At 37.6% G+C, this 69,237-nt stretch overlaps 3 protein-coding genes and 1 pseudogene across 5 annotated transcripts; 3 read left to right on the top strand and 1 right to left on the bottom strand.

Moving 5' to 3' along the window:
- Window positions 1–13,802: 13,802 nt before the first annotated feature.
- LOC147510887 (heme-binding-like protein At3g10130, chloroplastic) lies at window positions 13,803–14,806 on the bottom strand. Its single transcript, XM_086602733.1, has one exon. The coding sequence runs from the start codon at window positions 14,553–14,555 to the stop codon at window positions 13,926–13,928; it is 630 nt and encodes a 209-aa protein (XP_086458859.1). The 5' UTR covers window positions 14,556–14,806; the 3' UTR covers window positions 13,803–13,925.
- A 2,305-nt stretch (window positions 14,807–17,111) lies between these two features.
- On the top strand, window positions 17,112–33,798 carry LOC147510886 (2-oxoglutarate (2OG) and Fe(II)-dependent oxygenase superfamily protein). 2 transcript variants are annotated; one of them, XM_086602729.1, is made up of 15 exons: window positions 17,112–17,418; window positions 17,555–17,632; window positions 17,935–17,984; window positions 18,132–18,185; window positions 18,991–19,043; window positions 20,015–20,087; window positions 20,714–20,775; window positions 21,294–21,362; window positions 22,767–22,872; window positions 24,705–24,775; window positions 27,381–27,481; window positions 32,107–32,202; window positions 32,310–32,377; window positions 33,068–33,113; window positions 33,535–33,798. In XM_086602729.1, the coding sequence occupies exons 1-15, from the start codon at window positions 17,212–17,214 to the stop codon at window positions 33,610–33,612; spliced, it is 1,212 nt and encodes a 403-aa protein (XP_086458855.1). In that variant the 5' UTR covers window positions 17,112–17,211; the 3' UTR covers window positions 33,613–33,798. The 2 variants fall into 2 exon arrangements, with proteins under 2 accessions (XP_086458855.1, XP_086458856.1); XM_086602730.1 differs by lacking the exons at window positions 22,767–22,872; window positions 27,381–27,481 and having other exon boundaries at window positions 17,170–17,418.
- A 22,142-nt stretch (window positions 33,799–55,940) lies between these two features.
- On the top strand, window positions 55,941–60,944 carry LOC147510885 (syntaxin-32-like). Its single transcript, XM_086602731.1, is given in 6 exon segments — window positions 55,941–56,332; window positions 57,623–57,873; window positions 57,991–58,095; window positions 58,097–58,167; window positions 58,441–58,662; window positions 60,678–60,944. Coding segments are annotated over 6 exon segments (1,059 nt in total). The 5' UTR covers window positions 55,941–56,082; the 3' UTR covers window positions 60,838–60,944.
- A 1,073-nt stretch (window positions 60,945–62,017) lies between these two features.
- LOC147510884 (uncharacterized) lies at window positions 62,018–66,307 on the top strand (annotated as a pseudogene). Its single transcript, XR_015219096.1, has 3 exons — window positions 62,018–62,416; window positions 64,808–65,075; window positions 65,672–66,307. The product of XR_015219096.1 is annotated as an uncharacterized LOC147510884 (transcript).
- Window positions 66,308–69,237: the final 2,930 nt, after the last annotated feature.

The raw sequence follows: 69,237 nt of genomic DNA, 5'->3' as shown, positions 1-69,237 counted from the left end.
AGCCCTCTTGTTCGTGGAATTGCAATCTTTGTGGAATAACGGCAGGATCGTGGAAGGACGCAAATAGAGGCAAGATGTTCAATATGCGCCGAGCTTTGTTATGGACTATCCATGACTTTCCCCGCGCTAGGGTAACATATATCTGGTTGTAGAACCCATGGCAAATATGTTTGTCCCATTTTGGGTCCAAATACTTCCCTCATTGAGACTCCAACATAGCCGTAAATTTGCTTACATGGATAGTAGACGATTTTGCCCTTGTCGATGCTAGTAGGATGGACACCAGACAAGCAACCTTTAACAAGACCGAAGAGTTTAGAGAACACCTCCTTTGAGATTGATCGGACGCAAGAGTGCAAGTTGAACAAATGACACGTAATCTGAAGCGCAAATGGGTAAGGGCAAATAGAATGAAAAGGAAAAAAATGGAAAAAAAAAAAAAAAAAAAAAGGGCGAGAAAACAAAAGAGGACAACTGACGGGACATGTTTTTCAAACAAATGATATTATTTAGGCTTCCATATTGGGCGTATTTATCCTTCACAACTTGATGTTATGCACATTGAAAAAAATGTTTGTGAACTCCCCGATTGCTATGATGTTGAACACAAAAAGGAAAACAAAAAAGATAACGCCAATGCACGTAAAAAGATTTGCAACTTCTGGGATTAAAAAGGAAGTATTGGTGGAAAGTGATCAAAATGGTAAAAAGGTTATGAAGCTGGGGTGTTTGGCTTCGAGCTGAGGAGAAAAAAGTTGTTCCTTACGAGCTTAAGAGATCTCAAAGTACCTGTTGGGTTTAGTGGTAACTAGAAGAATATTGTCCAAGGCGGTGCGTAAGGATTCGAGTGGAATGAAGTCTCATTATTATCACATTTTGATGCAACATTTGCTTCCAATGCTGATCCAACATGCATATCGAGATAGGAAGGAAGTCCCATTATGTGATCTTGAGTATTTGCACATTTTTTTCGTATGCTATGTTCGAGGAGACTTGATGTCGACACTTTGCATGCACTTGAGAGGGTATGGTCGACTTTATGTGAGCTTGAAAAAAATTTGTCCTCCATCGGTATTTGTAATAATGATGCATCTACCTATTCACTTTTAGCTGCATGAGGCTCGTATGTGTGGACCAAGATTCTATCATTGGATGTATTTGTTTGAGAGGTAATTCTAACTAATAAGATTGTTTACTTAGCTTCCATGGTTGGTTTGTGTTAAGTTATTATGTTATAAAATTTTAATTTTTGGAAGGATGATGAAGGTTTACAAGGATTATGTTACAAACAAGGCACGCCCTCGGAAGGTTGTATCGCTGAGCCGATACTTGAAAGAGGAAACCATGAACTATTGTAATCAAGTTACAAAGGAGGGAATAGTCTTCCAAGCTTGAGCGAAAGTCTAGTGGTGAAGAAGTAATACCATCGATGTGTTTGATAGTGAATTTGATGGGTGATGAAGTTGGCCCAGTTGGTTTGGATCATACTTATCATTTGGTAGGTGTTGAATATGAGCAAGTACGCAATCGGGTACCGAAAAGCCATCCAAGATATGATTGGTGGTACACGATGTATTTCTAAATTTTAAAAGTTGAAATTATAACTTCTATATACTTAAACAAACTATTGCTTTAACTAATACATATATTTATAAACGTAATATCTTATTTAGGAATACACCGCAGATTTGGAAGCTCAGAGGCAAGAAAAGGTGGAGGAAGGCAGGCCAATATAAGGTGTCCATGGACGACGAAGTTCATTCCTTTGGTTGAGAAGACAGCCCGAGTTTGAAGACATGAGGAGGATTCTTTCAAAAATATAGTGGCGGACCAAATGAGTCGTGCTACATGGCATACAAGAAGTATCAGGTCAATGGTTTCTCTTTATTACAAAAAGACTATCAGAGAATAAGAGGAACCAAAATAGTGGTGTTTTGGACAGAGTGTCCAACTACATCGGCTAGCCGGCGATAAGAACCCAAGAGAAGATGCTGCGTAATATTATGGTGTTCTTACTAATATCATTCAAATGAAGTATCGATGGGTACCCAGCTGCTTTGTTCAAGTGTGAATGGGTTAAACTTAGACATGGTGTGAAGCTAGATGTGGAAGTGAACCTTAAATTGGTAAATTTGTCAAATCAAATTAGTTCGATAATATGAGTGATCTAACCATTCATTCTTGCGCATAAAGCTTCTCGTGTTTTCTACTCTAAAGATTCAAAAGATCCCGACTAGCATGTGGTTTTGGAAGTCCCAAGAAAGGTGTATCAGGATCAAGATGAAACATGTCTTCTATCCGATGACTCATTGAAGTTGATCCTTCTTTATGGAGCCTAGTAACCTTGAACCATCCACGATGATCCGATTTTTAATGATCCGCACGATATATGTTTGTGGTTGTTGAAGACACTAGAGGAAGAAAAAAGAAAAAATGAATTAGTTCACTTTAACTAAATGCTTATCTACATTAACTATGTTTGAATTTTGAATCTATGTTTAAAATTTGAATACCTGGTTTGAATTTCTGAAATTGCGGTTTGATTTTTTCAAAGTTACATAATTATAAATGGATATCATGTTTTCTTATTTGTTTTGATAGATTAAATGTTATGCAATATTTGTGTTTTGATACATCATGTTTTAAATACTTGAAAAAATGCATGTTTTGAATATTAAGAGTTTCGGACTTGTTACAATATGTACAAAGACCTTCATGGGAACTCCATCTCAAAACAACTTGAACTTGTCCGAAAGTGACTCGCAGGGATCTACATGGAGCGTAACTAATTATGGTAAGAATTTTGAATTTTGTCTAGTTATGTGTTTTATCGGGTTACACCGCGACCACCACCCCCGCTTCTAGCTATCCTAGCCTTTGCATTGCATCATTTATTGTTTTAGAGATAAAGCTCGTGGATAACCACCAATCAACGGCTTATGTGACTATGCTAAAAACATAATGCCCATACTACTTAGGTCGCTACTTATGCCCGCAGACGCATCACCCTACCCGTGGTTATACCTATAGCTTAATTAACCGCCTTCCTACGATGACATACCGATCCACGCTAGAGCGAAAGCAAAGCCAGATCGTAACGCACTTTATTTCTAGTCATAGCCCCCAATAGTGAGTTGTCGCTGATCCAAGAGTACCAGTAGCACGACAAGCAGCTTCCAAGAGCTTTAGTCGGTTCAAGATAAGAAGATGAAGCAGCAGTTTGAGATCCCTTCTATCTTCATCGCTTTTCCATAGTCTTTCATTCCTCTTACCCGACTATGAACTGTGCTTTGCCGCACTAACCCCGCCTCTTTCACTAGCACCACAAATGGCAGGGAAGTTTCTTCGGGATTTATTAGCCATTTATCAAAAGTGAGAAGGCTAAAATGTCTTCCACAAATAAAAAGGAAGTCGCCGGGTGATATAGATAGATAAGTAGATAGATCGGGCAGATCGCTTATCGCTTAGACATTCAAAGGCTAATATTGTTATCGCTATCGCTTAGACATTATCGCTACAGTTCTAGACATTATCGCTTAGACATTCGTAAAGGCTATGTGGCTTCACACTCATTCGCTTATTGCTTTTGAAGGATTTCTTGTTTACCGTGATATGAATGCATGTGGAATTAGATTATCGTGACCGGGTTCTTAGATTGTAATTCATTTTTCTTTGATCTTAATATTTTCTTTAGTTATTACAAGAATTGCATCCGAACTCTAATGTATACCAATTGACAAGTTTACTATGTACTTACAAATAGGACTCCATCTACTCCTTAATCATCCAATGCTCCTAAGGAGACTAGAGGTAAGGCAAAAGGAATGTCGACGCCTAAATACTAAGAAAAATGTTTGGTTAACATCGACCATCTTGAACAACCATGTCACCCTTTAGCGTGAGGTAAGTAGGTTTTCCTCCTCAATGTGGTGTACTTGTAACGGGCGGACGTCCGGATATGCTATGATACTTTTCCAACCGCGGTGGGAAACATAACGCTAGTAGACGCCTTTGAAACATTGGAAACCATCTTCGGGTTTGTGGGACGCCCTAGCATTAATAATGATATACACTAAAAATGTCATGGGTGAGGCATGGAAAAGGCCATAAGAGCACCTTGTATAAAAACTTAGTCAAGGGCAAATCTCCCATCCGTTGTTAAACAAGGTCCAGCCCGTAAGGTGTCAATCTTGAAGATTGGCGGTTTTGTTGATATCCCAACACTAAAAAATTCCAGTTATCTAGTCATTAGTTTATTAGTTGTGAATCTTATATGTATATTCTCTTATATATTGTTTTGTATATAGGCTACTAGTGAAAGGAACACTATAAACCGGTCAAAACAAACAACTCCTACTACATTGGGGAGGACACCCACCCAAATTATCCGACAGTTAGATTGCTAAGGAACGTAACAAGCTTACCCATATGGTTGCTAGGCCCTGAATCTTATATCCGGATACACAAGAGGAAAGCTCCATGCACGTAAAACCAGTTGAGTGGGAGGTAAGTGTCATTTTCCTAGTAGGAGGGATTGTTGGTAGTAAGTTATTTAAGTTGTATCAAGGTTTGATTGCAGTCTTGAGCTTTAGTGTAATACTTTACTTGGTAAGATCAGATATGGTTTCACCCCGCCAGGTTGAATAGGAGAGGATTAATGAGGACATGTCCGCAAATTCGTGGTCTCCAATGACAATCACCATTTCGATGCCCGGACAAGGGTATGCAAATTAGGATGTTAGTAGTGCATTAAATGTTTGTGCTATATTGAGGTAAAATGAAATGTGTTTGGATACAGGTGGTTGGAAAAGATAGCAGGGGTCATGGGCTATGGGTCCGTGGGTCAACAAAACAAAGAATGAAGAGGATGGAGCCCGCTTTGGATCAAAACTATCACTTGGCGTAAGAAAACCCAAGCTATGGAAGGAGACTCAAACAAACCAAAATGAATTTTGCCATGCAATTAGAAGAGATTAGGTCAACAATGTTGAGGCAACAAGAACCATCCATGACCAACTCTTTTGAACTTCCAATAGTATACCTCGCCTAGTAATGCAACCTCGGTATGTGATTGTCTCTTTTAATGCTTTACTTAAGCCTTTGTAAGTTGTTTGATTTTTTATATCCAACACCTTTTGTTTTTCAGCCGGAAACCTCAAAGATTGGCAAAGAAGTTAACTTTACTTTGGTGGTTGGCCCCTTGACATTGTGGCAACCGGATGTGTTAAAGAAGTTGACCCCACCTACAAGTTCCATGAAAGGTGCTTGGGGAGAGAGATCTTACTTAGTTTACGCTTTGATGAAGTACATGCACAAGATGCTGCTCTACCATTCCCTCATGATGCATGGTGTAAGAATCTAGAGAGAGTTGCCCAGAAATGTTATATGGCCCAAGTCATGTGTTGAGTTTCGCCATCTACATCGCGGTCTTGAATAAGTTTACTATCTTTTTTGTTTATGATACATGCCTATGGGCATGTTTGACTATGTTATCTTTTTTGCTATTTTGAAACACGCTTCTATGTTTATGTCTAAGCTACTACCAAACCGGTATCATTTTTTTTTTATTCAATGTAATACTTGTCTTATTTTGCTAATATCAATGTATTGAATGTTTGTTTTCTATTTTTGCTAACCCATTTTAACTCCGCCAATGCAAGTAAACTTTACGCTTGTATTTGCATTGCCGGTCCCAAGCCCGAAAAAGGAGGAGGGAGAAGTGGTGTATAATATGCTTCTCTTTGTATTTAATTTGATTATTTTTCCTCGGTGTAAGGAAGAGCTACCAAGAGGTACAAGGGCAACCAATATCATCGTTATCCCTTCGCTAATGGCATGTCCATCTATCACTCCTAATGTCCCCCAAGAGTATCCGCCTAGCCATGTCATTGATCACAGTGTCCGTGATTCCAATCCAAGAGACTTGTGTGCTCATATATGATTTCCTTTTTGCAGTTTAACTCTATCAAATGCACAAATACTTAATATCTAACAAATGATATAATTTGGGAATCCTTTTCTTATTATTGTATATGGTTACTTGATGTTTTTGTCGCTAGTTATCTATCAACCGGAAGTGAACTTTTTTCTGAGATTCTTGGTCTTGATATTGTTGGTGGTATTTTTCTTCCTATGCTTGGTGCTCTTCCCCGATGCTCGCTTTATTCTTGGTCAGGTCTCACTTTTCATTTTGATCTGCTCATTTTTAAATTGTAGTAGGTAAGAATGAAAGTACTAGTGTGATTTTGCATCAGAGCGTAAATTTGAAAACTTGGATTAGTCCGATGGTTTGTTGTTTAAGATGGGATTTGATTGATTTCAAGAACCATTTATCGATGTCAATTGAGAAATATCATTGATCTCTGTTATTGATGCAAAAGGGATAATGTTTTAAGCAATGGAAAGTGTAGTTCTTTAGAGTCGACAGAATTCAAAGCAGCTGAAAGCATTCAACGATTACGCACTGCTAGAAGAACTAAACCACTTCCCTCATCTCAAAGTTTCAATCTTTTACCATCTCCTCATTTCTTTATCTTTCATTCTACATGGGAAAAAAAAGGAAGGAAATACAGCAAAGTACATCACCGTAACAAAAGTCGCCAAATACCTACAAGTCTCACTTCAAGACTTCGTGTATATATAATAATATGTCAATTATATTACTATTACAGAACAAAACTAATTGTTAAATTTGTATAGGAGACTATGTATACTCAAGGGAGTATATCCAAGAGACCCAAAGAAAAGTACAAAGGGAATCATAAGACATATTATAAGATTGATAGACTTATTCGTGAAAGGTAACAATTTGGGACTTTTAGTGATATTTTTCGTGTTTTATTAGTGTTGTGGGGGTTTCATTTTTATGTTTATGAGTGTTTTAGGTAAACCGAAGTTTTATTGATGCTTTTAGAGACTTGGATGATTGTTTGACTATGGTGCATTTGTTTGTGGGTTGCCCGCTCGTGACCGAGAAGGCATTGAAGTGGATCAGATTCATAAGTGTCTGTGGTATTTGGTGTTTTAAGTAATATTGTTTTGAAGTTTTGTTTGTTTACAATTATTGTTGTGCTAAGATGGTGATAGAAGCCTGTAAATGCTTTATGTAACTACATAAGAAAATTTGGGTCAGTGGAGTGCTTAACACAAAGATTTGCAAAATATTAATATAAAAGAAGTATGTGTCCCGGGATTGATTGTTTTCTGCAAAGAATGTATGCTTTGGCGCTTAATTCGAGGGTGTTCAAAAACAGGATGTTATGGAATTTATCTATTTTGTCCTCTTCTCGATTTAGCTGGTACACCTTTTTATGTTATTTGACAAAGTTCTTGTTGACTTATTATCGACTTAGCCATGAATGGCAAGCCGCATATATATCTCAACTCATAGCCTTCAAAAACTTACATAGGTGTGAAAGGCATTTATTACCGTGTAATGAAGTGCTTATGTCTATAGTTTCATTGTAATATACAGATGTGTTGAGGTTTGTAACATGGCCATGAACTTTCTTTGTGTGAACAGTTGATGTTCAAGGGCAAAAGATCACATGGCTAACACCCCATGCTCGCAGCAAGTCTTGTCCATGAAGTAGATTTTGAAGGTAAAAAAGGGTGATAGCCCCAAGTGCAAGTAAGTATATATTCTATATCCCTTGAATTTCATGGCAGTCATATTTTTCATAACTACATTTTCTATAGAGTATTAAATTATAAACATGTAACTGTAGATCTTCTTCTTATTCTTTCAAGATGAGACCTCGAGGTAAAAAAAAGGTGAAACAGTAAGAGAGTGCATGAACTAATTTACAAGAACCGATTATTTTTCAAAGCATCCCTTGTTTTCCATGTATGGAACTGTTATTGAAATGTTCACACAACAATTTCAGTTTGAAAGAGCTTAGGGTAATATGATTTTCAGCCTAAACAACTAATGAAATTCACTTTGTTGGCATTGCCATTGTTCAAGAACTTGTTTTGTATGTGGAATGTATCCGATTTTAAGCCGGTTTAAATGAAATTCCAAAAAAAAGGGAGGAAGAAGAGAGTTAGGATAAACAGAGGGAGGTACCTTTCCTTTCCCCTTGTATATCCATCGATTCTCAACCACCGTAGTCCAAGGTCGTGGTTCGGTCGTAACCAAAGGTTTTTTTGTTTGTTAAATAATGTTGATTTCGCAATTTCAAGAGACCGTAGGTATATATTGTTATGATGCACTGTGGATACATAGTTCAAATGATTATGTATTTACAGCTGATAGTGGGCGAGGAGAATATTTGAATCCTTGTGGGGCCGGAATTTTATGCGGATGTGATAGTTCAAATGAACTCTTAAATACCCTCAAATTTTACCAAAGGCCAAGATGTTCTGGGGTGTGAATCTACTTCAATTGTTTTCCTTTGCAATAAATGGGATGATTCGCCGACGGCTTATCTTTTATGGTTATCAATTTTGCGTATGATACTATGGAGGCAACTCTTAAATACTCAGAAAATCTACTTCAATTGTTTTGATTGTAATGGGTAAACTTTTCTCGAATGGACACTATGGAGGCCGCCTTACTAGAAAACTGGATTGTTGTAGAACTTTTCCTTGGCCAAAACACAAAGAGCGCGATGTTCTCAGAATGATCTAATAACATGTGCAAAACAAAAAGGCTTGTAAGTTTTTTCTTCATTACAATTTATGCATCGTAAATATGTTTCTTTCTTCAAATGAGTACCAAACATATATTTTTCCCTATCATTATTTGTATGTATGCTTTTTGTTTGTAATTATTTCTTTATGTTTACGCCTTTACAAAAACATAGCGATCCACTTCAGATATTTGAGGAGGATCGCAAATGGAACGCGGCCTCCTCCTGTTAGAGTGGAGAAAATGTTTAAGGATGATGGAATGCTTCCCAAATAACCCCCGAGATTTATCCTTCCGCTTCACCGAACCGAGAAGAAAACAAGCCATCTTTATGGTTAGCAATGCACTTGAATTCTCTCTCTCTCTCTCTCTCTCTCTCGAAATGATATTTCTTTAATAAGTTAATGGTTTCTAGTAGTTGAGTTTATATCTTCTCGTGAAGGTCCCCGGAAGAGAAACTGCCTTGTTGTACATGGAATCATAAATCAATGTGTTGCTCCAAAAAAGTCAATGACCATTATATGACAAATGTTGTTCTCAAGATGAATGCAAGAGTAACAAAATCTTCCAACTTTTTTCTGCTATCCATTTATTTTTCTCGCTACTTGTATCCGATATTGTCTACTATATTATCTATTTGCTCTCTCACCTTGCGTACCATTGGGTGGTGTCAATTCAATCATCGCAGGCTGAATTCAGAAAAAGAATTCCTTTCATCTCCACAATTCCTACCATTATTCGGGAATGGATGTCTCCCATAGCTCCCCCGCCAAGATAATGTGCCATCTATTGTCAGGGGTACTAGTAATCTCCTTTGTAGCTTAGAAATGGAAAAATGTTGATGACATTCCTATTAGGTCACATCGAGTATGTTTAAACCCCGCGGATGTTGTACTTGGTAGTAAAACACAACCATAACCGCCTTGGTTTTTAGATGAGTAGTTTGGTCTAGCAATTTCTTGACACAAGTTCCTTGAACTAGTAATGAAAAATGAAATAGGCCCATACAAAAATTTAAGGCTGCCCTGGAATAAACTTCTCCCAACTCAAATAAGGGCCGCTTCCATCGATCTTTCATTGGTCAAACCATGACCCAATAGGACGCTTAGATGGGTTCAATTTTTCATTGGTAAAAGACTAAAAGCATGAAAAACTACTTAATATTTACGCTGGCGTTAAAGTGTCCTTCTCATTGACTTTGTAATTCTAATTCGCTTAGAAAATGCAAGGGATGGAACCGGGATCCTACATCGCTTCTAATTTGATATAGGTGGTTCAAAGGGTGATAGCCCCAAGTGCAGCAAGCAAGTATATATTCTATATCCCTTTGAATTTCATGGCAGTCATATTTTTCATAACAACATTTTCTATAGAGTATTAAATTATAAACATGTAACCGTAGATCTTCTTCTTATTATTTTCAAGATGAGACCGAGGTAAAAAAGGGTGAAACAAAAAGAGAGTGCATGAACTAATTTACAAGAACCGATTATTTTTCAAAGCCGCCAATTAAAAGTTCATCAATTAAAGGTTCGCCTCTTTAGGTAAATTGAAGTATTTTTCAGTTGTTCACAAAACATGGGTGATAGTTGACGCCCACAAATTTTTCATTACCATTTACCTCTTTATTTAAATGTGTTCTTTCTAGTGCCTTGTTAGCGTATTAAAATCACTGGTTGACCGGGAAACGCCACATAGAGAACATGGAAAGCAGAATAGTAGCACTCAGTTCAATCAAGAAGATGTGTTTGCCAAAGATTATATGGAGTTGAGAAGTTACAATAGGGCACCCTTCACCGGTTTTCACTTAGAGGGCCTACTTCGGCACATATATGTTTGACCTCGAAGTTCATCCAAAGATAAGCACTTGATGCTCTTTTCACCATTTTTGTCCAATGCACTTGGAATTACATAAGTTAGTTTCAAGATCGGGACTTCACTCTTAATTCACGTGACATCCTAATATTTATGTTATGGCATGAAGTCGCTATTTTTTAGTACATTAATGAGATATGCATCGTCGGGATTCTCTTTGATCTCATTGTTACTTTGTTTGTCTCTCTTACCGTGTTCTTGCCGGTAGCTACTTCTCGGTGGTGGGGAGCTCTTGTGGGTCTAACCAAACCTAGTATGATGAGCATGTTTGGGACACTTCTTGTCATATGGGGGCCTTGTCAAGGAAGGGTTTCTTTGGGAAACCCGTGGAATACGTGATCCCAAACTTAAAAGCATGTTGATTGGCGCTTAGTATGTGCTTTCACTTGTATAAAGTATGATGTCAATAAAATTGTTAAAAGTAGTCCGCTCAACCCTTTGCTTAAAACCCCGCAAAGATTCTTGTGGGTTTGATTGAAATGATAGAATTTTGTATGACCTCGGCAGGTGTGATGCTAATTGTATGAATTTAGTATGGCGCTAGAATCAATTTTTTATCCAATTCAATACATTTACAAGGCCATAAACTGTGGCTAAACATTAGATACAAGATAATAAAGGCATTTGCCAATGCCTAGACCCTGTGGCCAAATTATAGATCCATTCCATAAAAAGAATAGGTAGGGGCACATTGGTCGACAAGAAGGTGAGCAATAGCCACGGTTTAGTGCTGTGGCAAGTGGGAATATTCACCACGCCCATGTAACAATTTATAACCGTGGCATAAAATGAAGCTTTACCCACGGTCTTTAGCTATGGCCAAAGATTAGCCACAGGTGCATTGGCAACGGTCGTGTAATGGCTTATTACCGTGGCAAAAGTGTTTAGCCACGGTCAATGACCGCGGGCAAATGCTCAGTATTCTTGTAGTATATATAGTTTTGGTTTGTTGGGGTTCTTAGTCTATATATTGTTGTCATGAATTAGCCGAAAGTAATACTTTTTCTTAACTTTGTTATCTTAAAGTGGAACTTTTAGCTCAATGGAAGAGCACTTGAGTATGGAAATACATCTCATGGGATGGTGGTTCAAATCCACTAAGGTCCCGTGGATCCCGGCCCATGGTAGTCATTTTCTTTTTGGGGTAAAGGTTATTTAGGTATAAACCAACTCACTTTTTGAGCTAATAAGATAGTCAAGCCTTGGAGAACAAAATCAATTCGCACAACTTGAAACCATTTGTTACATATTTTCTGTTTTCTCCTTTCTCATACGCCGCTGCAAAGATCCTGCTTTGATTTAAGTTTTGAGCTCATTGTATTTTTCTCGCCTCTTAAGAACACTACAAAAGGATCAATAGAAGTTGGTATTACACACCACCTTATATAACTAATGGGAATTTATAAATTGAAATGCAAAATGCATTGAACTAACCCGGAAAGAACAATTAATGGGAAATTAGAAACTAGATAAAATTGTAAAATGATCTAACCTACTAACCTCAAAGAACAATTAACGGGAAAAAAAACTAGATGCAATCGCTTTTGAATTAACCTCAAAAATAATTAACGGAAAATCTAAAATTGAATGTAAATGCGTTGAACCGCCCTCAAAAAATAATTAATAGGAAAATTGGAAACCGATGCAACTATATTGAACTAATCTCAAAGAATAATTAACAAAAATAGAAAAATTGAATGCAAATGCATCGGACTAACCTCAAAGAATAATTAACGGAACATCGAATTAACTTCAAAAAAAACATTCAACGGAAATAAAAACCGGATGAAAATGCATTGAACTAACCTCAAAACTAATTAACGGAAAATTAGAAATTGGATGCAAATCCATCGAACTAACCTCAAAGAATAATTAATTGAAAATCGAAAACCGGATGCAAATGCATCGAAATAATTAATGAAAAATCGAAACTAGATGCAAATGCATTGAATTAACCTCTAAGAATAATTAATGGGAAAATGAAAATTGGATGCAAATAATATTTAACTAATCTCAAAGAATAATTAACGATAAATCGGAAGTTGAATGCAAATGCATAGAACTAACCCTCAAAACATACCAGTATTATATATAGTCTAAATATCTAAAGACAAGTATAGTTTTGCATTTAAAATTATGTTTATTATATCTTTATTCAGATGATTGAGAATGCCCAACTATTCAACAAGGTAAGAATATGATCTTCGCCTCATTTGGCATTCTCAAAAAAACTTCAATCAAACGCCTATTATTAAAAAACAAAAAGAAGTCGAAGGGGTTATTTATTTTTATGGTGAGTACGGTTTTCACGTTGCAAAATCGATATAATATTTATATCTCATAGTTATGTATAGTTGTAAATAATTTTCAAAATAATGTAATATATAACGCCACCCGCTCAGAGGGACGGGTAATGGAAAACTAGTTTATCTCATACCTGTTCCTGCACCAAGATCAAGATCTGTGCCAGAGGTAGGATTGCATACATTGGAGCCAATTTTAGAGGTAATGATGGTACATCTCAAAATGGTACTTAGAGAGTTAGAGGAAATATTGGCATAAACAAGCTACAGTGCTGAACTGCAAGTATATAAGTGGTTTTCGGAAGAGGCGGCTATCCCTGTGGTTAGAATCAGATTTAACAACTAAATCGCTACATCTTGGGAGTGGTGATATGCCTTGAACCTTAAGCTACACGACTGAGCATTACATCAGTTTGTAGAGCATGTAATCTGGCTGCTGATATTCTGGAATACAATATTTAGGCAGGCAGTTGGTTGCACAGGTGGGAGATCCCTACTTCAGTATATTGAAGATTTTATTATTCACTTGTATAGCTGTACTGCTGTACGTGATGAAGCTCTATTTAATGTTTTGAAAAATTGGGGCTGGAGTATGCTTGTTACCCTCCCTAAGATTCTCATCCTTTTCCTTATCGGTTAAGATAACAGCAAGCCCTTCCATGAGCTGCTGGGTAAACTGAACAAATGGGTCAGAGTCACAGTGGAATTTGTGTAGACCATGAATTAACAGCTTTGTGATTGTTCTAATTTTGATTTCATGTAACAAACATTATGCGTACGACATTAATTTAGTCCTAATTTTTATCAGTATTTCTTCTGTTATTTAGTGGCCATCTTGCATGAAACTCGTGACTGTCTTAAGCCAGTCAGGCCTTAGTTGCTGCTTACCTTTTTGATTTGAATCCCTTGGCTATACGATTTTCATGTAGTGTGCAGTCTGGGACTTGTTTACCACATGGAAAACTTTAATATGTGCTATGCATGATTCAAAATGACGAAGAGATAACTGCTACTATATGTATGGCTTTGCACAATGGAATTAGAGTAAGCAAACTACAGGTGCAGAGCATAAAAAGCAAAACAGAACCCAAAAAAGAAAGAAAAGAATGACAGACTCAGGTACTCTCCACCAGCTCAATGGGGATCATGATTTCATTAGTCCTCAAGGGAGGTAATGTCCATGGTGGATTATATCTCGCTAGCAGGTAGCCTCCAATCACCTTGTAGCTATCTTTCTCCAAGCTCTTCTTTAGTTTCTCAACCTTCTCTTCTACTACAGCATCTGTTGCCACTCCTGAAAATTTAATCACACCATAAGTCTTCCCTCCCTCCTCCTTTATAACCACCCTCTCGTCAGTTGGTTTCGGTGCTTCTTCAGCCTTGGTATACTCAGATGGTAGCACAAACTGCATTGTCACCAACTTCTTCTGATCAGATTGTCCACTACTTTCGCTCTTCGTGACCACAGGTGCTGTCATGGCTATTGTTTCGGATTCCGTCGAGGTTATAACAGGTGCAGTCATGGCTATCTTTTCAGGTTTTGTATTCTGGGGTTGTCCAATGACACCGATGTAACTGGCCAGAATACTGAAACCACCGTCTCGGTCTCCTTTAGTCTGGGAAGGATCATAGGTGACTTGGGCTACTACACACGGGGAATATTTTCGGATCTCATATTCAGTGGTGGATTTCAGAAGCTGAAATTTTGGAGTTTCGACTGTGATCTTTCCAAGTAGTGATCCCATCTTTCGGTGTCTCTTTGGGATGAAACGAAGAAATTACTAAGAAACTATTCTATGTTTCTTGATAAAGGGAAGTAGGGAACGGTTACACTTGTGTGAACATGGACATTTTGTTGATGAACGTGTGGTGTGGAATGAGTTGTCTGCTTTCGTGGGTTGTGAGCGTTATTACTCCACGACCCTACTACATGCTTCACTCAACCGTGTGTTTTTTTAGTCCTCTTGACTTCTTGAGGCCTTGGGCTTAAACTGGTCGTCACACCGCTCACACGTCAGGTGGCCAATTATGTGTACACAACTTCAAAATTCAAGAAATCGTGCTAAGCAAGAAAGTCTAAAAGTTTCGTCCCAATTCTAGATACTTTCTCCACTTGGAACTTTTTCGATACTTTGTGGTAAATAAAACTGAAAATTTATCAATTCCCGAAACCAGTGTGGCATTGTTTTCGGTGTTCTTGGAAGAAATTAAGACATGTCCGATATCGAGTGAGTTCCCTGGACAAAACCGAAGAAATAATCACCCGCAGAACCACTTTTTTTTTCACAATAAACAAAAAGGAAGGACCGGCTAGATGAAATCTCCAATCTACCTCTAAAACTTAAAAAGCCAACTTAACCACTCACCTTTCTTCTGTCTGTTTTTTCAAAACCCTCAAAAACTGGAAACTCTCCAAAATCGCGCTCACAACCCAAAACACTAAGAACCCCAAAGAAACTAAGGTGCAATCAACTAATCATTCTAAAGTATTCAAATAAACCCCACATGTGTATTGTGCTAACCACTAGAATTCAATTAATTCCTAAAATTGATAATTTTTGTTGATTTTCCGTTATTATATCACTCATCGGAGCTATATTTGCAATTTGCAAGCACAACCATCACAGTTTTTGGGGAACCAGAATTCTATATTTGAGGGGAGGCTTTTTTACAGTTGTAGAGATGATCTTATAATGTGAGCAAATGTTTTCTTTTCTATAGAAGAGGGAGTTAGTGGTGTTTCCTCGGCAAAAGGCAAAAAAAAAAAAATACACATTGTTTATTTCAATTTGAACATAATACATTTCTAAAAACCTTGTAATATGCTCATCATCTATTTGACTATGAACAATAATTATTTCATTTGAACAATCATTGTTCATAAACCTAAAATGACTATGAAGAATCATTGTTCAGCAACAATCATCGTTTCATACCTATCAGATTATCTTAACAGCAATCATTGTTCATCTTTCCTAATGGATCGTATAACAATCATCGTTGTTCATACCCCTAATGATTATTCATACCTCAACAACATAATGAATGATCGGTGAGAACATGTATGACTATGAACAATAATTGTTTCATACGCCAACAACATGAAATGATTAGTGGTAACACTATCAACTATGAACAATGATTATTCATACCCATATCGGATGAATAATAATTGTTTCATACCTCAATAACACGAGTGAATGATCGGTGAAGACTATATTGACTATGACCAATCATTGTTCATACCCAGTAATTCGAAGTGGGGTACATGCTTTTGTACTTTTGTTAGAACGTAAAGAATTTACAATGTACTGCTTCAAGTCTATGTTATCAAAGGATCTTGACGGATTCGAACTGCCATTTTATGGAATCATCTTTGAGGTGCTTTACGCTTTAAGCTAAAGACCCATTATTGGTGTGTTTTTTTTTACTAAGTAACAATTGAAATAAACAGTCATAGATGGTACATTTTGAGAAGTATAATACAACAACAAATAATAAGCTATTAAGAATTAGTCAATCAATAAAAAACAATATGATTTATAACGTAAAAAAAAAAGGTCTTACAAGAAGCGAGTTTAGTGTTTCATGTTTATCAAAAGCTACCCGGTCTTTGTTATTGTTACATTTAGGGATTTATAACGTAGAAAACCTTAATCAACTCAATGTCATTATCAGGAAAAATGGTCCAGACATCCATACAAGATGCATCAAACCACTGGTTCTGATGTTTATTGCCAAACCAAAACCCTGAGAGCTGCTTCTATAGGAAGCTCACAAACAAATATATTATTATGAATATTCCAATCAACCAATGTAAAAATATAAAAAGGCTTTAGTTACCCCCGCCCCCTCCCCGATGAGATTGCAGTTGAAGACTAGCTTGACAACTAGATAGTTCCGTAGTCCTTTTCTACGAGAGTAAAATCTCATCGAAGAAGTTACCCATCTTCAAAAGAAGACATTTGTGCATAGACATTTAATTAGAGGTACACACCTACACTAATAGACTCTTGGATCATCGCCCAAGCCATCAATCAGCACGAACGCTACTCATTTCTTGGGATGCTCTCCGGTTCCTCACTCTCACTCACTCTAAAGAAAAGAAGACAGAGGGTTATTTTAAAACTTTTTTACAAAAACTTTGGATTAAAAAAATGGAATTTTGTTTTTGAGGGTTATTAAAATAAAAAAACTGGTTCGTGTAAATAGTTTTGAGAGTGATTATAAAAAAAACCCTGTCCTCTAGAATTGTTCGGCCCAATTTCTTGGATATCTAATTCACCGGGGCAAGTAGGTGAGACTGGACTTTCATTTGGCCCACACGGCCCAAATAAAGCCTGTTTCGTCGAAAACAACGTTTGCCATTGAATAAAAACAAGGATCAAGAAACAAAAAAGAATGAGATTCCCGCGTACGAAACCAGTAACCATCTATAAAACCTCTCCTTTGAACATTCTCCAATCTTCTCCAACTTTATTGTTCCCCACTTCTTTCTCGTCACATACTTGTTTTCCACGTCAAATTTCGTGCAGTGTCATGTCTTCTACAACTGAAAATGCTCCCCAAACATTCCAAACAGTTACCATACCATATTCTGAACTTCAAGTAAGTCCAATTCGAATTTTTTTTGTTTGTGATTTTGGTGTTTTCTGTTTTTAGTAGTTTGATTATAGTTTAGTTTACTATGAACATGAAAAGGAGTTTTCTTTTTTTGCTTTAACTTGGGGTTTGATGTACATAGGATAAGAATGCTGATTTGTCGATGAAGATTGAAGAAGGGTTTGGGCCCAACGGGTTGGGAATTCTGTCTATTTCTGATGTAAGTATATATGTGGATACATCTTACCTTGCAATTGATGTCTTTACAGATCCATTGGCTTGAAAAAACATACTGACAATTCTAGGCTTTCTTTTTAAAGAAAAAGAAAGTACATTTACCCCATGAACCTTTCAAAGCATGACTACTTCAAAACTCATATGCTTGTATCTGGCTTAAATCACAGAATTATAATGACTTACAAATGATAGTTTACTGTCTCGTGTTTAATGAAGTTTTGGGTTGATTTCCTATACCTAATACCTCCTTGATTTATGTGCATCTTTTTCTCTATTTTGTAATAGGTGCCTGGATTCTCTTCACTGCGGAGTAATCTCTTACATCTTTCTTCCAGGTAAGCTGGATTTGCAATTATTCTTATTTATTTCATTTTTTTTTTTTCAATCTTTTCTTTTTTGGGGATCAGGGGAAAGGTGTTGAGGTTGGGCTGAGGGCATAAGGTTCTGAACATTGATGTATTCAGTATTTATATCATTTTCAGGTTAGCAAGCCTTCCTGAAGAGGTGAAGAAGGCACTTGAAGATCCTCATAGCAGGTCAGTAGTATTTCCCCAGATGTAACTTAATCATACAAAACTTGAATTATATACCTTTTGTGACTGTGACGGCACAACCCACTCCACCAGAGCTATTGGCCCCACTTAACCACCTTACCATAGAAGAGGTGTGGGGTTGTCTTGATTTTCCAGAAAATACCTCGGCACCAAGAAGTGTTCGGTCGGTCACTCATGTCTTTGGTGGAACCTAACTGATGTTGGATGAGACTCCTAGTGAAACCTTCATCCTTTTGGGCTAGGTTCCAAACATACCCTCTTTAGGCAATACAGTTCCCCACCTTTAGGATGAGCCCCTTTTGACTTCAATACCACTCGTTTGAGAACCTGCTCCACTTTGCCCCTGATATTGTCCCTACTAAACCACCCTCTACGAGGGATGTGGTTTTTCTTAGAAAGGCCTCTTTACCAGTAGAGTATGATCTTCACATAAGAATCCTAGGTCTTGGACAGAACTTAATCATAGGTAGACTAACTCCTGGCAATACCTTCTACCTTTGGAGCTATGCACTTTTCCTGCATACCCCGGGGCATCATAAATTAACAGATAGTAATTGTCTATTCTACATCCAAGTCTGCTAAAGCTTCAAATAAATCCATGTCCGAAACATTTGAGTGATGCCAGATATTTTCGCTTTGTTTGCATCCTTCATTACAAGAAATCTTAGGCTCTTTTCTATCCCATCTTAAATTGAAGTTCAGGTCCTTATAAGTTGGTAAATTGGATAATACCTTTTGTTCTTCATTAAATTGTCAAACAATCTTGTTTTTTTTTTCCATTTTATAGGTACAATTTTGGTTGGAGTCATGGGAAGGAGAAGCTTGATTCTGGCAGACCTGGTAAGGTTTATATGCTTAAGTATTAAGAGCTTCAACAAGCCATGAGTCAACATTGGAAGTTTCCAGCCTTCTTGAAATTCTTTATATGTACTTGGTCATGTGCGTATAATTATATTTATGCAATGATATTCACCCAAGTAAGGCTGATGTCCTTATCCATTTATTTTTGGGTCATAATGTCCTTGTCCATTTGAAAATCGAAGGAGTAATAATTTATTAGATAAATTTAGTTGCAAGAAGTAGGAGTGGGAGTGTTTACATGCCTCCATGAACAATTTTTATTGGACTTTTCTCCCAATAAGTTCAGCTGATTTAAGGAAGTACGAAAGCAGGAAAGGGATTCCAGAGTGAAGGCCATGAAGATGAGGGTCTCTTGTAACTAGTTTAAGAAAGCAAAAACATTGAGTTTGAAAAATACGCAATCTATTCAAATTATGGTACTTAGATGAATTCAAAAGATAGTTCTTATCACAGTGATAGTGGTCTTTGACAAGTAACAGATAAGCTCTTAAATGCTTCTTCTATTACTTTGTCATATGTATTATGGTACATGCTCAAGTGCAGCCTTTTTAGTAACATTAGATCTTGAAATTATGGTTCTAGCCTTTTGCTTCTCAGATTTTCAGAAATTCTTACTAGAATTTCCTAAATGACTAGATCAAGGTTGGTGATAGAAAGCGGATTGATCTGCATGACTCACTTAGTTAAAGAACCAAAAAGGATGCTTTAGTTTAAAATATGAGAAATGGATCAGATGGTAACAATGTCCTGTAGAGATTAACACTATGCGGCATTTGGTTATAGGTTTTAAGTTTTTTGTCAAAGAAAAAGTCAGGCTTCCTTTCATATGATTATTGCTTGAATTCTGTTTCTCTTTTGATGGATATAATGTTTAAAATAGTTGATATATGATCAATGCCAAGCTACTTGTTTGTTGCTTGTTTATGCATTACTTGCTATTTACATTGCAGATATGTTGAAAGGATCTTATTATGCAAATCCAATTTTAGACAAACCTACAGTTGATGCTTCTCTTGTTCAACGGTAATAGTAGATTTAGCTGTTGTCGGAATGTGCATCATCATGTCTTGAAAAATGCTGCACAGCCAATTTCTTTCAATACAAACTCATGACTGTTTCCGTATTTTAAATTCTGACCATTACTAATAGGCTAACCTTGACTTGGAGAGTGGATGAAGAGTTCAATGTACATTCGGGACCATTTTTATGCAAGATATTAACTCATTTTCAACACTCGCAACACAAACGAGCAAATAAAAACAGGAATGCAAGATGAGCTGGGATTGTTTGTTGTTATATTATGTCATATCTGAATACACTTACTTGATAATATATGCGCTTGAATTTAAGAACTCCGGACATTTTGTTTCAAAGATCCTCAACATAGTCTGGTTGTATTTAGATAAAATAGCAATAATTATATAAGTATGTACTTGCTAAGGTGTCCATCGTGGATATGTCAGGAGCATATATGTAAATTGCAATTTTAGAGATCCTCAACATGGCCAAATGGGCAGGTTTTATTTACTTGCTAAAGTTATCGATGGTGATTCCTTGGCTGGCTATTGTATGTTCCTGTAGTTGTTTATGATTTTTGCATGGATATGCTATTAGTTACCGAATATTTATATATCTTGCAATTTTTCTAGGTATCCATCCTATTGTCAGCCAAATATCTGGCCATCTGATGCTTTGCCAGAACTTGAACCAGGTATGCGTCTATGCAAAAAGCGAGTGTAATTTCTAATTCATTAACGTAAGGTTTAGCAAACCAGGTAGTTCGGGGAAGTCTTCTTTTAGATGACATTGATAATATTTGTTTCTTTTTATGAGCTCTAGCCTCTATACTTGATTTTCTTCATATCCAGCATTTTAGTAGTAAGGCTGTAGTAGTGCACTGTCATTCATACACAACAATATTTGAAGGATACACACGGATTTTCACTAAACGTCTTAGACATGGTGCAACAACCAGAATATTATTACGAGACATTTTCTTTGTGACCCCAAATTTGAACTCAACTGCAAAATCTCTCCTAAACTACTTCTGTACCCAACGTTTACAACTTTGTTTACATTTTCTCCCATAGGCGGGTACCCTCATATTAACTTCAACTTCTAAAAGGCCAATATACCCTTAGTTAATTATTTGAAACTAATCAATGCATCTGTGGAGTTGACATATGGTTTATCCAGGTATCTAACAAATGCTTATTATAAATGTTGTAGCTTTCAAAGCTCTTGGCAAGCTGATGCTAGATGTAGGGCTGATGCTGGCATATCATTGCGATCAATATGGTATAGGTTTTGTGGGATTCAATTTAATTTCTTGTATTTGGAAAGAATTGTTTGGCATTGAGAAGATCTACCTTAGGTTTTGTCTGAACTGCTGCACTTTTCTATCATATGGCCATTTTTTCGGTTTACTAATCTAATCTTTGCTTGGTACGAAACTAGTAGCTTCTTTTTCTTTTTCAATGCATCAAATTTATTTCACGGAAATATAATTATAATTAGGAGTAAATGAATGTACTCGAAAAGCTTACACAATTTCTGATAAGGGTCTATGACGATGCTGTAGTGTTTTCATTCTTTTGATGTCGATGTCTCTTTAACAAGATTACTGTTAAAATAGAATGAGTGCTTTTATTAAGATAGGTTGATTAGTGAATGCTTATTATTGTATATGGAAAAGCTTTAGTTGCCATCTATTTATTTTCTGTTGATTGTGTATAAGTGTGTAACACTTGGTTGATGGTGTCTTCATCACCCATGAAGTTTGGTGGTGAAGATGTTTTCACTCTTTATGCAATTCATGGAAATTAGTTAAAAGAGGGAAGAGGCTGAATGTGATGATCTTGGCCTCTAGATGTTGCACATGGATAGCGAGGGAATATTAGGGATTCTCTCTAAGTAAGTGCTGAGGATAGTTATGCACATAGATGAAAACTTACATAGGTCCTAGAGGCTTATATTGTACTTATTTATTGCTAATAACTGGTGTATACAACTTACATGCTGGTACTGCTCGATATGAGATAAGTTATATTTTTCGTTATTAAAGAAGTGAAGAAGAAGAAGAAAGTCTGGACAAGAGAGAGAAGACTATACGGCCTTTTCTCACACATCTATATATCTTTTACATAATAGAGACATCCTAAAATTATTTGGAAAAGCACTGCTATGCCCATTATTGAGTTAATCTCCTGGTTGGTTATCTATTTGAAATGCTTTCTTCTTTCAAATATGTGGAAATAAGCAATGTCTACATGATGTTTGTATGCATCACCATCAGAAATATAGAGTTTTTCAGACATCATTTTCCAGAATTTGAAATAAGGAAGAAAATTCTGGCCAACTTAACTGTCAGGTTGTATATGTTTGAGGGAAAGTTTCTTGATGGATTATGTAAATTATTTCTATCATGTTATCGCGCAAGACTTTAACATGGATGGAACTTTTGTTTTTAATTTATGTAATGAAATATTCGTTTGGACAGTTTGACTTGAAATAAATCCTCTAGTGCAGTAGCAACTGAAATACTACTTGCTTATGTGTCATTGCGTTTATTTAAATATTGTTGTGGATCTATTCTCAAAAAGCCTGTTTGAACTTGTTTAGCTCCACTATTTAAATTTTGTATCACATTTTCCATTCAAACTGTGTCTATGAGTTTGCTGATCTTCTATCTTCACTAAATAGCATCTAAGTGGGTCAAGATAAGGGATGATGAAGTCCTCGAACAAATACTTCAACGTTCTCGGTGTCACAAAGGCCGTCTGCTATATTACTTTCCAACACAGAGAAGGTGCATTTTGTAGCCCAATTTTAGTTTTATGGGTCAGCCTGTTATCCCTAGAGTAACTCTTAACTTTTAATCTTTGATCGACAGACTTTGTTATTTTATAGTTACATTTTCTTTTTTCTTTTTTCTTTTCTTCATTTTAACCCTGAATCCCTTTTTCCTAGTAAGGGTGGCAATCGATCCCAAGACTTGGAGCCCAACTCTCCAAGGTTTAACCAGTAGGACTGCACAACCTTTTTAATAGTATGATCTGTTACAGAGTTGGATTAATTATTTTGTTTAATCATGTTGAGACTTATAATATCATGTTGAGACTTATTTAGTTTAATATCATATCAGGTGTCTAAAGTCTCGCATAATAATATAAAGTTTTTGGGACCTGTCCACTCATCACCGTTTTGAAATTTATTATAGTATCAGAATGAGATATTTCTCTTGCCCAAAGGGCCAATCTACTGCACGTCACCCCATTAAAAAATTGTCCACATCTGAGGCTAAATTAAAAAGTACGCCACACGTGAGGGGGCGTGTTGATATCTATAATCTCATATCAGGTGTCTAAAGAGCATAATAATTTAAAGTTTTTGGGGCCTCTCCACTCATCACCAATTGGCTGTGAGTTGGATGCCCGAATTTTATAAACCACGTGAGTTGTGAAGTGCACGGTATATGTGTATATTTACTGCTAGAAGATTTAAGATAAGGGGAGAGACTAATCATTCTTATATTGAAAGCATGTCCAATGTTTTATGACTATACCATAGCTTTTTTTTATAACTATACCATAGCTTTAGGGGCTATTCATATTGTCCCATCCAACGATTTTGCATTGAATTCTTCATTTGTAGTAGTTTCATGAGATTAGGATGTCAACTACAAGTTTTCTAGTTTGAAATGAGAACTTGACAATAACCATCGTTGATGATGTGTATTCTTCATAGGCATTGTTGAGATGTTTAGTGCAGTCCCACATGGGATGCTTTAAGCCTTGCAATATAGTATAAAAGTTCCTGGGCCTCTCCAGTTGTTACCAAGTGGTCCAATGGGCCTGTTTACTCCATGTAACCCATGTATGTCATCGACATTTTATGCTCAAATAATGCCACCCATGAGGGGGACATGGTGGGATGTAAGTATAGTCCAATTTAAGCCTTGCACTGTACGATTAAAGTTCCAGGGCCAGTCCACTCATTACCAATTAGTTTGAGTTGGATGCTCTCATGCTCCTAAAGCTTAAGAGTCTTGCTTTTTTCATCGTTGTGAGTTTCTAAGTTGATGCTCATCCTTGTTAACAGAAAATATGGTTCCATATTGCATCATTGTGAATTTGTGGTCATTATATCCTTATAAATTGTGTAATATTATTTGTATATACTAAAGTTTAAGAGTCTGCTTTGGTTTTCATAGTTATGTTAATCTTGTTGGGTTCACTAAGAAGATACTTTTTGTGTTAAAGAAGCAATACTTTTTTGTGTTAAGTGATAATCTAATAGCATATCGTAGTATTTGAAAGGTCATTGTATTAGTTCTGGAATGAGTCCAGATTATATGAATATGACAATTGTACGAAATATGAGTAAGGTCCAGACTTCACAGTGGTGACAGCCTAACAAGTTTATTTTAAAGACAACAACAGTCCCCTTACATTGGATAGAAAGCTTGAGACTGCAACACAACAGGAATCTGACTCTTCTACTATCCTTTTCTGTTACTCTCAGACCTTTTTTAATAAATTATGTAGTCAACAAACGGAACATTTTGTTTGGAATTAAAATGTTTTGTTTTGATTATTTCATATACACTATCTAACTTTACTTGTGTTGTTTACCTTGCAGTTATTGTAATACAGATGGTGCCTCCATTTCATCATGGTGTGGGTGGCATACTGACCACGGTTCTCTTACAGGTGAGTGATTCCTCCCCACAGCCCCTTTCTTTATTTTTCATTTTGTATATGTGATGAGGAAAAAGATCAATTGGATCAATATCATGTTTACATGTTTGAGAATTATTTTTTGTAGATTAAAAGCGTTAAGAAAGCACCTAGCAATCCTAGTATAAAAGAAAATTTTACTAAAGTAAAAAGTTCTGTATGGCATTTTGTAATTTTGGATGATGTAGAGCATTACTCTAGGAAGGGTTATTTGGGAAACTTCTGATGTTTAAAGAGAGAAAAGTACCCCCCACCCGCCCACCCAAATTAGAGAAAAACTTAAGTCAAAAGAGAAATGAAAAAGAGAGTGCATATTCCATTTGAACTCCAAACTCTCAGGCTGATGCTTTAGTATAAATGCACACGTATGCTTAGCACCCCATGAAAATTCATTTGTAATTTATATTGAGGCTATGTTATATGGGGACGGACCCATGCACACCATGGGCACAACTTCTTTGTTAACAACGTTGTGTCCAACATAAGTGTGAGATCAATTTGATTTGCCAGTACAACTGATAGAGTTTATGGCCTTCAACACGTACATACTTAAACTATAAAAATGTTGTTTTTCCTTCAGTCATTGGCATAGCCTGAAACCCTTCTCTTTTCTTTTTAACATTTCCATGTAACCCAACTTTACATTAATGACTGGTAATTTTTTATAGTTGTCAAAAATGCCCTCTTTACTACAGGAATTTGTCAGAGAAATCTTTTCTGGCGCACTGACTAAATTGCTTGAATATTTTTCTTTTTAAGTCACAAATGGATCAAGATTTGGAGAGGTGCAATCACTGGAAATCACGTGAGGGTGCATCATTTACTGCAAGATGGTGCATCCCCATAAGTGGACAGCAAAAGTCTTGATGTTAAACTGAAATTTTTGATACTGCACCCCTATCTTAATTTTTGTGAGGATAGATACCTTCCTGAAATCTGAGTCCACCTGGGAGGAATAACCAATTGGATAAATTGTATAGGGAAAAGGGTAAGCTTATTACTTAATGTTAGGACCTGAACTACAGAACTGATCAGAGAGGGGGGAGATATAAGAATTGGGATTGTTTCTGCTCTACAGATCAGAGCAGGTATAGATGAATTGAAGCATGCCCTCTTATAGTACCCTATTCTTAGGGTAGACCATTCGTTCAAAACATTCCCCTAATTTTTATCTGTCGACTGAAGAACTCACCCCTTTTGGCTCTAAATACTTACACAACCCCCTGTCCTTGGCCTTTCATCATGGTCTGCATGACCAACCTATCTTTCTCCAGGGATACTTCTATGCTATGAGTTGCTTCTATTGTCTTTTTCATACCTTGGCTTTTCAAAATGTCTTAGAGTTACATTTTGGTGAGAAGCGAGAAATAGAATTCCACATCTTCTAGAGTAAATGTTTAATTTGAACATGAGTATAATCTGCAGCTTGGTTGGCATTATTTGTCTTTTAGTAGGACATAACATCTTCGTATTTGTAAGAAATGGCTCTGAGCTATCTCTTGTTTCTTAAGAGCATTCCCAATGCAAGCAACAATTTGTTACCTCCACATAGGCGCCACATAGGACTATTTCTCCTCATAGTTACCTTCTGGGTGAGAAGCTACTAGGGGTTGCCCAATGCAAAAATGACTTTAAAATTCGGACGGGATGTTGTATTCCGTTAGAATGTAAAAAATGAAAAAAATATCGAAAAAAACACGCTGGACGGAATGAAACATCTCGTCTAAAAGAAAAAAGAAACGAAAAAAAGTCGAAAAAACTCACGGGACGGAATGAAACATCATGTCGGGGAAAAAAAAAAATGAAAAATCATCATGAGGGCGGAATAAAGGTTCCGTCCGAAGTTCACAACTCAGCAGCTATCTCCCTAGCAAGTGATACCCTCATTGTTACTTAGTGAAAAACTACCCTCATTGTCACCCTTGCATTGGGCCATTGTTTTTGGCTCATAAGAGCATTACCAATGCAAGCAGCTTTGAAGGGAAATAGTATCTTGTCACCCTTATGAGCCAAAAACAATAGCCCAATGCAAGGGTGACAATGAGGGTAGCTTTTCACTAAGTTACAATGTTGGTAGCACTTGCTACTGAGATAGTTGCCAACTTCAGGATCTTCGGATCTAAACCTTTTATTCCGTCTCGTGATGTTTTTTTTTTTTTCGGACGTAATATTTCATTACGTCATTCCTGTGACTTTTTTTTCTTCTTCTTTCGGATAAGGTGTTTCATTCCGTCCGGCATGTTTTTTTTCGGCATTTTTTCATTTTTTACATTCAGACGAAATAAAACATTCCTTCCGAATTTTAAAGTCACATTTGCATTGGGCAACCCCTAGTAGCTTCTCACAGAGAAGGTAACTATGAGAGAAATAGTCCTATGTGGAGGTAACAAGTTGTTGTTTGCATTGGGAATGCTCTAAGGGTACTTCATACTAATTTGTACCTCATTTTCTTATTTATTTGTGCAATACCGCTCAAGGAGGAAACAAATCACTTACACATGTTGCTTGGGTTCTCTATAACTTATTTCTTCATTATTTTTCGTGGGTTTTCTAAAAGTTTTCTGGATTGCATCTATAGGTCTTACCTGTGGGATGTTTGTGCGGGATGGTGTAGAAGTAGCCTGCCCTGATACTGCTGTTGGCCTCTATATAAAATCTCGAAGTGATAATACAGTTAAAGTAAAATTTCTTGTTCTTGGACTATTGAAAACGTACATTTTCTCAAATTTCTTTATGCTTTTTGGGGGTTTATTTGAAATCCAAGATCTTATCACCAAGCATGTTAGGTTGTTTTAAGTTTATCTGTTTGAGGAAGTAGCTAGGCACTCACTTAATATCTTAATTAAGAACAACCTTAACATAACGACACGATATAGTAAATACTTTGAACTATCTGAAGTATTCTAACTTGCATTGGTAATTATTTGGAGTAACTTATATTTGGACTGGCATGTTGATGCAATCACAATTGCAAAGAATTGAATTCTATGAATTCTCAACTAAAATCAATTCAATTCAATCCAAAACTAACGGCCAAAGGCCTACAACTCCTTATAGGCTTATATAGATAGGAATACAACTTCCAAAACAAATAAAACAACCTAAATTTGGAATTAATAATAACCCCAAAATACCTTTATACTAAATAACCTCAAAATACTAACTAGACCGAATTCTAGTACTCCTTAATGACATAGAAACTAATATAAGACTCAATTATCAATGTGAAACCCTAATTCACATTATACTCCCCCTGAAGAACTCGACTCCGATGAGTTAAAAATCTTCTTAGATCTCCAATCACTACAAAGATGAGGTGGCAGATAAGCATCCTTCCTAGCTTTAGCAAGCACAATATGAGGAGACATCATCTTTTGCAATGCTGATTACGTAGTGTAAAGATACATTGACCCTAAGAAATACGATAAGTCTGCTCCCATGCACGATAAACAACTCGGACACTATACTGCCAAGTCGTGCCTAAGACCTAGTCATATGCATCGAGACTACTCACATGACAAAGAACATAGTCACTAAAATCTCCCATGCGAACACCAGCTCGAACTGTCTCTGCCAGTTCTTTAAAATCTCCAACTCTGAAAGAATGTATCTTTCTCGGTTAACGGTGTAGTGGTGTACCATAGCAGTCAAACCAAATGTGTCAACCATACGAAAAGAAATCAAAGAAATACTATTGTCATTATCCAAAACCACATGAGCAAGACAAGTCTTAGAAACCAGTGGATTAAATAAAGTAGCACTCTGTTGAAATACATTACCACGTGCAGACTTCGCTTTATTGGTGAGGCATGTATGAAGCATAGGGAACCCAATATCTGCTGGAGTAAGAATTCCTGCAGATGTGTATCCTTGCGCTTCCTCTTTCGTTTCAAGTTGAGATGTCTCCATATCAATAGTCAGATTTGGCTTCTTAAGACAATTTGCTTGAACATGACCTTCTTGTCCCCAACTGTAGTACTTAACAATCTTCTTAGGAATTGTGGGAGTGGCTCTGTAAGATTACATGGAAAAAAAGGTAACTCATTTTCTTCTCAGACTCACTAGCAAACTATAAGCTTCCTCCAAGGTATTAATCCATACATGAACTAAATCATAACGAATATCTCCCCTAAGACCATGCATATAATGGCGAATGCGGACGTCTTCATTCTCTGGCAGGTTGTAACGTGACTGCAGACGGTAAAAGGACTCGGTATACTCCTGCACACACTTAGATTCTTGTTTCAAATCTTGCAACTTCCCGTACAACTGTTGCGCATAATTCATAGGCACAAACTTAGTAACCAAAGCTTCTTTCATACGCTCCCATGTAGTGACTTTACCCAAATTATATGGTGTAGACGTTGTTGGAGAAAATATGTCCACCAAATCAAAGCAAAACCTTGAAGCCTTGTAGCAACCCAAGACACCTTGCGATCTTCTGACATATTTTGATAAACAAAATTCTCTATCGTGGCAATCCACTCAAGGCAAACCTCGGGTTCCAATATAACTGTAAACTCTGGAATATCAATTTTTGACTTGAACTCACGCTCAGTTAGTGGAGGATGATTTTCAATAATAGGAGGTAAATTATCTCTATGAGGTTCTTTTCCATTCGTCAACAAATCTTGTAACTCAGCAAAACGTACATCGAGAGAAATTGAGAGAAGTCGTCAAATCCACTTTCAATTTCTCAATTTTTTCATCCAAAGCAATGAACTTCTCATCATAACTAGATGTTTTCTCAATTTTATCATTCACACTCTTCTCTAATGCTTCAAACTTCACATTAAGTTCTCTAATTGTCGTCGCTATAAGAATAATAATTTTTATATTCGCAGTGAATAGTGCGTGAACAGTAAACGCAGTGATCATTATGCAAAGAGTGTCGGTGAACACTATCGCTTTTTTTTAAAAAAACCCTAAAAAATCAAATTTTTTGAAGAAGAAACAAAAAAACAATTGATATACCTTTGATAGAGTTGCGGAAGCGATTTTTTTTTCCACTAATTCTTTTATCTTCTTCAATGATAAGAAGAATTAACTAAGACTTTCAAATGGCAATAGAAGCTTTGAAATCTAGCTCTTGATGCCAATTTGATACAATCGCAATTGCAAAGAAACGAATTCTGCGAATCTATATCTTAATATTAAAGCTCCCATAAAGGGTATTTTTTGAGCTCTATTAAAATTCTACATCACCACTTAATAAACCAACCTAAAATGAGATTTTTTTTTTCTTTTAAAAAAACTTAACTTAAAACAGGAATCTATTAGCTCCCACAAAAGTTATTTTTTGAGCTCTTAATAAACCTACTTAAAACGGGAATTTCTGTTTCCTTTTAAAAAACCAACTTAAAACGGGAATCTATTCTTTCTTTCAAAATTCCTATTAAAACGGGAATTTCTCTCTATTATTGAAAATGGAAATTCTAGCACTTCTAATTAAAACATGAACCATTCTCTTATTAAAACGGGAATCGCACTTCTAAATTAAGTCAACTTTTATAGCGAGATCACTCCCCAACTAAAAAGCCGGATTTTTAGAGCACAATTAAAAACGATTTGTTAGGAAATTAAAACGGGTAAGCAACTAAAACGGGGATGTCTTTCCCTTATTAAAACGATTTACTATGAAATTTCTATATGTATATTAATGATTATTGAGCAAGTTTTCAAAAGAGTTGGTGCGTATGCACAGGCCTACAAGCTAGTTCTTAACTAAAATCAATTCAATTCAATCCAAAAACTAACTTGGCCAAAGGCCTACAACTCCTTATATAGGAATACAACTTCTAAAACAAATAAAACAACATAAATTCAGAATTAATAATAACCCCAAAATACCCTTATACTAAATAACCTCAAAATGCTAACTAGGCCCAATTCTAGTACTCCCTAATGATATAAACTAATATAGAACTCAATTATCAATGCAAAACCCTAATTCACATCACATGCATTCTTCTGGCTTTTAAAATGATACGTCTCTTTTTATTAGGCCCTTCAGTCTCGCTACGTTTCCTATTAAAAGTTGTCAAAAACTTATACTTTGGAAAATCTTCGATACGAAGATGTAGTTCACAACTTTCGTTACTAGAAATATGGACGGTCTCTATTCCATTTAGAATGGCATTATTTTGTTGGCTTCCTTGGGAGAATTAAGACCGTCGACAATTTCAATAGCAGAGGTATTGAGACGAGAGTGTGGATCATATCCTTCTGACTTGTACTTTGTTAAAGAGTACTTGGGAGTTATTCATCTCCTTATTTCAAAAACGTTGGAGAGCGCCTACTAATATTAAGGAAGTACTAACACCTTCAAAGAGCTATTTTTTGGACCTTGTGGAAGAAGAGGAATACGAGATTGTTTGAGCAACTACCAAAGAATATTCACATGGTAGTTGTGTGTATGGTGGTGGTGTGGCGGTTGTTCAAAGAAAACCTATACGATTGGGCATCTGCTAATGCTTGCTTAGAGGGGGGGACTTTTTTGTAAGTGGGACACGCTTTGGATTTTAAGGAGGGTTTGTCATTGGGTTGGTTTTTTTCTTGTAGGTCCAGTAGCTCACCTCCCCTAAAAGGAGCAGGTGCCTGACAGAACTTCTATCATCTTAGCAAAGCATGTTCTGTATCAAGACACTTTTTTACTTGATAAAGTAACTTAATTAAAGTGTAAGTAGAATCCTTCCATCATTAGTCTATGATTATCTTCAATATGAATTCATTGTGGTCAGGTGTAGAAGTTAGAATTCAAACCCTAGTAGGTTCCATATTTTTGGAACATATGGTTCATTGGAGGTTTGGTTCGAGTTAGCATAATATTTGATTTGTCAAGGAATTAGGAAAAACTTATAGTTCATTGAGGAGTAGATAACATGTGAAGCCTCAAACAATTTGCCAGGCAATCTACTGAGCATTACAAGACATAATACTTCTCAAAAATCATTTTTAATTAGAAAATAAATTCAAATGCACATCTCATCACCCGAAATGTATTGGGAAATGAAATCACATAGGGTTGGTGTATGTCCTTAGTTCGATTAGTCTACTTCTATATCTCTTGAATAGATGCTTAATATAATTTGCTTTAATATCTCAAATTCTCAATACTTTGCTATATCTTATTATCCTTATCACGTCTTTCATTAGATGAGTGAACGGTCAAATCCTTAATCAATTATACATAAATGTTTATGTGAGGGCTGTTTGAATAGTGGAACCTTCTGAAAATCCATGATGATATATGCATCGGACTAATGATTTCAAAAGATTTATCGGAGTCCTCTTTGATGCATCAGGTTGTTTTTGAGAAAGATGAAATAGCATACCAAATTGGGGAAACAACTGAGATACTTTCAAGAGGTCACCTGTGTGCAACACCACATTGTGTCCGGGTACATCCTAAAATCTGCCTTGTAAACTGTATACTGTTTGATATTGCACCAGTAATAAACTCTTTAGGTTGTTTTGATAGTGCTTCTCTTCTTGTGTACTTTTGTAGGCACCTCAAGGCGAGAAGGCTTTTGGTGTGGAACGTTCAACTTTTGCATTATTTATGCAACCTGACTGGTAAAGATGTTTTCTGTTTCATCCAAATATATAAGTTAGTGACCAAGATTTTGGTGGGTTTTGGGTGATTTTAATAAACACGGTCCGTCTTTCTCTAATGAAATCACAACATCTGTCTGTCTTTGTTTGTGAAGTTACATATATACCTGACATCTACTGGAGTCGCACAAACACCTGGGGGGAGGGGAATTAAATTTGAAACTTTCAATTGAATCGTCTAGATAGTTGATTACGCAATTAACATAATCCCAGTGATGCACTAGGGTATCCTAGATTCGCAGTTGATGACTATTTATACTGTAGGTGGTAATTGTTGTCGGTCAGAACAAATTGAGCGGCAACAGACTGACAAGGTTAATGTTTATGTATGGAAATCTTTCCACTGTAAATGCATCTTTGATGCTTCACATTATCTCCATTATTTGTGTCTTTGCCACCAATTACTCTCTTTGAAGAGTCCTAAATGTGGTTGGAAGAGCTTATCTCGGACAGTTATTGGAATATTTTAACATCATGCATTCACAACAATTATTTTCTCGACGGTAAATGTGACAATATACGTAGTCATATATTCGTGTTAGTTTGTCACATTATGTACTGTTTCTCATGGATTTATGTGGATGTTTTACCAATTTACCTAGATAAATGTGTGTAGTAGCTTATAATTCTTGCTTGGTTCTCATTTGGTAGGGATGAAGATCTCAGATTTCCTGGAGAGGTTCATCTCCATAAAGAAGTATGTTTTTCTCAGCCCAAGTACTTACATAGCTTGTATGCGTCATTTCTTGCAGATCTGATCAAATTAAGTAAATCAGCACTAGAGAGTTCACAGTTGCTAGAACTTGAAACTGATATATAATGATTTTTTTTAGCTTTTTCTAAAGCTCTGACCATGTCCACAGAAGCAATCCCAATTTTTTAGCATCATGTGACATAACCCTTTGTCACCTTGTAAAAGTGTTGGTCGTTCCGCCTTTTCTCTACCTTGTGCTTGAAACATTGAAGTAACATTTTTCAATTTCGTGAGACTCCAAATTTTGGATCTGACAACCTGTTACAAGTTGAGAGCCATTTGTTTCCATATTTTCTTTAGATTGCATATCATTGTTTCTACGATTATGGTGTTAAATTCAAACTGGTTTTGTTTTCTTCCACAGGTAATCCCCCCCAATGGAACAATGACATTTGGGGAGTATTCAGAGAAGCTTCTTGACAAATATTATCATCTAAGGTAGTCCAAGGCTTTCACTATCACGTGCTAAATGATTTTTCTTTTTGTGGCATGGGCAAACAAGTATCCGAATAGTCTTACTTGTAGATATATATCCTCTCCATTCTTGTAAAGGACCAAACATTAGTTAAATGTTGTTCATCGCCTTTATTGTTGTATGCACTTAATATAAACTAACATTCTATTCAAATTGTTGTACTTCATACCCACATCCTAATTCCGAACTATATAGTTCTTATATTTGTAAAGCTGTTGGTAAGAATATACATGTTTATTAAAGCCCTTAAAGCAGCAGGCCTTTCCAAGATACTTATGCTGATGCTAGCTGATGGATCATTTAGATCACATCCAAAGAAAGCTGGACTGGCTCTAGCCAGTTGGTTTCAGAAACCTCTGTCGCAAGAAGTTCACATAATCAGGCCTTAGACTTGGAGCAGACTGAAGTTGCAACACTAAATTCCCAGTCAGCAGCTTGGGAATCTAGTGTTAAGCATGTGGTTGTAGGAAGCAACTGTCCAAACTTTTCATGATGAGAAAAGTAAAATATCTTGGCTGCATTTTAGGCTATGTTTCTATTTACGCGTGTTCCTGTATTAGCAGAGTTTAGTGGACTACAACTTACTAAATTTGATTGTTTTCAGGGCTAATTAGGATTTTCTCCTTACTAGACGGGGAAATTAGGGTCTTCCCCTCTTCTAATACACACATAAAAAGCACGGTCAACCTACTGTGTATTTTTTGTGTGTATTTAGAGAGACCCTAATTACCTATCTAGGAGGAATCCTAATTGGCTTATCTAGTGGGGGTAAGTTGACCGTGTTTTTGTGTGTGTGTGTGTGTGTGTGTGTGTGTGTTTGGGAGGGAGAGATTAGGGGTGCAAACGGATAGGTTCAGATGCGGATATGCATGTATTCGAATCCGACGGATATTAAAAAAATTATCCGAATCCGATTTCGGATATCCGAAACGGATATCGGATAAATATCCGATCCGAAAATTAAAATTAATTAAAATTTTATTTGCTTTAAATAATTCATTTTACTACTATAAAAATTAGTATAAATATATATATTTGTCAGTTATTATTATTATTTTGTTATTATAGTTTTATATTATTAGTTTATAATTTTATATAATATTTTATACAATAAAAAATTAATTAATTAATTATATATAATAACTATTAATTTTGTAAATCGGATGCGGATATGGCAGTATGGACATAAAAAAAATATCTAAAATTTTTAGATAATATCCGATTTTTCAAATACGAATTCGAATCGAATTCAAATATTTGAATATCCACTTACACTCCAGGAGAGACCCTAATTTCACATCTAAAATGAAATTCTAATTGGCACATCTAGTATTCGTTAACCCTTGTTTTCACTTTAAAATCATCAGACCTCTCATGTACTGACAAAATTGTTTCAGTTGAGTCATTGACTAACATTATTGTCACTCTGAAAAGGATTTTCGTTCAGCTCAAAACAAGATGCAATGTACCCAGCACATAACATTTCGATTCTGTTTAATGGAGTAATGGACACTGTCTTAGTGTGAACTGTGAACCACAGTCAAATTGAATTGTACCAAAAGGGGGCCGGCTTTGGCATCCGAGGATTTAAGAAGGTCGACGACAATTGGTGTTTTAAGAAAACGTGGTAACGAAAAAAGATCATTTCTAGATAAGAGTGCTATATCTACACGGCATATGCTCGTGAAAATGACCTCGTATTGTGCCTGCTTCATCCATTCCCCACACGGTTAGTTTTGTCTTTTTGGAAAGTGTTTTCGTCTTAGATATCTTTGTCCTTACTTGGAAACAACAATATTATATCTCCATTATTAAGTGATATACATGTACTTACACTTAAATTACTAACTTTGAGACGCTACATACATCATGGATTCTTATAAAATTTTAAAAACACAATCCATAAGACAAAATTGGGAGTGAAGTTGAGGCATGGCTCAATTTCTTTGGATGATGCTAGTATTTTTGTGAAATTTATGCTCATTTTATACTAAATATCAAAACCAATTTATTAATTCTACATTATATGATTGGCGGTTTATCTAAACAAATAATTTTTTTAAAAAAAAGTCATTATCAATGATGAGTCAGGCCGACCCATTGTGTCTGGACTCTGGAGTTGAAGATGCTCAGTTCCTATTTAACCAGCCTATAACCATTAACGTGCTTCGCTCAAACTCTTATTTAACACTTCATTCCTTCTTCTTCTTCTTCTTCAGTTCTTTGTTATATGGCCACCATGTCATATTTCCCTTCAACCCACTACCAACCTCGCCAATACCAAAGCTGCAGAAAGAACAGTTTTAGTAAACGCTGCTCATCTATGGTGAAACAACAGAAAACAAGGTTCTATATACTGGGTCGTTGTGTCTCTATGCTTCTCTGTTGGCGTTCTCATGCAATACCTGATTGAATTGCTCCTAGAGTGTTTTGATTGGTATATCATCCGAAGAAAGTCTTGATTGCTCTTGGATTGAAGCACATCAATCAGGTAAAATTTTGTCATGATTATTAAAACTTGGGTGGACCCATACTGTTGGGGATTACACCAATACCAATCGGTTCCCCCACTACACAGATAACTTGTATGAACACACTTCAACTCTAGATAAATCTCAAATATCACAAACTACCTATACTAACATCAACGCCCAACTCATTAAAACAACTATCAACAACAAATAATAATGTGTAAAAGCTTAAACAACAAACCACAACACAAAGATTTAGTGGGTACCCAATGATGATCTTACTTCCACAAGAGAGGTTCTTAATAAAATGGGAAGGAAGATTACAATCTCCTTTCTGCCTTCTCACCTTACTTAGATCACTCTTATCTCTTTCTGAGGGTTGTATCTCTCGTAAAGGTTATCTCTTTTGTTTTAGCGGATTCCAATCGCCCGACTTGTTTGGTTCGTTAGGTTAGGTTTTCCAAAACCTTGATTTTTGGTTTTATCTCCAAAACCAAATTTCGCGGATCTTGTAGCAAGCCCACGAAAATATGCGGCGAGCTCGAGCACTTTTGGCCGCGAAGTCGCAAGAACTGGAAGACGCTATTTGAAGGCGGCGCCACTTTGGCTTGGTCGAATTAATGCCTATGTTCTTGGAACACCGAAGCGCCGAAGTCGCGCTTCTATGGCGCTGCGCTTCGACTTTCATCGCGATGCCCGATTCGCCCGTTTACGTCGATTCCGGTTTTCTCCTCATGTGAGGGATAACTCGACAATCTCCCCCTCGAGCGGTGGGGGCTACCTCATGCAATTACCAAATCAGCGGGGAGGGTGTCGCCATTCCGTGATAGCGCAACAAACATCAAACTTACCTTTCGGTAAGACTTTGGTCATCATATCCAGGCCGTTCTTGTCGGTATGGATCTTCTCGATACCAAATGCTTGTCTTCGAAAGTACTTCTCTAATCGATGATAACGCATGTATGCTTGGATCTAGAATGAAAACTTCGGATTCTTGCTCAAGTGGATGGCGCCCGATCGTCGCGTATTAACTACAAATTTGTTTTACGTTTTAGCCCGGTTTCGTCGAAGAACCTCTTCATCCATAAGCAACTCTTTGCAACACTTTCGATTGGGTACGCAATATACCGAACTTACGTAGTGGAGAGGGCAACACACTTTGCAACTTAGATTGCCAAGCTGGCTCCCCCCGCAAAGTAACCGGATAACAGGAGGTGGACTTCATCGAGTCAACATCACCCGCCATATTCCGCATCGATTGTAGCGCTTCAAGTAAGGGCTTACTTCCACCAAAGCACAAACATGATTTGGAAGTGCCTTTGAGATATCTCAATATCCACTTAACCTTCCCAATGTTCTTTACCCGGTTGATGTAAATCTTTTACCACCCTAACGGGCGAAAGCAATATCCGGTCTAGTACACACCATGGCATACATCAAGCGCCCCTGCGGATGCATAAGGAATCTTTTCCATCGACTCTGCTTTCATGCTCACCCTTAGGACACATCTCTTTGGTCATGCGAATCGGCACCTGCTTTATTAACCGACCTTAAGGCCGGCTTGATCCATGTTGAATCTCTTCAACGCTTCAATGTAGCTTTCTTGAAAGCCGCAACTTTCCACTCTTTACATCGCGGTGATCCGCATCCCAAGTATCGCTTTGCTTGACCCCAAATCCTTCATCTCAAAGGACTTACTCAAGTCTTTCTTGACTTGGATATCTTGTTGATGTTTGGGCCAACTATCAACATATCATCCACATACAATGAATAAGACAATGAAATCTCCATCCGGAAATCTCCGAACAAGCGCGACAATGATCGGGCGGACTTCTTGTATCCTTGCTTCACCATAAAGGAGTCAAACTTTATGTACCATCGTCTCCGGTGCTTGCTTCAACCCATACAAGCTCTTTATCACTTGCATACTAGGTGCTCCTTGCGCTTTGACCTCAAAACCCTCCGGGCCGGGTCCATGTAGACATCTTCTTCAAGGTCTCCATGAAGAAAAGTCGTCTTAACATCTAGCCGCTTCAACCTCAGGTTCATACTTTGCGGCCATACCCAATACCACGGGATAGAAGTCATCTTCACTACGGGGGAGAAAATCTCATCAAAGTCAATCCCTTTCCTTTGACCGAATCCCTTCACAACAAGGCGAGCTTTGTGCCTTGGGTGAGGATTGTTCTCCCTCATGCTTGACTTTGTATATCCACTTATTCTTGAGAACTTTTCTCCCGTGGGTTTCTCAACTAACTTCATAAGTGTGATTCTTATGCAAAGAATCCATCTCGTCATCATGGCCTTCAACCACTTTTCTTTGTGCGTACCTTCAAGTGCCTCTTGATAGTACATAGGTTCTCCACCATCCGATGAAGTAGCGCGTGACATTATGTGGTGGATACAGTTGAAGCTAGTCTCTCTCGTCGGACCTCCTGCCATATCCTGGCGGTGCACCTCGGAGGATGCACTACCGCTTTGCTCTCGGTGGTGGTGGTTCATCATCTAAATGATCTTCTATTCCAATAGGTTCTATCCCATCATGAGCAATAGGATTCTCATCACGAGCTTCAAACTCATGGTTCTCTGCATTCTCCGATGCCTTACGCGACGTTCCACGGTAGGAACTTCGGGTTTCGAATCAACAAGATCATTGGTGAAAGCTTGTAGCTTTCGCCCTCCTCAAAGTCTGCTATGGTTTGGTCTTCTAAGAACACAACATCTCGACCGGATTACCTTCTTGTTGATCGGATCATAGAGTTTGTAACCAAACTTTTCATCTCCATAACCCGGAAAAATGCTGCTTTGCTTGGCTTTGTCATCAAGCTTGGATCTAAATATCCGGAATATGCACAAATGCCCCGCGACCCAAATACCACCAGTATCCATAATCAACATCGCTGCTGACCATACTCTCTGCGGATAATCACTATTCGGAGGCTTTCTTCGGTGACGGGTTGATCACATCTGCAGACGTATCGCATTCTTCTACCCGGTAGCTTAGGTAGCTTAGAGTGAGATAGCATGCATCTTATCCTCTCTACAATGGTGCGGTTCATTCTCTCTCCGCTATTCCATTCGTTGCGGTGTCTTGGGAACGATCCGCTTTCGTGGCCGAATCCCATGACTCGGCAATACTCTTCAAATGGCCCAATGTACTCACCCCCATTATCCGGCGAATACACTTCAACAACTTCCGGTCTCTCTTTCCACCCATCATGTGGAATTTCTCAAACACGCCAAGTAAATCTTCATCCTTGGTCGGACTATAGGCCCATATCTTTCTTTGACGATCATCAATGAATGTCAAAAGTCACGGCTCCCCCGGTGGGACTTCACTCTCATAGGACCACATAAGTCGTATTGCACTAGTTCGAGGACGATTGTCCTTTTTCGTGAGACGGGAATCTTTGGAAAGACACCCCGTGTTGCTTTCTACCAAAAACAATGAGTACATGTACTTAAATGTGTACCTTTAATGTTCGGCATGGCCTTTTGCTTAGCAAGAACTTCCATCCCTTTTATGCCCATGTGACCGGATCTCTTGTACCCGGTTTCGGATGAAGCTTCTTCTTACAGATTCGCTACGCTTTACACAAACTAGCGTGTTTTGTAAAAGAGCAAGTTTTTTTCTTTCCCGTCGCTACAATGGAACCTGCGGTCGGTTTCCATACCCGTTACCAAACGAGTTTACAAAGCCATCATCATCTAATTTCCCCCGAAATTAGGCTTAACCGTATGTCCGGGGGACATGTCTTACATCCCCGAGTGTCAAGGTGTAGCCGACATTGGTTTCTACATGAACATCTCCAATGCCTATAATCTTCGAGGACGCCATCATTTACCCATCCTCACTTCACCATATTCACTACAACCGTAGGTAGTGAAGAATCCAATCGGCGATTGTGGACGTGATAGGATGCTCCTGTATCTATCACCCACTCTCGTATCGACACATGGGTACTCGGGCAAAGACACACCACAATCGACCACAATTCCACTGGGTCATCGACTAGTGCGGTAGTATCTCTGCACGTGTTTAGTTCCTCGCACCATGTCTTCATGTACCGCGGTTATTCTTCTCATCCCTCTTCGATTGTTACGTGACTCATATATCGGAAGTGGCCTTTGGTGGCACAATAGTAACATTGCCTCTGCCTTAGGAGTTCTAGCTTCACCCCTAGATTTACTTACGCCATCACCTCACAGAAGCGAGATGGTTTTCGCTTCGACCTCTCCCCGTTTCTCGTGAAAAGGACCTCCGAGTTAGAAGAAGCCGCTTTTGCACTCCTTCTAGTCTCCTCATTCAACAAAGGCGTGGTAGCCATCTCCATGGTAACAATTCCATCCTTGGTCGCTCCATGTAGAGAAGCGCTAATGTCTCCCAACTTTCGGGTAGAGAGCCTAATAGAAACAAAGCCCTCAACCGTCTCCCAAATTGATCTTCATCAAATGCATCGATTGATGATATTTACGTACTTCATTAAGATGCTCGGACATTGAAGAACCTTCGTACTTCGTGGTTCAGGTAAAACGCAAACTTAACGACTAGCACTTTGTTTCCACCCGACTTCCCTCGTAAAGGTCTTCGAAGTTTCTTCCATAGGTGACCGGGCGTCGTAGTCTCTTGGGCCACATGGTGAAAGACACCATCGTCTATCCATTGTCGAATGTACCCAATAGCTTTTCGTCAAGCTTTTTTTCCACCCTCATCGGATCTTTTACGGTTTTACTCCTCATTCTCAATGGGAAGTGCCAAGTCCTTGCGATATAGCAAGTCTTCCATCTTGGCTTTCAGGATGGTGTAGTTCTTCCTATTCGGACTCATCATACGAGTGTTCACGGAATGGTCCATCTCTACAAGTTATTTAACCTCAAATCTTCTACCGGGGAATTAAATCAAACACCGCCCGACCAAGATTCGGATAACACCCTTAAATTTATTCTAACCAAGGCTCGATACCACTTGTTGGGGATTACACCAATACCAATCGGTTCCCCACTACCGCGGATAACTTGTATGAACACACTTCAACTCTAGATAAATCTCAAATATCACAAACTACCTATACTAACATGCCCAACTCGCTAAACAACTATCAACAACAAATAATAATGTAAAGCGGTTAAACAACAAACCACAACACAAAGATTTACCGTGGTTCGCCAATGATGCCTACTTCCACAAGAGCGTTCTTAATAAAATGGGAAGGAAGATTACAATCTCTCCTTTCTGATCTCTCACCTTACTAGATCACTCTTATCTCTTTCTGGGGTTGTATCTGTCAAAGGTTATCTCTCTTTTGTTTTAGTGCGGATTCGATCCTTCGACTTGTTTGGTTCTGTTAGGTTAGGTTTTCCAAAAACCTTGATTTTGGTTTTATCTCCAAAACCAAATTTCGCGGCGGATCTTGTAGCAAGCCCACGAAAATATGCTGGGTGACTGGCGCATTTCACTTTGAGTTTGAAGACTGGAAAATTTGGAACTGGAATTTGGCGGGTAAATTATATTCTTTGGAACTGGTCGCCTCTATGTTATCGAACATCGAAGCGAAGTCGCGTTTCTTCGAAATTAGCCCGTTTACATCGACTCCGGTTTCTCTCCTCATGTGAGGGATAACTCAATAATCTCCCCCAAGCGGTGAGGTGGGGCTACCTCCATGCAATTACCAAATCAGCGGGGAGGAGTGTCTTCGCCATTCCGTGATAGCCTGACAACAACATCAAACTTACCTTTTCGGTAAGACTTTTGGTCATCATATCCGACCCGTTCTTGTCGGTATGGATCTTCTCGATACCAAATGCTTGTCTTCGAAGTACTTCTCTAATCGATGATAACGCATGTATGTGCTTGGATCTAGAATGAAAACTTCGGATTCTTGCTCAAGTGGATGGCTCGGTATCGCGTAGAACTACAAATTTGCTTTACGTTTTAGCCCGGTTAAGTCGAAGAACCTCTTCATCCATAGCAACTCTTTGCAACACTTTCGGTGGTACGCAATATACTAAATACGTAGTGGAAGGGCAACACACTTTTGCAACTTAGATTGCCAAAGCGCTCCCCGCAAAAGTAACCGGATAACCGGAGGTGGACTTCATCGAAGTCAACATCACCGCCATGTATCCGCGATCGGTGTAGCGCTTCAAGTAAGGGCTTACTTCCACCAAAGCACAAACATGATTTGGAAGTGCCTTTGAGATATCTCAATATCCACTTAACACCTTCCCAATGTTCTTTACCCGGTTTGATTTGAAATCGCTTACCACCCCCCAACGGGCGAAAAGCAATATCCGGTCTAGATACACCATGGCATACATCAAAGCGCCCGCTGCGCGGATGCATAAGGAATCTTTTCCATCCGACTCTGCTCATGCTCACCCTTAGGACACATCTCTTTGGTCATGCGGGCGGGGCCACCGGCGGATAACCGGATCGGGTTTCGCTTGATCCATGTTGAATCTCTTCAACACCTTTCTCAATGTAGCTTTCTTGAAAGCCACAACTTTCCACTCTTTACGTCACGAGTGATCCGCGATCCCAGTATCCGCTTTGCTTGACCCAAATCCTTCATCTCAAAGGACTTACTCAAGTCTTTCGACTTGGATATCTTGTTGATGTTTGGGCCAACTATCAACATATCATCCACATACAAGAATAAAGACAATGAAATCTCCATCCGGAAATCTCGAACAAACGCGACAATGATGATGGAAGCGGACTTCTTGTATCCTTGCTTCACCATAAAGGAGTCAAACTTTATGTACCAATCTCGGTGCTTTGCTTTCAACCCATACAAGCTCTTTATCGGCTTTGCATACTAGGTGCTCCTTCGCTTTGACCTCAAACCCTCGGGCCGGTCCATGTAGACATCTTCTTCAAGGTCTCCATGAAGAAAAGTCATCTTAACATCTATTCGCTTTCAACCTCTAGGTTCATACTTTGCGGCCATACCCAATACCGCCCGGATAGAAGTCATCTTCACTCACGGAGAGAAAATCTCATCAAAGTCAATCCCTTTCTTTTGGCCCGAATCCCTTCACAACAAGGCGAGCTTTGTGCCTTGGGTGAGGATTGTTCTCCTCATGCTTGACTTTGTATATCCACTTATTCTTGAGAACTTTTCTCCCCGCTGTGGGTTTTCAACTAACTTCATAAGTGTGATTCTTATGCAAAGAATCCATCTCGTCATCGTGGCCTTCAACCACTTTTCTTTATGCGTACGCTTCAAGTGCCTCTTGATAGTACATAGGTTCTCCACCATCCGATAGTAGAAGACGACGACGATGTGGTGGATACTGGTTGAAGCTAGTCTCTCTCGGGACCTCCTTGCCCCATCTGGCTGGTGCCTCGGGAGGGATGCACTTCGCTTTGCTCGGTGGTGGTTCATGCATCTCATCTCGCATCTTCTATTCCAATAGGTTCTATCCCATCATGAGCAATAGGATTCTCATCGCGAAGCTTCAAACTCATGGTTCTCTGCAGATTCTCAATGCTCTCGCGCGTTCCACGGTAGGAACTTCGGTTACGAATCAACAAGATCATTGGTGAAAGCTTGTAGCTTTCACCCTCCTCAAAGTCTGCTATGGTTTGGTCTTCTAAGAACACCTGACATCGACTTCGGATTACCTTCTTGTTGATCGGATCATAGAGTTTGTAACCAAACTTTTCATCTCCATAACCTGAGGAAAAATGCCGCGCTGGCTTTGTCATCAAGCTTGGATCTCTCATCGCCGGAATATGCACAAATGCCCCGCACCCAAATACCACTCAAGTATCCATAATCAACATCTGCGCGACCATACTCTCTCCGGATAATCACTATTGAGGCTTTCTTTGGTGACGAGGTTGATCACATGCACGTACATGCGCGATATCGCTTCTACCCAAGAGCTTCTAGGTAGCTTAGAGTGAGATAGCATGCATCTTATCCTCTCTACAATGGTGCGGTTCATTCTCTCGCTATTCCATTCTCGTTGCGGTGTCTTGGGAACTGCCCGCTTCATGACGAATCCTATGACTCGGCAATACTCTTCAAATGGCCCAATGTACTCACCCCATTATCCGAAATAATACACTTCAACAACTTCCGGTCTCTCTTTCCACCATCTTTGTGGAATTTCTCAAACACGCCAAATCTTCATCCTCGTCTTCGACTATAGGCCCATATCTTTCTTGACGATCATCAATGAATGTCAAAGTCACGGCTCCCGGTGGGACTTCACTCTCATAGGACCACATAAGTCGTATTGCACTAGTTCAAGGACGGTGTCCTTTTCGTGAGACGGGAATCTTTGGAAAGACACCGTGTTGCTTTCTACCAAACAATGAGTACATGTACTTAAATGTGTACCTTTAATGTCCGGCATGGCCTTTTGCTTAGCAAGAACTTCCATCCCTTTTATGCCCATGTGACCACGGTCTCTTTCGTGTGCCACGCCTCGGATGAAACTTCTTCGCCGCAGATTCGCTACGCTTTACACAAACTAGCCTGTGTTTTGTAAAGAGAGCAAGTTTTTCTTTCCCTCCGGCCGCTACAATGGAACCCGGGTCGGGTTTCCATACCCCCGTTACCAAAACGAGTTTACAAAGCCATCATCATCTAATTTCCAAATTGGAAATTAGTTTAACCGTATGTCAGGGACATGTCTTACATCCTTGAGTGTCAAGGTGTAGCCGACATTGGTTTCTACATGAACATCTCCAATGCCTATAATCTTCGAGACGCCACTGTTACCCATCCTCACTTCACCATATTCACCACAACTGTAGGTAGTGAAGAATCCCCTGTGCGGTGTGACGTGATAGGATGCTCCTGTATCTATCACCCACTCAGATATCGACATGAAGGTACTTTCGGACAAAGACACACCATAACCGACCGACATAATTCTACTCAGTCATCGACTAGTCGCGGTAGTATCTCTCTTTGTGTTTCCGCCTCCGCGCACCATGTCTTCATGTACACGCTTATTCTTCTCATCCCTCTTCGTTTTCGCGACTCATATCGGAAGTGGCCTTTTGGTGGCACAATAGTAACATTGCCTCTGCTTCTTAGGAGTTCTAGCTTCACCCCTAGATTTTACGCCATCACCTCAGAACGAGATGGTTTTCTCGTTTCGACCTCTCCCCCGTTTCTCGTGAAAAGGACCTCCGAAGTTAGAAGAGCCGCTTCTTGCACTCCTCTTCTAGTCTCCTCATTCAACAAAGGCGTGGTAGCCATCTCCATGGTAACAATTCCATCCGGCGTTTTCCTCCGTAGAAACGCTAATGTCTCCCAACTTCGGGTAGAGAGCCTAATAGAAACAAAGCTCAACTTCGTCTCCCAAATTGATCTTCATCAAATGCATCCGATTGATGATATTACGTACTTCATTAAGATGCTCGGACATTGAAGAACCTTTTGGTACTTCGTGTGCGCAAACTCTTTAACGACTAGCACTTTGTTTCCACCGACTTCCTCTCATAAAGGTCTTCGAAGTTTCTTCCATGGGATGAAGGTTTGTAGTCTCGGCCACATGGTGAAAGACAATCGTCGTCTATCCATTGTCGAATGTACCCAATAGCTTTTTCGTCAAGCTTTTTCCACTCATTTCGGCCTTTTTTTCGGTTTTACTCCCTCATTCTCAATGGGAAGTGCCAAGTCCTTGCGGTATAGCAAGTCTTCCATCTCGCTTTCCGGATGGTGTAGTTCTTCCTATTCGGACTCATCATACGCAGTGTTCACGGAATGGTCCATCTCTACAAGTTATTTAACCTCAAATCTTCTCTCGGGGAATTTCATCAAACACCTTCCGACCAAGATTCGGATAACACCCTAAGGCTATTCTAACCAAGGCTCGATACCACTTGTTGGGGATTACACCAATACCAATCGGTTCCCCACTACACGGATAACTTGTATGAACACACTTCAACTCTAGATAAATCTCAAATATCACAAACTACCTATACTAACATGCCCAACTCATTAAAACAACTATCAACAACAAATAATAATGTAAAAGCGGTTAAACAACAAACCACAACACAAAGATTTACCGTGGTCGCCAATGATGCCTACTTCCACAAGAGCGGTTCTTAATAAAATGGGAAGGAAGATTACAATCTCCTTTTGATCTCTCACCTTACTAGATCACTTTATATCTCTTTTACGGGGTTGTATCTCCAGTAAAGGTTATCTCTCTTTGTTTTAGTCCGGATTCCAATCCTTCCGACTTGTTTGGTTCTGTTAGGTTAGGTTTTCCAAAACCTTGATTTTTGGTTTTATCTCCAAAAACCAAATTTCGCGGATAATCGTAGCAAGCCCACGAAAATATGCCTCGAGGCTGGCGCCACTTTTTGAAGTCGAAGTCAGCGAAGACTGAAGCCGAGGCTGGTAGCCACACTGGCTGGTCGCCTCTATGTTATTCTTGGAACACCGAAGCTGAAGTCGGTTTCTATCAGCTTTGGCGCGATGCCCGAATTAGGCGTCAATTCACCTCGCTTTTCTCTCCTCATGTGAGGGATAACTCCAACACATACCACACACAAAGAAGGCCCGTGATGATGATGATTAGCGGACGAGCCTTGATCAGATGGCTCCTCGTTTTCTCGACGTGGGTTATCTCAAAGCATGTGGTGGTTAATTAGGTTGCATGTGCTTTCTTCGTTCATTCAAAAACACACACTTGAGTCAATAAAGGTCTTTTGTGGCACACGAGTTGCGCCGAAGGCCCGGATATACACAGGGGTAATAATGTGGGAAGACGACGAAGTCCAATATTTAAAAAGATTGGGATGTTCTGCTTAATTATCAGAGTTGTTGTGGTATAGCCGTATAGTTCGAACTTCGAAGTAGCAGATCTCAACTGTATCAACACTGTAACAACTCGTTCTTCAGCCTTGGGCACACGGGGATGTATATGGTCGGAAATATACAAGATATTAAACAATGATTTTGAATTTCACTTTTTATGTTAAGCTAGGGACTTCCGGATACCCATCACTAGTTGCAATTCGGGATATATATTTCCCTTTCAAAATAATTACGGAGATGATACACTCCAGTTGCAAGATCAAACTGCTACGAAATGAAGAAGCATTACTAGTGTTATATTTTGCAACTGGGGTATCCCTAATAGTTTTATTTTTGAAAATGGATAGTATCTCCAATTGCAACTAGAAATGAGGGGTATCCGGTTGTTCTTGTTTTTTTTTTTGGGGTTATTAATTTGTTTTGTTGGGCATATATGAGAGCATGTACAATGAGGGTGCGGATTAGTGCCCCAAACACACAAAAAAATTGATTTCAACGAGGTGGCCATGCGGGGTCTCATCAAGTTGGCTTGTGTGATAAACCTAGCTAAATTGGATACCTCGTGTGGCAACTGCTTCAATTGAACTCACAACACAATTTTTGTTGTATGCCTCATATGTCTACTAAGTTGTTGCATACTACTACACGTTGTATTTTTCTTCTTCTTCCCAACATAATTAATCTTTTCTAGCTACTTCCTCATTTATCTTTCCAGTTTTTGTTTTTTTATTTTTACATTTTTTTATTGTTTTTGTGCAATTTTCTACACCTTCAGTAGTTGATTGCAAAGGAAATACATGTTGCTATGAAGATGGAGGATTTCTTCCGAAACCGCCGTCACTAAGCTGAGCTTTTCGTTTCTCATGGCTTTCACAGTGACAAAGTTACATCCCTCCCATTCTGATTATTGATCTTCTCATACTTAAAATGGACATCAACATTTAGTTTTATTAATGAGGATGAAATTATAATAAATAAATAAACACTCTATATACATGGACACATTTTCAAATTATTATCATAATCGTAATTGTGTTTTTCACATGCAGTAATCTTAGAAATTATTTTTTCCAACTCGTTATGTAAACACCCTAGCACCCTACTTATTTAAGCAATTAGGGCTGTTCTTGGTCAGGTTTTTACGGTTCCTATAGAAACCGTAGATCAAACCGATATATTTGGTTTTCTAAAAATCTAAACCAAAACTAAACTAAACTTGAACAAATTTCGAGATGGAAACCGAACTGATAATACTGTGTTCGGTTCAGTTTTGGTTCGATTGTCGGTTTAAACCTTCTATCAAGTTTCAAATCGAAGTCTATATAGGCCTACTGATCACCAGCAAAGTGAATTTTAATAAATATATTGAATAATATTTATGTCAATTTAGACATATTGACAAGTTATAACGCCAATCACAATAAACAAGTATTCATCAAGTGCTCAATAACGTAAACCATTTAGCTAAAATAAATAAAAAATAGTAATAAAAAACTCTAAAATTTATATATATATATATAGTATCCGGTTCGGTTCGGTTTATATCGGTTATATATATATATATAACCGATATAACCGATATATATATATATATATATATATATATATATATATATATATATATATATATATATATATATATATATATATAGTATCCGGGTTGGTTCGGGTTTATATCGGTTAACCGAACCCCTAAATTGAAAACCGGACCTAACAAGTCGGTTTTGTCTTTTGAGAACCAAAACCGGAGAAAGTTAAAAACCGTTAATTTCACCCGGTCTGGTTTTTCAGTTTTCCCTATTTTTTTGAACAACGCTAGTCTCAATTTTGAGAAAACCTCTCCCCCAAACCCAACCCAGGTTTAACTACCTAACTAATACCAACAATTCAACCTAAAAAACAAATAATTGAAAACATTACAGAACTCCAACTATATATAAAAGTCCCTAGCTCCTCAGATCATCTACTAAACATCACAATTTATAATGTTGTCGCCTAATTAGCATATTGCCAGATTGCTTATCCTCAAGAAATATATGACTACTTTAAATAGAATGGTTTAGTGAATAGTAGGTTTTTCCAATTATATCTCTATCTGGCTTTAATTATTACGATCACGGTCAAAATGACATTATGTAATAACATAGGTGAGATAGGGGTAAAATTATCAATTTGTATAGAGAAATTTGGATGGCTCTCTCCTAATTTAGTACAATGCCTTCAATTTTACAAACAATTGTGAGATTGGCACTGGACTTTAGAAAATCGTGTCTTCACGAGTGGAAAACACGCATGCGATGCACGCCAGTGTACTAGTTAGCCATAATGATCTATCCTCATACTAAATACTAACTTGCTTCTAGATTGTATGGAGAATGATTTTGACACATCAAGGTGATGCAAAGTGACAATGTGTCTCCTTACAAAATCCAAGATAAAGTAAGTTCTTCGACCACCACCAGTGTCAAACTAGCCACTATGAATGGAGAACAAAAAGAGCTGATGTAGAACTCCTCCAACACAACAATCTTTATCACCACTGGACAGATACTGATTTGTTCACCTAGCTAGTATAGTGCATGCACTTTATGCGGGAGTCGTAATTTAATAATATATTTTTTTTTGGTAAAAATAATAATATATATCATCCGCCTCATATTTGTTTATGTAACTTAAAATCTATTTATTTCATTTTAGCTAACTCAATTTTAGAAAAACAAAATGAATATAATATATAACGGGCCGGCTAGGTAGATACAACTTTAAGTAGGCGAAAAAAAAACAACCAAATTTCGGCCGTTGGATCACCAAATCTAAATCAGAAATCAAAGGCCCAAATCTAATCTAAACAGAGGGGATATCAAAATCATATTTTAAGGGTTCCCTCTCTCTCCTCTCCTATTCCTCTCCAAAGACCGAAATCATTCCAACCAAATTCAACCATTTCAGCTCCAAAATCAACCCATTGCAGCTCCTCCAAAATCGAATTCTCCAAATTCAACCCATTTCAACCTCCAAAATCAACCCATTTCAGCTTCAAATTATACTTTACTTTAACATAATGCCCGATACATTTCGTGTTCATTTGTTTTAAAAGCTTGTTCATTGTTGTGTCATTTTTCTAGTGGTCTTATTGTTCATGCATTAGCCGAGAACGTGGGTTTCAATCGATTTGTTTTGCGAATACTATACTTCATATGTATACTTGTGTGGAGTTACCGATGTTGCGAAAAGGTTTTTTTGATAAAATGGGTGAAAAAGATGTTGTGACTTGGAATATTATGATTACCCATTTGAGTAAGCAGGATGATGATATGGAGTTGGCTAGAAAATTGTTTGATAAAATGCCTGAGAGAAGTGTGAGGTCTTGGACTGCGATGATACTGGGGTATGTTCAGTGTGGGAATCTAAAAGAGGCGATTCGTATGTTTACTGACATGGAAGCTGCTCGGGGAACACTTAATGAGGTCACTGTTGTGGCGGTATTAGCGGCTTGTGCGGATTTAGGTGCACTTGATCTTGGTTGGAGAGTTCATGAGTATTTGAATCAATTTGTAATACTTTGATTGACATGTATATCAAATACGGTTGTTTAGAAATTGATCGGGATATTTTTTATAAGATGAAAGAACGAATGATTGTGTCATGGTCGGCTATGATTGGAGGATACGCAATGCACGGCCAAGCTGAGGAAGCCCTGAAGCTTTTCTCTAAGATGTATTGTATTGGTATTCGACCAAATGGGGTGACCTTTATTGGGCTCTTGCATGCTTGTGGCCATATGGGATTAGTAGATGAGGGCCGTGGATTTTTCAGTAGTATGACTAGAGATTATGAGATTATTCCTCAGATTGAGCATTACGGTTGTATGGTTGATCTCCTTAGCATGTCAGGGCTCCTTCAAGAAGCCCATGAGTTCATTAAGAACATGCCTATCAAGGCCAATGGGGTTGTGTGGGGTGCCCTCCTTAGTGGATGTAAAGTTCACAAAAATGTGGAGTCGGGTGAAGAAGCTATCAAGCACCTTCGATTTTAGATCCACTTAACAGCGGTTACTACGTAGTTTTATTAAATGTATGCAGATGCATGGCGGTGGGAAGACGCGGCAAGGGTAAGAATGTTAATGAGAAACCAAGGAGTAAAGAAGACTTTACAGCCACAAACTCATGAACGACATTATCATTAAAGAAGAGGGTTGCAAGAGGAGCAATTTGCGCGGGAAGGGTAATGAATGCTAGGGCATGGGCTTCAAAGTCACTGAATTCTGTTTCCATCGGTGATGCAAGCTCAAGTAGGGAGTGTGTAGGTAGTGAAAAGGGCGTTGAGCCCTCCCTTTGGCAGCAACATGTGAATGGGCAAGACCCATAAAATCAGGTTTTGTAATGGCATTTGCAAAGTTGGCGCAGTTTCCTATTTTAGAGTGAAGGTCGTGCATAAGCCAGAAGTTGGTTGTTTGCGCCGTGTCATTTTTCGTGACAAGCCGAGGTTTTTAATTTGCATTTGGATGTAGTAGTGATATGTATCCTGATATTGCTATTTATATTAAATACAAATTTTATTCATGAATATCTTATTGAAAAGAATGTCTTTTCCATGTAGAAGTTAAATAATACAATTAGTTGGTGATTGATTTTAGGTTTTGATGTTAATTTCTCATGAAATTGAAGTTAATGTACTGTGTACTTTTTCTTTAATGTACAACCCATAATTTAGAATTGTCTGGTGCAGTGTGATGTTCAAAGATATGGCATAAATTGTATTCGACTTTGACATGTTTTTGGGGTCAGATTCTTAACAAACCTGTTTGGAATTTGATAACAAGGGCATCCCAGCGCCAGTATATTCTAGATGAGATTATCATTCCATGTGACCGTTGCCCAACTGGACAATCCCAATGGCTAATTTGTTTCATAAAGGCAGTTATTAAGTTACACTGAAAGTATAGAAGGAGAGTGAGTGATACGTGTTCTTATACATTTGCTGCAGAGTATTCTTATACAAAATTAAAACTCTGACAACCAAAATTAAAACTCTAGAATCAACAGCATTATACAAAGCCCTTGTTGCAAGCAAAGGCTAACTTGGGGCCATGATCTGCAAAGGGTCATCCCTTGAACAATAGTCTGTAAGAACATAGTTCACGAAGCATCAATAGCCACCCATTGTTGAATCAATTTGTTCCTTCCTAACTGCATCCTTAGCTCTTGATATTGCTTAAGACTCGCCGGTTGATTTGGATATTCATCGATCGGCGATTACCGACAAAAGGAATGGAGTAATCTCTGTCGCCATATTCTCAAAGAAGAAAAAATAACTCGTCTAATATCTCACATTTGAAGTGCATACTGACTACCAGCTTTAACATGCATGCAACATGCTCAACGCCTGTGCGTCAGTTCCTTCACTAATTTTCATTGAGAGATCGACCAAGTAGCTCCAAACTTTCGAGGCTAAAATATCCGTTAGAAGACATTTCAATCATATAATTTCTTAAAGAAAGCTTAAGGACAATATCCACATGAATGGTTTATGTAAATACAAGAAATCAATATTCATAAATCAACAGTGTAACTATTTATTTGACACCATATTCCAGTTTTCTTGATCCAAAATTGATATAACTGGCACAACCGCACAAACTAAGATTATTGTTTCCATTTCTCAGCATGCTTAAGAAATTATTTTCAATGGAGAATGACAAATAAGTCTTCATTAACCCTGTTTTCAGAGTTGTAGATATGTGAATACTCTGTAACTTTCCCAGCAAACAGAACAAACAACTCATCAATGCAGAGTTTATAATCAACAATGCAATGCAGAGTTTATAATCAACAATGTAGAGTTTATAATCAACTATGCAGAGTTTCAATAATATGCTTACAAGGCCTTTCAGTAGGTGTGCCTGTCTCTGAAGCATCTCCTCTGAAACCGAAGCAGCGCTTTGTGTGGCCTGTTGGTTGAAAGCCACCTTCATTACATCTTCATTCATTTCTTCTTCTTCAATATCCAAAGTGTCAAAGGCAACAACCTTACCTTTAAGAGGCTCGAGCTTCTTCTTCCAGGTCTGGAGATGTAAGTTCTTGGGAGGCAACTGAACCCAATCTAGTATTCTTGGGAATTTACCATTCAATGCCCTACGAGCCCCAAGAGAGGGGATGTGAAGGTATGCCCAAATATCAAAACAAATAACACAACCATAAACCGCGCAAAGGAGTCCTTCTCGGCTAACACATTTTTGTAAATATCATCCAAACAAGATTCCAACATCTCAAAGCAAGGTGTGCCCCATGGGCCCGATCAAAAGCAACTAGGTCCTCTGCAAGATCAACATACCTTCCATCTACGGTCCTAGAAGATCCAGAAGCACAACTTGGAGCAAAGACATACAACCTATTGAGCCTAAATATATCACTTTTATCTTCACTACCATTGGATTTTGCCACCACTAAAGCATCTAATATTTCTTTTCTCACTAACGATTGCTTCCTTTAAAAAAAACCTAGCACGAAATTACGATGTGTTGTTCTTCACGTCGATGGTGTAGAATGAGTTAGCAAACAGAGTTTACACTAAGACCCATAATCAATGCAACATCACTCTTCTTGAATACCAAATCTTTGTTACCAATCCGATAGCAAAGTCTACCAACTTTATGGCTAACTATGGCACAAACTAGTGTAGTTGTTCACGTGCATATTTTTTTGGATTTGCAAAAGCTTCAAAAACAGGAATTCTCAAAATCCTCCATTTCTTCCTTACTAAATCCACCAAATAATTTCTGCATTTTATCTAATGACATTCTACATGTCGGGTTAAGCTTCCTCATTTCTCCACCAATAATTGAACCGTAAAAGATAAAATGAGGGGTGGGGTTATAATATGGAGATTGAAGTGAAAACTAAAAATTAGGGTTTCAAATTTAATTGAGCTTCACTAGGATAGTTTTTTCCCCTAATTCCCAATTGATTTCTTTAAGTTTGGTTAATGTGACGCGTCGTTCCAAGGTCATTTCCTCCCGCGTGTCGGACTTCATTATGCATCTAACTTCATTTCCTACAAAAATCGATGTCCATGTTGATTCCTCTATCAAATGAACAAACATATTCCTACCCTAGAACTATCGGCAACTTTACTATACATTGTCTAAATAATTAATTCTAATAAGGTTAAAAAAATTGAAGAAATTCATTATAAAGATTAACATTCTACATGAAGCTTTTTAACATGCAAGCATGCTTGCCACTAGATATCATGAAATAAACATGGGTATTTGAAAAAAAAAAAAAGGGTTTGATTGGGGACACATGTCAATCCTCAAATTTCCGCCAAAATAATGATATTCGGTCGTCAATGAATAACTATATTGTGGCCTTAAGACTATCAGTAACTTTCTTGTACATTGATAATTATTTATGGGTAACCAAATTATTCATTCAATCCATTTAGGGTCCATTTATGGGTTAATTTCGGGGTAATTTAGTCGAGTTGCATACTTGCATGTCCTCTAATATGGCAAAGAACGAATTACATTGGGTTTGACAAAGGGTCAAAATTCACTTCATTTTCTAAATTAATTTTGGTCTTGCCTGTCCCTTCATTGTTTTTGTGTGTCATGATGACCATTTACGGTAAGGTGAAAAGAAAACTAACCACCCCACATAATTACAACGCCTCGTTTCCATAAACATTTATCTTTGAAATAGTCATCTAAAATTTGATCTCTCTCACATTCTAATATTCTTTTCATTAGCAACATTCTACCAAAGCAACAATCGCCAAAGCAACAATCTACCAAAGTTAAATCTACCAAAGTTATCAACATGCCTCTTCCCGGATGTTCAAGCGGTGAAACCATCGATTACTCAGTGACGAAGTCACGAGAAAATGTGGGATAGTTATTCTCTCGATGACGACTACTGCGATGAAGAAGAAGGCGATGAAGAAGAAGAAGAGATGGATGATCCTTATTTTGTTGAAGACCCCTCGATTACATGTGGGAAGACCAACATGATGATGATGATGATAGTTCGGTTAAGGGGATGATGGCGATGATGAAGACGAGGAAGATGAAGGCGAGGAGGAAGATGAAGACGATGAAGATTAAGGGTTGTTATGTTACATTTGTTATGTTCCCCGGTTTTTATGTTTGGGGTTTATGTTTTTGTCTTAGTTTACGGTGCTTTTGCAATTTTTGTTGATGATAGTTGTAGAACCGTAACATGTCCCCGTGAATGCTTTCTGTAGATTTTGCTTAGTTTAAAGGGTTTAATACATGGGTTGGTTTAATTCATGATTTTTATCTTGTTATTTTTACAAGAATCTTATCCATTATTCATGTTTTTACCATTATTTTTGTTATTTTTACAAGAATCTTATTATTTCTACATTTTTTTTCTTATTAAAATAATTTTTTATAATAAAAATAGTATATGAACAGTGTTAATGTAAATAACCGGCCCATCTTTATGGGTTACTTAATCTCGAGGCTTTTAAACCACGGATCGTTAAGTGACCGTTCATTTTAAATCTCTTCATCTCTAAGATAATCATGATATCTATCCACACACCCATCAAATCACTTCAAATCACTTCAAATAAAGGAGAGAGTTGCAGTAGAGTGAGAGAGAGTGTTGATGTCCACGTGGGCATTGTTTGGAAATAAGGAGAAGGGCAAAAGTGTCAAAAGTGAGGTTGAAAAGTCAAAATTGAAGAGTGGTTACTACTTGGGAACAGATTGACATTATGGGTTACTAATTGGGAAATTACCCTATTAAATAACTACGTTTAAGAGAGAGACTATATATATATATATATCACGGATGAGAAACACGATATTTTGACCAAAAAAGAAATTTTACAATAATTCCATGGCTATAATAGAAGGCAAAACAGAAATTCTGGCATATTTTTCTCACTCTGTTTTGGAATTCCAAAGGTTTCAAGAAGACATCTCGAATTTTCTGAAAAACCGACATATCTCAAACAATTAGATTTCAACAACTGCAAAATCCTTTCCCCAATGGATTGATCTCTGACCCAATTGATTCCATCACTTTCCTCAAAGATCTGAACCAGATCTAACAATTCCCCTTCCTTCTGTCGGTTACCATTCGACTCAATTTCTCCAAATTTATATATCTGATTTTTTTGATATTTAGGGTTTTGTCAAAATGTATGTAAAATCAGGGCAATCTTCGTATAGAGATAGGACACAAGAGTTTATTAATGTAACAGAAAGATTAAAGAAGTCTGTTTCTTCATCTGGGGTGCAGCAGAATGTAGCCACTAGTAGTAATAGTGGGTCCAAATTTGATGCTCAGAGATCTGCTGTGTCGATTCAATCTGAATTTAATAAGAGGGCTTCTAAAATTGGATATGGGATTCATGGGACGTCTCAAAAGCTCGCTAAATTGGCTAAATGTGAGTTGTTGTTTCATTGTATCTATATTTATAGCGTATGATATGCTTCACATTAAAACTTCATCGCACTTCTGATGAACACAACATTTACCGTTATTCCCTGTGCCATACACTAAGATTGAGCTGCTTGACTGGTCACATAAGGGCAGATCTTTATATAGTAGCAGTTATATTCAAAGTGATGTTAGAGCACATATTAGAACGCCACCGAATCTTATTTTTGGATTCTCATGTCCGACTGCGTGCACTAAGAACTGCACTTCTGAACATGCTTGGATTTAGATTTTATGTCTTGGCTTGGCTTGAGTTGGAAAAGTGAACAACTGAACATGAATAGAATGTGGTTTGGGCTTGTAGTGGCTAATTTACTGATGTAATCTCTTGGGTTTATATGTTGTATGATTTTCTCAAATCACTTTGCATCCTATTTAATAAAATCATTGGTTTGCTTGGTGAAAAAAACAATTGTGGTTTGGGCTCCAGTCAGGACATTAGGTAAACCTGACACTGTCAATAGTGCCTATTTGCATGACCACATAGCAGGTTGTTTTCCGAGTAGCCCCCAAAGCTGCCCACATCGGAAGTCTAACACCTCACCCTTGACAACAGTGCATAAATTAAATATTTTTTTCCGATAATAAATGCATAAATTAATATACCCAATATAAAGACCTTCGACTTTGCCTCTCTTGATTTTGATTCGATTTACCATATAAGTTAAGAGTTGAGAACATTTGGTCTCAGGTTAATCCTGGTCTAGCTTTTAGAAGCCTACTAGGGTTTACTATTCTTGCAATGGGCCTGCTTTGTAGAAATTAATGAAGTATCTCTTCTACCGTAAAAAAAAAAAAGAAAAGAGGAAAGCGGGGTGGGGGAGTGGATCTCTATCTCAATAGGAGCTTGTCAGTACCTCCAAAACCACATTCCAGTATAAAGGCGCTTGCAAAGCGGTTGAGTTTGCATCTTCCTTGGCCATAGACCATATATAACGGTCCTGAAGTGGCATACTGAATAAGGGGATAGTGCAAGATACAATTTTGACAACATTGGTAATTTGAAATTGGAGTCTATTTGAAAAGGGTACCTTGTGATGATACAGCTCTTTGACATGTCCAAATGGTGAAGAACGGTTTTGTCATTTTGTGCAATGTGACTACAACATAAGTAGAATGTGCATAGTCCTTAGTTAGCTAAGGGAATGTCTTGCATGCCTCATTGTTCTTTCCTTTGTTTGTTTTACTGGTAGATGAATAAGATATAAGAGTCTAAACCTGTTTCATCTCATTGAAGTGGCAAAAAGGACATCTGTTTTTGATGATCCAACTGTAGAGATCCAAGAGCTGACGACAGTCATCAAGCAGGATATTACTGCCTTAAACTCAGCAGTAGTAGACTTGCAGCTCCTCTGCAACTCGCAAAACGAGAGTGGAAATATATCTAGCGACACTACCAGTCATTCCACTACTGTTGTGGATAACTTGAAGAACCGCTTGATGAGTGCTACAAAAGAGTTCAAAGAAGTCCTAACCATGCGGACAGAGGTACGTGAAGTGTTACTGGATTTCCCTTCCCTTTCATCAGCATCTGTACTGTTTTCTGGTTTTATTCTTTGTAGTACCTGCATAAGCTCAATTTTTGTGCTACTTGTATCTATGCAGAACTTGAAGGTTCACGAAAACAGACGGCAGTTGTTTTCCTCTTCTGGTTCAAAGGATTCCGCCAGTCCTTTTGTTCGACAACGTCCACTGGCGGCCAGGGACGGTTGCAAATGCCTCAAACCCCTCTCCTCCCCCATGGGCCAATGGGTCAACGTCATCATCACAATTATTTCCCAGGTAAATGCATGTTCTTTCCTTGTGAATATATTAATATATATTAGCTAATCATGGGAAAGTATCTTTGTACTTGTGGCTTTTCTGGTGTCTAAAGGTTTGTAAGACCATCTTGTCTCTGATCTTAATTCTTAAGTAATTGGATTTTCCTGGCTACATCGAAATTTGTTGGATGCTTTAATATATGACTAGCATAAATACATAATAGATTGCTGTACAGTGGAAGGCCAGTTAATCTGTCTATTGTGTTTTTACATATTTCTCAATTCTCTGCAGGAAGCTTATGGACGGGGAGACATCCAGTCCCTCCCAGCCATTGTTACAGCAGCAGCAGCAGCAGGAACAACAACAACAACAGCAGATGGTTCCACTGCAAGACAGTTACATGCAGAGCAGAGCTGAAGCTCTCCAAAATGTAGAATCAACTATTCACGAGCTGAGCAACATCTTTCAACAGTTGGCTACCATGGTTTCTGAGCAGGGAGAAATTGCCATCAGGTGATATTTTGACTTTGGTAAATGTTTGTTTTAAATCTGTAGAGAAATAATATGTGATTATTTGTTTCGTGGTTTGCTCGTGTGTTTGGTCATAGTGTGATCCCCTTTATCACCAGGGGCCCCCCACTTTGCCCAAAAAATAACCAAGTAGTGCCATATTCACTATGGTGCTCATCATGTAATTGTACTCACCAATCACTAGTTACCACGTCTTCCTATTCCCTCTGGCATATGTACAAGTCTGCCAATTTTGACTTTTTGCATATAAAGAACTGATATGTAGGTTACTTAAAACTTTGTAGTTTTATTTGTATGTACAAGGAAAATTTGTAAACTCATTTTACTTTCTTCTCAATTTGACCAAGATTATTAAATTTTTAACATTGGTTTCATAGAAACAATACTTATGAAATGTATTTTGACATGTATTGATATCAAATTGTATCGTGTCGTGGATATGTGTTTATATTTTTTTTTGTAATATATTATTTTTTTTTTTTTTTTAAAATGTAATACAAATCTAGTTTTGAAATTCTAAAATTAGGTACACTTCCTCTAAATTGAAAAAAAAAATAAAAATAAAGAAAAATCCCTAATTAATTCTACAAAATTGTTTATAACTTCGGACACACATCTAGTTATTAACTGATGAATCATGGCACATCGACAAAATTTTGGTATTCGGCATCCTGCCGGTGTATATACTCATATGCCTAACAAAGTTATTACTTATTGTCATAGTTATCAATATCGTACGATACACGATACGTATCGTATCGAAAGCAAATCGACACATATCACACTAGTGTATCAAAATTTTTATGTGCGATACAGGGAGCGTATTGTACGATACGATACATTCCATATCGAGCGATACACTTCAAACACATGAAATATTAAAAATAATAATCCGAAAACGAGTTTTTAAGATTTATTTTTTTTTTTTCTTCTCCTTTCTAAGCTTTAGAAAGCTATCTAAGGTTTTAGGATATGATAAAGCAACAACTAGCTTACTCATTTAACAGCTAGCCTATCCTTTTATGTCTAATACTAATTTGGGCTTAGTGGTTGAAAATGATGACATTTTGTATCATACACTAGTAGTATTGTGTATTGATAAGACTATTTCTGTAAAAACTTACATACACATGCACTAACACATATAAAACTATAACCATGAGTCTTCACTCTTCAATCCTTAATACCTTTTCCTTCAAATAACTCATATATACATATTTTTATAATTAATTTTAAAATACCATATCTTACGATACACAATACGATACATGATACGATACGATATGATATGCAAAAAATGGAAAACGATATATGATTTGACAACTGTGCTTATTGTTTTAAAGACAAAAAGAAACTTGCTGATGGGTTTGGTGTTTGACTGTTTGTGTTGTATGTATATGCACGTACATTTAATACTGCATTAAGATGAGATATCCCTGCATAAGCATAAACACTACAAGTTCCAGATATTCATGGAATTGGGGCCAACACTCGATGCGCTTTTTTTTTACCAGTAAACCAGTAGGATGAGGTTCATATGGATGATACCTATTAAAATAATTATAAGAGGAAGATATTCAAAATGTCCAAAACTCGATCTGACTTTATTATGCTCTTCAAGTCAAACAGCTGCGTCTGGTTTGCTGAATCAGACCTATAATTTTTGGTGAGAGGTGTCAAAATTTGAAAGATCTCATGAATACAGGGAGATTCAGTTTTTCCTTTATGTTTGTTGGAAAATAAGAGCTGGATGGTTCCCTGATTTACATGTCTAATAACCAACAATTTCTGACAAAGCTGATTTGACTAGAGTATTTACGGAGTCTAGCGATGGTGTGAAGTTTGTGAACAAACCCTCCTAGCCTGTGTCATTGAGTATGATTTTGTTTTTGTATTTTTTACCGCATTCTATCTGCTTTAGGCAACTCTAATTGGTTAGGACAGATTTCCTGTTTAATTGTTCCTTCCATCTTAACTCAACAATTCTTGTGTGGCAGGATTGATGAAAACATGGAAGACACACTAGCAAATGTGGAGGGGGCACAGGGGCAACTACTGAAGTACCTCAACGGGATCTCGTCAAACCGTTGGCTGATGATCAAGATATTCTTTGTACTAATTGTATTCCTTATGATTTTCTTATTTTTTGTGGCATAATAGTATGAGGAAATAGACGGAAATATGACAACTCCTTTTGTCTCCATTACTGCCAATTGGCCCTGTGTTTTTATTTTTCTCCTTCCTTAAATTTTTTTGTAATGTTCTATTCATTTGTTTTGCTTTTTTATAGCTACCTCAGACCTTCGTTATATTCTGTAGTGCATATATAAAAGTATAAACTGTTTTAAGCATACTTGCGATTTTTCTTTGTTTTCTGTCAGTTTCGTAGTAGAGATTATTACAGGAGGAGACTGTGTAACGTCTGTGTACCTTGAAACATTAAATCCAAGTTAAACTTGGAGGGTTACTTGCTTTTTGAGGAAAAAATAAAGGCTCCTTGATATGTGGACTCTTTGAACTTCAAACCTGTTCTCAAGTGGAATAGAAAAAGTTTGGATTTAACTGACTATTGTAATCTCTTCCTAAATTTCAAACAAATTTTGGTGGAGAAAGAAATTTGATATCCATCTTTACAGAAACGTTGGATGCGCTTGTGAGAAAAAAAGGCTTGGAAGAAAGATTTCCATGGGTCCCATAACTTACTAATAATAATGTGAGCATGTCTTCAGTGCGCAGGTCGTATGGGCATTTGGATCAGTACTTTTGCCTTGCAATACACACGCACCCTGTGATGAGTGGCCGAGCATGTCTTCAGGTCGTATGGGCCTTTGGATCAGTACTTTTGCCAATACACACGCACCTTGTGATGAGTGGCCGAGCATGTCTTTAGATCGCATGGGCCTTTGGATCAGTACTTTTGCCTTGCAATACACACGCACCCTGTGATGAGTGGCCGAGCATCTTGTGCACAGTAGATTTAGCCATAATAATGACCCTATTATTTAAAGGAAGGGTTAGAAAAATAAAAATAGGAACACGTTACAATTGTAGAGTCTATATACGGAAAAAGAAAAGAGGGTTTGGTGTTTCGGTCACTATATAAACACGCATAAACATTGAAAGCGTTATCTAATTATTATCGTCTCTCCCCTCAAAATACACACAAATAGCCTCACCCAATCCAAACAAAACAAACACACTTTCTTTATTTATACCTTACTAATCCGTCGATTTGAATTCCATCCAAACCCTAGATAAATTTTTTAATAATAAAAAAAATATATATATATATTTGTAATTCATTTTTTTAGATCTTGGAAGTGCGGTGTTTTGTAAAAAAAAGATTAGAAAGAAAGAAATAAGGAAACTCTGGCCTATAATCTGAGTTTGAGATTAATAATAATAATAAAGGGGAGAATGGTTGGAGGAGGAAATAGGAAGGATGATGTAGGAGGAGGGTCATCAATTAAGAGCAGTAATGTTTTTGCAGCTCTCGAATCACTTAAGAAGAAGAAGAAATCTGAATCTTCTAAAACAGTTCAAGAAGAATTTAGGCTCTAATAATAGTAAGGATCAGCCCGAGTCTCAAGTTTATTGGGCTCCTGCTCCTTTGGTTCAGAAATCTTGGGCTGATGTTGATGATGACGATGATGACGATTATTATGCCAGTACTGCCCCTCCTCCTGTTTGGGGGGGCTCCACTGACCACCATAAGGAGACCAACACCCCTCTTGAGGTATATTAATCTTTCTTTTCACTCATATTTCCTATTCTTCAACTATTTAACAGGTGAACACATTTGATCTAATGCAATGGATATAAATTCTCATTTTATCAATTGTGAAATATTTGGTCTTCTTCATCATTCCTTAATCCAGATGTTTCTTTTTTGAAATAATGATGACATTAATGCATACGCATGAAGTTTGTATATATATTTTGTTGTTGTTTAAGCATGAGAGCATCTTTTATTTATTATTCGTTTTTCCTTGTTCATTTATATTAGTGTAGTTAAGGGAGAGAGGCTTCCAATTGCCTCCTTGAAGGTAAAAGGCAAGATTTCTGTGGAAAGGGAGGTTACAGATTTTTTTTTCTTGAAATATGTATATGTAGTATTTATAATTGCATCACTTGTTTTCTAAAGCAACTTAAAAGTTCGTGCTGTGAAAGGAAATGTCTAGCTTCTATCCTCATCTCTCACAGCATAATTGACAACCATGGGTTAATAGAACATTGGCCCAACTTGATTTTTTTTTATTCAATGATAGAAAACAGCATTTTACTTTTTTTAGCTTGGTGTGCATAAAGATGCATTGGTATCGGATTATATGGAAAGTGGTGAAGAGGTGGTGTGGAATTTTTCACTTTGAGTTTTTCTTAGCCCCCATTTATCAATTGGGGAATAATTATGGGGAGGCGGATTCAAGAATGTGGTTTTTGGTGTGTTCATAGTGAAACCTTTCTCCTTTGTCTTGGTCAAGGAATTTACTTTGGAAGCTCTTGATAATGGGGTGATCATTCACAATATTCTGTATAGAAAATTTAGAGGAAGTGAGAAACTCTATCCCATCCAAGTAGCCTTATTTTGTTTCCTTGTTTATTGGAGTAGTACTAAAATTATTGATAACCTTCAATGAGAGGGGACATGGACTTACCAAATCGATGCTTTCATTGCAAAGAGGTGGAGTAAAGTGTTGCTTGTCTTCTACTGAATTTTCCATTGGCTACCGATGTATGAAACATCTTCTTCATTTTCTTCCCTAACCTTCGTTTCCACCTTCAAACGCTCGAGAGGCTTTGGTGAGAGAGTGGTTGGTAGGTTCATTTCTAGCATGTGTATGTGGCTAGTAGATCATATTCTAATTGTGTGGACATTGTGAAAGGAGAGACACTTGAGGATTTTTTTAGCACTAGAAGGAACTAAACAAGATACAATAGAACCTCGATAACTTAATACCCTTGGGACTGGGCAAAATCCATTAATTAACCTAGGTTTAAATTAATCGGTAAATTAATAATTATTATTTTATTCAAATATTTATGGATTTTTAAAGTTTATTCTAGAAATAATTATCTATGGTGTTGTATCATGGAGCCAGTTTCACGTAAAGAAGCACTGGAGGAGACAATGACGTTAAATAATAACCTCTTGCAATATGAAAACACCACACTAGAACTTCTTAGCGCGTTTGAAAGATTAGAGATGACAAGCAACACTGGACTCATATTTTTATTTTGAGAAAGCATAATATTTGGCCACATTATTATTTTTTTATTAATTTGTGAAAAAAATGGGCTCCACTAAACTCTACAGGGAATGTTTTGAAATCTATTATCTTACAAATTTAGCTTAAATTATTAATTTAGTCCATTGGCCTGAGTAAGGACCAGCAAATTTCATTAATTAAGCGTGATAATTAATTTATCATGTATTAAATTAATGAGGTTCTACTGTAGTAAAGAGATCAAAGAGGCTTTGTTTGATTTGTTTAGTGTTTGTTTAAGTTTCGTCGAGTGGGTTTTGTTGAATTTTTGTGGAATTGGAATACTTTCCTAGTAGTTTAGGGATATGTCTCTTATTGTTCTTGTGGTATCTTGCTACTTAGGATCATTGTTTGTAATTTGTGTCATGTTGTAACCTGTCTTTGAATGGAAGGAGCTAAATTTTACTGATTAAAAATGGAGAAAGTGAACCACGTGTGGCGGGGTTTGGTCTATACTGATGCAGAATGCAATTTAAAAATCTTGTTTAGTCAGTATGTGCATGTACGTATGCCCACACATTTATCTCGTGTTTTGCTTTGCTTTGTCTCCTCATGTTCTGTGATCTGTGTTGAATCTTTCTAGTTATTCTGTTTCGTATCTTTTACTTTCAGACATGTTTTTTCTCATTGTTCTCCTTCTTGTTATTCCCTCTTTATGTTGTCAATCTGTGATCTATATCTTTAACCTTGTAAGTTCTTCAGTTTCTTCTTTTCTTTTGGAGTTAAATTAAATGTATTTTAATGGTTCTGCTGCCTGCTGTACTGTAGTATATCCTCCAATATTCATGCAATGCTCCTGAATGAGTGGCCAGACCTTTTATTCAATTAAAATTCATGTTTATCTGTTTGTTATGTGTTCCCAGGAAAGTGAGAGTGAAGAAGATGGTATTGATGAGGGCGATGATGAGATTGAGGAGGATCATGAACAGGAAAATGAACATGAATCCGAGATTCCAGGACAAACTGAAGCAATAGTGCAGAAGCCTCCCCAGGCCACTTTGGCTCCTAAAGAAACTGAAAGGCAGCTTTCTAAGAAGGAATTGAAGAAAAAGGAGCTTGCAGAGCTTGATGCTGTCTTGGCTGAGCTGGGAATGTCCAAGAAAGAAACTAGTGACCAGGATGGATCACATGGTAATTTAATTTGTTCTTTTCTGGTTTTTGTGCTGTTGGGACGTGCCACATTAAAATAATAACATGGTCAATTTAAACAACTGTGTATTAACTAGCCCTGATACATTGTGTGTGGGGGGGGGGGGGGAGGGCATGTTGATATTTGTTATGGCGTTCAAGGTGTTGACATATTGTAACACTCAAGGATGCTAGATTACCAAAAAAATAAAAACACTGAAGGATACTAACAAGGAGCTAACACCTTAGACCATGACCACATTCTAATAAAAAACAGCAAGCAGAACAGAAAACGTAAAAGCAAATCAGCATGACAGGACAGCGAGAGGTGAAACACCTTGAGGTGATTAGATATAACCCTCCACAAGAGAGAACTAATGAATGTCCCACACTTGACCGGATTCCTTGGTAGTGCAAGATGTTGATGAACATCTGCGTGTTGTTAATTTCCATTTGTGATCCCAATCAATGTTATGCTTAGATTTGATGAACATAGGATCAGTAATTTGGGGATAATACTCTTGTGAAGTTTGATACGTAGAAATCTATAATGTCGATGCCTGTGTTTTTGAAGCACTGGTACACATGATTTCCTGCAGGAGTTACAGAAGAGAAAAAATCTGAGGAGGTTAACGGCAATGCAGAAAAGAAAGAGACTGTCCCAGTTGAGAGCAAAACTGCTAAGAAAAAAAAAAAAGAAAGACAAGTCTGCTAAGGAAGCGAAAAGATCTGGATCAGTCCAATGGCTCAGGCACTGCCAACGAGCAGCTAGACGAGGCAGCTGGTGGAGATCAGCAAGAAGAAGATACTTCTGCTGTGGATATGAAAGAGCGCTTAAAGAAGATGGCTTCTATGAAGAAGAAGAAATCGAATAAGGAGATGGATGCAGCTGCCAGAGCTGCTGCTATTGAAGCTTCTGCAAGGAGTGCAAGGCTTGCTGCAGCAAAGAAAAAGGAGAAGAACCATTACAACCAGCAACCTGTTCGGTAAGCCACTTTTTGGAGAAGAGTGTATGCCCGCGTGTATGTCCCTTGTTCATTTGTTGAATGCGAAATAAACAGCGGGCTCTGGTTTCGCAACATGACCTTTAGTAGTTATAGATCTGTTTTTACCAAGGGAAAAAAGTTCATTTTGGTTTTTGTGATGTTGTCAATGCTCAATGTGATATGATTGACATTGTTCTTAGACATTCTACTCATGAGGAGACTATTGAAAGTTTATTTGAACTTTGATCATCTAGTGGCGACGTTGTGGTTGGTCTTTCACTCTCCTTTGTTGGTGTTATTATCGTTTTTGTCTGTGTTATGAATCGATATTTGCCCAGGAATATACAACACATGCTACAGTACCGTGTATACAGTACAGTGCAACTGTGCAAGTTGCATGTGCTTGATACAACAGACTTCGAGAGAGTTGCAGATAACACATCAGTATTCACGGTGCAATACTGCAATGAATATCTTTACTGAAGAAAAAAACGATCGTGGTGCTGTGTTAAAGTTTGTATACTGATTTATCATTATAATGGTTTCTGTTAGTTCACGAAGTCCTAGCAAGAGGATATAAGGAAATGTGTGTTCATCTGCAGCCTTTAGTCTCGAACCAGAAAAAGGACTTCTTTGACTGAATGCAATTCCTTGAGAACATCACTGATGTCCATTCTATCAATCATGAGTTCCTGAACATGCTACTCCGATTCTCATAATACAACTCAGGCATTCTTTTATTGTTTCTATTGAACTGTTTGCTTAATTATGGTTTCTTCTGATAGCAGGTGCAAATCTGTGATGTCTATTGCACCCGCTGAGGTAAAGCTGTTCTACAGAAATTGTTGGTTGTTGTTTTGGGTTTCAGTTCGCATGAAAAGAAAGAGGGGCGCCCGCCCCTAGCCTATTTTCTCTAACTTTTGATGCGAGAGGGGCGCCTGCCCCTTAACCTCCACACTCAATTTTCCGAATTTTTCTAGGAAACTGAGATTTTGGTTTTTTACAATGGAATTTTGGACCACTATAAAAACAAAGTTAGGGTTTTGACCTAACTAACTTTTTCTCTGCGAGAGAGTTAGAGAGAACCTTTTCTAGGGTTTTTAAAGAGTGAGAAAGAGAGAAAACTTGTGAGAGTATTTTTTGTGAGTGATTGAGAGTTGATTGTTGTGTACAATCAAAACAACTACTCTTGTAACTTTTTTATTCATCTAGTGGAACCATCGATCTCGCCATATGAATGTAGGCATATTGCGGAACCACCTTAAATCCTTGTGTTGTAGTGTGTGTTGTTTACTTCCTCTCTTTACTCGTTGATGCTTGTTTGTTGATATTGTTCTTTGGGTTGCTGCTTGAGGTATTTGTTGGAACCTTTGTCTTGTGTGAAAGATCACACCTTTGTGGGTGATCTAGTTGTTGTTGCTCGCTTCAGCAATAAAGGCTAACAGAAGTCATGCTGAGTCCATCCTTGAATATATCATCGGTTGGTCTCTTTCCTGTAAACATCTCTAACAAAAGTATACCACAACTGTAAACATCCCTTTTTTGAAACCTCTGCGCTCATGCCATTCTCTGCAATGCATTGTATGACTTGCTAAGCTTATAATATTGGTTTGAGTGATAATTGAGAATGCTATGTATATGTTGATGCATACTATTTAGTTTTAATTGTAACCATCTTATGCAATGAATAAATGAAATAAATAATGGTGATTTGTAAAAAAGAACGTACCAGGAAGAATGTAGCCAATTGTTCCTTTTAGAGCAGTGGAATGAGTTTCATCTTTGTTTGAAGTGCTACTGCTCTTAGAAAGAAACTTTGCTAACCCAAAGTCAGCGCATGGGCAGTCATGTCATCATCGAAAAGAACATTGCTAGATTTCAGGTCACAATGAACGATAGGTACTTCAGTCATTGTGAAGGTGGTAATCCAAGGCAGAAGCCACATCGATTGCTATGGCCAATATTTGGTAAAGGTTCAAGCGTTTTGTAGATGTTGTCCATCTGAACTTGGATGCAACCAACTTTCTAGATTTTCATTGGGCATGAATTGGAAAACTAAAGCTTTAAAGTCATTACCACTAAGATCCACACTTGAGCTGACAGTGAAGATCTTGAGTAGATTTTGATGTTGAACTCCTTTTAAGGCTTCACATTCGGTCATGAAGCTCTTGGAGTAGCCCAAAGCTCTTTCAACTGCTGATAACTGGTAGTAGAACAGTGAGGTAGAGCATGTCCATGAGTTTTTCCTTGCTCTAATCACTTCCAATGCAGTAGTAACTCTGGTCGTAGAAACAGCCAAGGCGAGTCTTTCGATGAGTTGCACTTCTAAATGCAGTTTCGAAAATTGTTTACTTGCTTATAGAACAAACATCAGGACAAATCCATGTGTAAATTTAAGAAGAAAGACAAAGGTATTTTGAAGACATGTTTTTCGTGTTTTACTTAGTGTGGATTCTTTAGAAAGTACACCAAGTATGTATATATATATATATTTTACCTAGGGTAATATTGTTTCATAGATTTTTGTGATAGTTGCTCCCAAATAGTTATAGAATTAGAGAATAGGGATCTATACCAATGTAGTGCGGCATCCTCAAAAGTCAAAGGAAACAATCTCAATCTAGTTTTCTCATAGCTAAGATTATGTAATTTAAAAGTGCTTAATATGCTCAAGAACTTACTCATATGATTATACGGTATCTTGGCAACATATTAAGAATGGTGGGCTTAATCTCATAATTATGTTCATTGTCGTTGCTATATGTTCGGGTGGTTGAACCGCGATAGGTTGAAACAAGGTGTTAAGTGTTCTTTGGTCAAACATTGGGTCTAATGCTACTCTCTCTAGTGTATCCTCTACTTGTGCGTTAAATAGGCTAGGTGATATTGGAGATTGTGTAGGTGGTGTAACTAAGTCTATTATTGGTGTGTGTCAGATTCAGAATCGGACATTGAGTTAGACGGTGTGGCCTCCTCAAACTCCAGAGTGGGAAGATTGTTGCAAGAATTTGCTCTTCGAATTAAACGTTTGTGAGGTGAATCATGAAACCAATTTTTCATGCACTAGACAATTAAACTATATAAACTAAACTAAATTATATTATCTAACTATCAATGAAAGCTAATTGCGCAATATACTTACTGTTACAGGAAGCAAAACAAGTCCAAAAAATTTGAAA

Source organism: Coptis chinensis, chromosome 3 (assembly GCF_015680905.1).
Source record: "Coptis chinensis isolate HL-2020 chromosome 3, ASM1568090v1, whole genome shotgun sequence".
Lineage (NCBI taxonomy): Eukaryota > Viridiplantae > Streptophyta > Magnoliopsida > Ranunculales > Ranunculaceae > Coptis > Coptis chinensis.
The sequence above is the reverse complement of the archived record's forward strand: the minus strand, read 5'-3'. Positions and strand labels throughout refer to the sequence as shown.

Coding starts and splice junctions, on each gene's coding strand:
- LOC147510887 (XM_086602733.1), bottom strand. CDS start 14,555: ATGGGATCACTACTTGGAAAGATCACAGTCGAAACTCCAAAATTTCAG.
- LOC147510886 (XM_086602729.1), top strand. CDS start 17,212: ATGAGATTCCCGCGTACGAAACCAGTAACCATCTATAAAACCTCTCCT. Junction 17,419..17,554: donor TACCATATTCTGAACTTCAA/GTAAGTCCAATT, acceptor TGATGTACATAG/GATAAGAATGCTGATTTGTC. Junction 27,482..32,106: donor GAAGTGATAATACAGTTAAA/GTAAAATTTCTT, acceptor TTGATGCATCAG/GTTGTTTTTGAGAAAGATGA.